The following is a 72,089-nucleotide window of genomic DNA, read 5'->3' on the forward strand; positions in this document are numbered from 1 at the left end:
CAAATTCAAAAACCAAAAATTGGCGGGAAAAAAATATATCAACTGGCAGATGTTTGTTGGAATTTTTGAACGTGTTCTAGGGCGATTCAATGGCTGATTTTTGGTAGGAAGTTGTGTTATGTCCTATCAAACACATTTTTTTAGAAAATAAATATATATACAAATATTGACAAATTGGTAGAGAGTTACTGGGACTAAGGACTTGGCCAATTCTCATGCATGTGGTATATTTTATTTATTCTTAACAATTACTGCTCAAAACATAAATATATGGACTCTTATTTTGCCAAAATAGATTCTCAGAATATTAGTTATAAATCGTAAGCATGGGACATCAAACATTTAAGCAAGCATGCCGCATCAAATAAAATGATAACTAATTAATTAAAATCATTTTTCAATTTTTAATCAATGCAAAAGTCATAAAAAGAATAAATTAAATTTACCACAATGACGAAAATAGACTCCCTCCGTCGTCCCAATGTTGGGTTTAGCTCCTCATATTAATCATAATCTCAAAATGTTTTATTATTGCTCCAAAGTTGATTACAATTGAGTAAACAATGCAACAGAGAAATCGCAACAGAAGTTTCTGTTCGAAGACGATGTTGCTGCGTTATAATGATAGAATTGGTGATGGAAACTTAAATGTTGTGGTGTACTTCTCTGTTGCAAAATAGGATGAAGAAACTGTTGCTATGACAGTATTGGTTGCAAAACAGGATGAAGAAACTGTTGCGATGAAGATAAAGGTTGCAGAGCAGTTGAAGAAACTGTTGCAAATGGATGAAGGAACCGTGGCCGATTCCTTGTTCTTCACGGGCAGCAGCAGCAGCAGCAACAGAGTTCTGAAAACTCTGATTTCTGCTCCTCTGGCCCTCCTTTCGACTCCCAACTCTCAACAACCCTTCTAGGCAACCATAGAAACATATTTATAGCCAACAGACCCATCGAATCTCGCTCATTCACTCCATATAATTCTCTTTAACTCGGCAGTAAAGAAAAATATTCTTGGGAATATTTTCTTTCCATTCTTGCTCTGGTACGCATAAATTTCCATCCTGGTCACTCTAGAAGTGTTTACACACGACCCACAACGTTGCTAGAGCCCTCATGCATGATCATAACACGCTCAAATCTTCTCCAATCCAGTGTTTCCCTGTTTTGCTTCCGTGAATTGTCCAGCTAATTATGGCCAAATTTGATCGAACCAAAAGCCCAAAACGTGTTTGATAGGACATAACACAACTTCCTACCAAAAATCAGCCATTGAATCGCCCTAGAACACGTTCAAAAATTCCAACAAACATCTGCCAGTTGATATATTTTTTTCCCGCCAATTTTTGGTTTTTGAATTTGGGAAGAAGATGTCCTTCCCCTAACCAGAACTGGGGTGTGAATAGCAGCTGCCTTGGGGGTGACCTGGGGGGTGCCCCTTAGTAATTAGGTTACCCCTTATCCAAAAGCGAGAGTCTGAATAACACTTGTCCTCCGGGTGACAAAATCAACTTTTCGAGCCGAATTTTCCAAAAATATTTATTTCTAAAAAAATACCTACAAATGCATAAAATAACAAAATTAGTACAAAATCGAGTGCCAACAATATATAGTATTGAGATCAAATTAGACACAAAAATGTGTCTATCAAATACCCCCAAACTTATTATTTGCTAGTCCTCGAGCAAAATTTATTCTTGAAAAGTGACCGAGTTAATCTCGGGTGGGTTTATCAGAGGTGTACCCACAAAAACCAATACTCCAGACCCTAGCTATCTACGCAGAACCTTGGAAAGCACTAAAGAACCTCCTTGGTTGGCATACAAATATTGACTCTAAGAGGAAGAACCCTGATGCGAAATTCCAATTGATGTACACGAGTTTGCACTCAAGCATACTAAAATTCATATAAGTGACAGAGCTCTACTAAGATAGTTTCACAATGGACATCATACTCGGAGTCAGACTAATCACATGAAAAGATTAAGAAGATGGAAAAAGAAAAATGTAGATGGTTGAAAAGTGAACGGTGTTTCCCATATCTGTCTGAAGGCCTCTGCCAAGATGAACCTATCCTAATGGACTGAGATATCGGTCTGACTAATATCAACAAAACTGGCATATACAAGGGAACCAGTGGTCAATAACTTAAATCTAGATCAACAAACTGGCAAATACAAGGGAACCAGCAGTTGACTACACATAACAATAACCATTTTTTTTTAACTTAACGGCATGAATAGATCTTTTTGATACAAGCGCATGCTTCTTGTCAGCAGATTACACGATAGTTCCCACGGGTCCTGCATTCCACGCTTTCTTAGGCGACGGAAACAGGGAGAACATACACATATTGCTATCCAAGTGTTAGTATTTATTCCGATTGGTCTACTGGTCTGGTCTTTTATTTTATTTATTTTTTTTGAAAAGGTAACTCAGTCAATCTATTTCACCCTAGCAAAGGTAACAACTTGAATCGTGTTCCCCACCAAATCACTTGAAATAAAAGAAAAATAAAAATATAAAGTGAAAAGGACTCGACGAGATATGGCGAAACTATCATGTTAATTCTAACACCTGAGCTCTGTGCTTTTATGAATAGACTCTATAGATGTTTCCATCTAGTCAGATTGGTTCCTCAACTCCTAAAACAAAAATGTTTCCATCCACTTAGATTGGTTAGTGCTATCCTTAATAGGCGTAAATTTTTAGGCTCTGGAGTTTATTTATTGCAACTTAAAACTAACAAAAAGTTTCTTCCCCACCCCCAAACTTAAATCTAACATTGTCCTCAATGTTCTAAAGATAAAATTAAAAGCATGAACAAGGAGAAACTGTTACCACTTGAAGAAAAAGAGTTAAGGAAAGATATTACCATGTTGCATGAGATTGGGTTACCTCCCAAGAAGTGCTAAGTTTAAAGTCTTCAGCCAGACATCGGAAGGAATTAGTCACCTCATAGAATCATATAGAAGTAGTCGGAATAACTGTGGGTCATCTGGATCAAAAAGTATTACCCACAAGAAGAGGAAACTGCAACGGACCAAAAAGATGCCGAACATACCCTTGTTTAAGACAACTACATCTAGTTGTGGCTCAGGTTCAGGTTCTATAACTGGGTCTATATAAAAGGTTTTCATCGGTTGGATTTCCTCAAAGCTAAGATCCGGTTCAGGTATTAGAGTCTGGAAAAACTCAACTAAGAACTTATAAGCACATAACAACAACCTGAATAACTAGGGATCCTCTAAGTCAATCAGATTTGACTCACACTGCTGACCACAATGAAAGAGGTGGTCTTCCTTGAGAAAATGTGTCGACCATAATATCCTAAAGTGATTAGGTTTAGTCTCAAAACTTAATAACCGACACATCTTAAAATCAAAATTTCCCACAATTGGTTGAAAAGTTTTTGGTGGGAAAACAAAGTCAATCTTGGTATCATAGCCTGGGTTAACCACATCAACCAGAGGATGGGTTTCTAACAACTGAGCTTCTTTCTGGACATCATTAGGTTCGGGAAAACGTGTACGAAGATAATCTTGTAAGATGGTTGAGGCACAAATGTCAAGTCCTACAGGAGGGTACTTTCTAAGAGTTAAAGCACACGGAGAATGATAATCACCCCCAAACTTAGACTTTTCTGTGTCTCTAGGAAGACTAGTCACAATTTCCCTAATTTCTAGGTCATCAGATTCTTGGAAATGGTCAATAGATTCTTCTAAGTTGGGTTCATCCTCACTCATTTCTACGAGTTTATCATCTTCTAAGACTAGTGTTTCTAAATCGCTAGATTCTAAAACAGTATTTTCAGGGTAAACTCTTTCCTCTAAACCATCATCACAATCATATAAAGGATTATCAGAGAAAGTTTCATATAAAGGCTCATTAACTAAGGTGTTAATCAAAGTTACTTCCTCCGATCCATTAATAAGTTCATCAAATAATGGATTGTCCAATACTCTGTAGGCTAAAGGATCATGAACTACATCGTCTAAAACGGTGGTATCTCTAGTCAGATCCACATCCTTTTGAATAGGTGAATAATCATTAAAATTATTGGGATCTGAACCAGAAATAATATCATCATTATGAAGCTCAAATGGAGTAACTAGTTCCGGATCACTATGCCTACAAATGTATGATTCTTCATCAATATTATCTTCATCATAATCATCATGAACCTCATCTAAAGTAGTGTCTTTTATTCTAACCTCGTCCTCTAGATTGGGCAAATATTCACTATTGATATCAAGGGTAGAATTGGAAACACTATATTGGAAATTAAGACTATCTTGAGCAGTTCTGTTCTGGGCCTCGAATAAAAGCTTTTGAATCGACTCACATGACTTCCTTATGGTATCGTGTATAGAAGGTTCACTCATGGGTGCATTTTGTTTATTCATTTCTAACACAAACCTATTTGTATTCTCAGTTAATTGTTTGAGAGACTCTTCTAGAGGAAGAACAGGTTCAGAAGGATCATAATATGGACTAGTTTTCAATAGTTTGATTGTATCCTCTAGAGACGAAGAACTAGTACTATAATCTTCTTGCTCGTAAGACTGATGCATGTGTGGATAGTAATTGGGCTCACCATGGTATGACCCATATCCTTCCAAAGGATGGCATTCCCAACCACTATTCCCAACATGGTCATAAAAAGGATGATGTCCATATTCAAATTCAGGTCGATACTCATTGTATTGGCTTCTATCATACCAGTTCGACATTCTTAATTGCAAGGGAATTCTACACAACACAAACAAGGCCGACTCGACTCCACCAAAGAAAACCTAAAGATTTCTAGCAAACAAAAAGCATGATGGCTCCACTTAGATTGTTTCTAGACCAGCTTCTATCTTTCGAAAGGGAATTCGTTGCAATTTGAGCAAACCCCTCTGGAATCAATCCGAGTCAAAATAAGTTGAACTGAGGAGAGGGAAGCTCAGTGGAGCTTTGATACCCAAGGCCTCACCGCTATCACAAGGCGGCGCAGTCACGCATTCAACTCACAGAAACCATCATGAACTTTGGAGTGTGCTTAAAGAGCAACCAATATTTTTCGAACGAGTTTCCTATTAAGCTCGTTACCCTATCGGTCTCGTTCTATTCCAAATTTTAAGCTTGGGTTCGCGTTAGGTTTCGTTTTCCTAAGGCGGGCAAGAAGGGAGCGGTGATGAAATCCGAACCCTTATCTTGTATTGGCCAGGCCTTGCCCTTTACTAGGAATTTAAAAACAGTCCAAATTCGTCCTCAATCAATGAATCACCTTAAGGAATGCAGTAAATCGCTTACAGGAGATTCGCGAGTGTTTCGATGGACTTACCTCCCGTACCAGACGGGGGATGAACCGTTGAAGTCGACTCGGGCCATGACACCTATGTCATGTACGAACCCGAGGGGACAAGACGATATAGTAATCGTCTTCCTTCCCTGCACACAGTTTATATATAATTTTTTTTTATTAATAATAAGACCCTTCCGTAGGGTTAAAAAAATGTCCAAAAATCCAGAATCAAGTCCAAATAAAAAGTCCAAACAAATTACAAAAATGATGAAAAAAAAAAACTATTTACAAATTCTAGAAAAATAAATAAAAGCTATATACAGAAAAATAAATAAATAATAATAATAAATATTAAATCCTAAAAAAGAAAATTATGTCTTTTTTTTTCCTTCTCCCTTAGCTTTTAGCTTTTAGCTTTAAGCTTTTTGTTCCCAAGTCCTTAGTATTCCACTTCGAACCTGTAAATCAAAGACACAAAAAGAAACGTAAAAAGGAACAAATAAAATAATAAAAACCTAAAAATTCTACCTAAGCACAAATCCGCGTTGGCGGCGCCAAAATGATTAAAGATTTTTCGTGGGTTGTAGTAATGAGGTTCAAACTCTCGGACTTGTGAAGGATAATTTTTTTAGAAAATAAATATATATACAAATATTGACAAATTGGTAGAGAGTTACTGGGACTAAGGACTTGGCCAATTCTCATGCATGTGGTATATTTTATTTATTCTTAACAATTACTGCTCAAAACATAAATATATGGACTCTTATTTTGCCAAAATAGATTCTCAGAATATTAGTTATAAATCGTAAGCATGGGACATCAAACATTTAAGCAAGCATGCCGCATCAAATAAAATGATAACTAATTCATTAAAATCATTTTTCAATTTTTAATCAGTGCAAAAATCATAAAAAGAATAAATTAAATTTACCACAATGACGAAAATAGACTCCCTCCGTCGTCCCAATGTTGGGTTTAGCTCCTCATATTAATCATAATCTCAAAATGTTTTATTATTGCTCCAAAGTTGATTACAATTGAGTAAACAATGCAACAGAGAAATCGCAACAGAAGTTTATGTTCGAAGACGATGTTGCTGCGTTACAAAGATAGAATTGGTGACGGAAACTTAAATGTTGTGGTGTACTTCTCTGTTGCAAAATAGGATGAAGAAACTGTTGCTATAACAATATTGGTTGCAAAACAGGATGAAGAAACTGTTGCGATGAAGATAAAGGTTGCAGAGCAGTTGAAGAAACTGTTGCAAATGGATGAAGAAACCGTGGCCGATTCCTTGTTCTTCACGGGCAGCAGCAGCAGCAACAACAGAGTTCTGAAAACTCTGATTTCTGCTCCTATGGCCCTCCTTTCGACTCCCAACTCTCGACAACCCTTCTAGGCAACCATGGAAACATATTTATAGCCAACAGACCCATCGAATCTCGCTCATTCACTCCATATAATTCTCTTTAACTCGGCAGTAAAGAAAAATATTCTTGGGAATATTTTCTTTCCATTCTTGCTCTGGTACGCATAGATTTCCATCCTGGTCACTCTAGAAGTGTTTACACACGACCCACAACGTTGCTAGAGCCCTCATTCATGATCAGAACACGCTCAAGTCTTCTCCCGTGTCCAACCCGTGTTTCCCTGTTTTGCTTCCCTGAATTGTCCAGCTAATTATGGCCAAATTTGATCGAACCAAAAGCCCAAAACGTGTTTGATAGGACATAACACAACTTCCTACCAAAAATCAGCCATTGAATCGCCCTAGAACACGTTCAAAAATTCCAACAAACATCTGCCAGTTGATATATTTTTTTCCCGCCAATTTTTGGTTTTTGAATTTAGGAAGAAGATGTCCTTCCCCTAACCAGAACTGGGGTGTGAATAGCAGCTGCCTTGGGGGTGACCTGGGGGGTGCCCCTTAGTAATTAGGTTACCCCTTATCCAAAAGCGAGAGTCCGAATAACACTTGTCCTCCGGGTGACAAAATCAACTTTTCGAGCCGAATTTTCCAAAAATATTTATTTCCAAAAAAATACCTACAAATGCATAAAATAACAAAATTAGTACAAAATCGAGTGCCAACAATATATAGTATTGAGATCAAATTAGACACAAAAATGTGTCTATCATCTACCAGCTTTACGCGTTCGTCCGCGCACAGAGTCGAGCTGATCGAGATGGGTCGCGGAGATTCTTTACTCCCGATATTAACAACCTCAAGTTTGTCCATGGTAGAGTTGGTCCCGTCTTGTAGTTGTCGTGGTGCATCAGGTACTTCCTCTTGCGGCTCGTTACTACGTTTGCGTTCCATTAGGCGGAGAGACTGTGCGGTAGTCTCTCATATTAATTGCTAACAGCGGCGCTGATATACGGTTTTCCCTTTTTCATCATGACCCATCATAAAATCCCGTCCTCGCTTGGTATGGGTGTAAGCCGCACTCCGGTTTGGCGGGTGGAGGCTGGCGTGTCTCTCTTTCGAAGGGGTGATGTGAGACCGGGTTTCTCCGTGAAGCGGTGCAGGACCATCACTTTCTTCAATGGACGTCCACTTTGGCAGTGGAGTGTGGTGAGCCTTGTTGGTTGTGGCCTGCGGACCCTTTTTTGGCTCAAAAATCTCCATGTCGCAGATCGGCGCATATGGAGATAATGATGCGGCGATGCGAACGACTTCTCTGTTTAACATGGTTTTCAAGAACTGGTGATACGTCGAAGGAATGATTCTGTTATCGTGGATACATGGTCTTCCCAGTATCATGTGGTAATCTGGCTCCTTTTCGATTACCTCGAACATTACTTTTGACTGGACGGGTCCTACTGATAAATTCAGGTTGACGTACCCATACATGCTGGTTTGGTTGCCTTCGAAATTGGTCATTGTAGTGGACTGTCGCACAACTTCGTTCGGCCGTACCCTGGATGTTCTGAGTGTCCTGAGGGTAACAACGTTGGAAGATGCTCCTGTGTCGATGAGAGCCCTTTTGAATTCCACAACCTTGATACGGGTTGTGACGTGTAGGGCCCGGTTATGCCCTTCCTCTGCCATCATGTCATCGTCGGTAAACGTGATATTGTTGATGGATATCTCTGGTGTTCTTGACGTTTTCAAGCGTGAAGGAATCAAGGAAGCGTTTAACGCTATTCGATTGATGGCGGTGAACGTCTCCATATGTTGATCTTTTGAAAGATGTAAGAGTTCACATAGATTCTCCACCAGCGAGGCCGCTTCCTGGCCTACTGGTTTCTGGTTAGTAGTGAAGCTGTTGACTTGGGAGTGATCGTTTGGGATGTTAGTCCCCAGTCCTGGAGTTTCCGGGGCAAGTGAATCGTTCGATTCTGCCGTTAAGTTGATGAGGAAATCCAGTATGATGTTAATCACATCTTTCATCAGACCTATGTTCTTGGTGTGGATCTCCTGAATCCGCACCAAGTCAATCAGCCTTGGAATTCCTTCGTCGATTGCAATGTTGGGTGTTGCGTTGGGGGAGGAAACATTGTCGTTCGCCTGAGTGGAACTTGAGGACACGGATTCAGCCCTAAAACCGACCATCTTCCTGAGTTAAAGAAACGTGTTCTGAAATTGGTATTGGAACCAAGAGATTGATCTCCCACTGTGGTCGCCAATTGTTTGAGGGTGAAAACGGTTTCTGCTGATTTTGGTAATTTCGGGTGTGTGGGTGAGAAACGAATTTAAAACCTAAACAATGTATTGCAAGGGAGTACTTTAGATTTGAGAGATCAATCTGTACAAATCTGGCCTAAACCAAGAATGGCCATTCCAGACTTGCTTCGGTAACAAAGTGAATGAGAAAGGTTGGTTTTGGGGAGGGAAGCGAAGAAAGTGTTGAGACAAGAATAGTTGATTCTGGAAGAGTAGTTGTTTCACGACTTGTATCAGAAAGTGGGAAGCTAACAGATGGAAACCTAGCAAATATTTTCTGAATGTTGTATCCTCTTGACCTGAACTTGTTGTTCGGTGGAAATAAGTAATGCCTATTTATACAAGTCGAAGTGAAACGTACTCTGACTCATTAAGAAATGGAAAACGGGTGAGTAAATTGGAGGAGGTGGTAACCAGTAACGCTTGGAATTGATGTTCCATAAAAAAAAGAGTTTCACCATTACTCCCTGTATTTACTAACCGCCTCATCCTTATGACACTTTCTTATAATGAGCGTAGTGTACGCCCCACACTGTAAACCGCCAAACCAATACCCAATGAGCATCCCCCAGTTTGTGACATGTGTTGATGTCTCGAGTGTTTTCGTGGAAAACATGTAGCATGTTGTTGTTGTCTGGAAAGTTGAGCTTGTGAGACTTGCCGGCTCGGTGGTGACCTTCAACGGTCGAGATTTTGCATCTTAAGAGAAAGGTAGCCGTTGATTATTGCAACCTTTCGTTTGGTAGCCAGTGGCATGAAAGTATGATCAGTATGGCTTTAATATGGCCAGTTTAGGCGCGGCCAAAACTAGGTCCAAAGGTTGTCATGCCTTAGTTGGTAACCTTGGACGGCTAGGATCTTCATCTTAGATGAAAAAGTGGTCGTTGATTGATGCAGGCCTTTGTTTTGGTAGCCTCATAGGGAAGGATGGCATGGTATGGCGCGGCAAGGTGGTTGGCATGCCATTGTCACATGTGGCATGGCATTCCTTGGTGCGATTTGGCGTGGACAAAACTAGGGTTTTGGGCCAAAGGTTACCATGCGTTGTTTGGCGACCTTGGACGGCTAGGATTTGCATCTAGGATGGAAGGGTGGCCGTTGATCGTCGCACGTCTTCATTTTGGTATCCGCATGGGGCAGGCCGACATGGTATGGCGTGGCAAGGTGGTTGGCATGATATTGGCACATGTGGCATGGCATGCCTTGGCGCGGTTTGGCGTGGCAAAAACTAGGGTTTTGGGCCCAAGGTTACCATGAGTCGTTTGGAAACCTTGGACGGCTACAATTTGCATCTAGGATGCCGTTGATCGCCGCACGCCTTCTTTTTGGTAACCGCATAGGGAAGGCCGGTATGGTGGGGCCAAGGGTTTGGCATTCCATTGGCGCATGGTGCGGCTAGCATGGTTGGGGCCAAGGCAAGGCGCGGTTGGCTTGGCATGGTTGGGCCAAGGGTTTGGCATGCCATTGACGCATGGTGCGGCTATCATGGTTGGGGCCAAGGCAAGGTGCGGTTGGCTTGGCATGGTGGGGCCAAGGGTTTGGCATGCCATTGTCGCACGGTGCGGCTAGCATGGTTGGGGCCAAGAAAAGGTGCGGTTGGCTTGGCATGGTGGGGCCAAGGGTTTGGCATGCCATTGGCGCATGGTGCGGCTAGCATGGTTGGCATGCCTTGGCGCGGTAGACGTGGCTGGCATGGTTTGCCATTGGCACACTGGTATGGATGTCATGGTTGGCATGCCTTGGAACAGAGATGTGGCTGGCATGGTTGGCATGCCTTGACGCGGTAGCATGAGAATTAGAGTTTGGCATAGATGATGTCGGTCAATGTTAAGGGTTCTTCCGTGGAACATGACACATAAAAAAAGGTACCCTGGTAATTCTTACGTAGGCATGCTGATCGATTCAATAAAATGTGCTAATGATCGTAGTGACGTCATGTCAGATGTGCGGTTTTACGATTTTAACCCTAAGCTAAAAACCACCATCAACAGTTGCTTTCAAGACTTTTATATTGAAAACATAACATGAGAAGTTACATATATGAACCCTAGTATTGGAGACTTGAATTTTATTACTATAAAAATCTCAAGGAAGAATATACAAGTTGTATTACAACTTATTAGGTATATTGAATTACAAAGCATAACGTTTATCTTTTGAACTTCGTAATTATGACATAAACACTATCTTTTTAACTTATTACTAGATTGTGTAATCAACTTTAGGTTGATTCCATGCCTAAAAAGATATGTTTCACTATATGAGTTTAAGGAAGTAAACTTGGGAAACTTGTTTCATAGTTGAAAGGTGTCAATAAGATTGGTGGTTCGATTTCTATTAGGGATCTATAGCAGGACCGATCCCTACCTTGGGGATCTATAGCAGCACTGATCCCTATTGGGGATCTCTTGCAGGACCGGTCACAATTGAAAAACGTATTCCCGGTTTTCATATATACTTTAGAGTTTGTGTCAATATCGGAATATGATTTTCTATTTAGGGAAGTTCGAGATGTCAACATTATGAGTAACTTGAACACATGCTAAAATCTTATTCTTCATTGTTCAAATATATTCCTTGATACTCAAGGTGAGATCCCAAACCTAAATATTTGAGAATCTTTTATTAGGGTTATCAAATTTACTTATATGTTTTATTTTCCCAGTAAGTAAAAAATATCTCTGTAAGATATATTAGTAAAGTATACTTGTATGAGTTGTCATCCATGAGGTATTTCCGTATATCAGTTGGATATTAGCTAGAATTAGACAAAACCAAAAATTGGTGTTTATTCCATATCCTTTGATAATTTTGGTCATGAAAATTCCTTGGTGTCTAAACCACCTTGGTATATAAATAGTGAAGTTTGTTCTTCTTTCAAACTTATCCAAATACTCGCACTTCATTTTGTGGTCAGGGTGATAGACAACTAATAGTATTCTTGTAATATTATTCTGGAGAGGAGAGTAACCGAATTAGGAAAATCTCTTACATATGCTCTTTAAAGTCTTTTGTGAGATCAAAAAGCATCTAAAAGTAGCGTTGTAGGAAACTAGATTCATATTGTTATTTTATTTTTTTATTATTGATTTTGTTAGAGCACTGCTCGGTCGAACTCGCATGCATTGATATCTCAAGCATGTTTGTCAACGTTAGTGATCAAAACTACAAGTCTTGATTTCTAGTCTACTATAGCTAAGTCTCGGACTAGGATCGAAAGTGTAGTTCATCTCAAGAACTCCATGACGATCATCATACAAGATGAAGAACTACTCAAGGAACTGGTGGAATTTCATCGACTAAAAGGTATGTGGAGACTTGAACTTATCTATCACTCAAAAGTCTATCTACTCTATCTCCTATCTTGAGACAAAAGTCGTTTTGCTATATAGACTTTGATTATATACATTTGCTATTTCGAGCCGAGTTTATCACGCCTATCTATTTCTCGAAATATGTGCTGGTAAGCTTTCGCTTTGGCCAAGTTCATCTTTACCTAGTGACGAAAGTCATATTATGTTTCAATCACTTGAAAATGGCTTTGACGAAAAATGGTTTGTGAATAAAAAATATATAACGTCCTCTAAGAATGTTTCAATGATTGAAATGAGAGTTTAGAATATATAACCAATGTTGGATATAAGCATTGTGTGGTAACACATATATGTATAAGTCCTTATTCCTTGAACCAAAGTATGCGTACTTTGTTGATCAGGAAAACCGGAAAACCAGTCCGCGAACTGTCGGAGGTTCTCGACACGAGAAAATCTGCTGGAGTTTGTAAACTCTTCCGGGAACTTAAGTCCGTGAACTAAGTCCGCGTACTTGAGTTGGTTATTTCTAAAGACGATTATTCGTTTACTTAAACTTATATAAACTAAGGAATGCAAGTTTGCAAACCGTGGCTATAAAGTTCATGAATTGATTCGAGTGAATCAAATCATTTTTCCTTCGATTGTGTCTTATATACTTCTATAAGATCTAATCAATTGAAAAACTCTATAACTAGTTTATTTGAGTCATTTGAACTAGTTATGGTAAAGAAGAATATGGTTAATATGAAAGTGACCATATGGCTAACCATTTAGTTAACTATTTTTGAACCAACGAATGTACATGTTTGGGTATGGTTAGACAAACCTAAAATCGTACATTTCATTTGTGTGTAACAAGATAGGTTTTCGATCCAACGGTTGAAAGATATTAGCTTGAATCTAATCAGGTTTTCATCTAACGGTGAATATTGAATACTTTGTTACCAAGCTAACATTGATTGCAAACCCTGATTTGAAAGACTATATAAGGGAGAACTCTGGAAACTGGTAAACCTAATACCCACACATTATGTGTGATATATACTAGTTGTGCTAAGCTAGAGTCGATTCTCCTTTAACCTTTGGTTTTTTCTAGGGGTGTAAATTTGGGGGCCCAAAAACTAAGACAGGCCAGGCAGGCTAGGCTTAACATTTGTGAGCCCGTAAACAAATTCAGGCCGGGCAGGCCGGGTAAAAGTAGATAATTTGCTACCCAAAGACCGCCCAAAGCCCGCTTTTTATACGGGCAGGCCAGATCGGGCCGGACAGGCCACTATTTTGAATTTTTTTCTTTTATTTTATGATTAAATTTTCAAATGAATGGTATTAAATGTATTTATTTTTAATACAATATCCTTTCCTTTCTAACATTGCATACCGTAAGTGATAGTATTATTTTATATTTAAATTACAATGACAAACTTTTAATTTTAGCCTATAATAAATAATTAATTAGAGTACAATAAACTTTTTAATAAGAAAATTTATTACCATTAATGTTTTTAAAAGGCTAATTATAAGTAAAAGCAACTATATATTTTATTTTTCTTGACACAAAATTGACAATTATAAAATGGTAACTTTTAAGTCTTTTTAAGAGGATATTAAATGATTAATGGCACATAGAATGCTTTCAGGCCGGGCACCAGGACGGGTATCAGGCCGGGCATCATAATTAATTGCAAAGCCCGAGACCTCCCAATAAATTAATCCAGGCCAGGCCGGGTGGCCCATGACGGGCCATAACAGGCTTTGAGCTACTTCGGGTACAGGCGGGGTCAAGCGGGTACAGGCAGGCCGAGTATTTTCGGGTATTATTTACACCCCTAGTTTTTTCTTCTAAACCAGGTTAACGACTTAAAGACTTCATTGGGATTGTGAATCCAGACCGATACTACTTTCTCGTAGTTGTGTGATCTGATATTTCCATTTTATATCGTACGAGTTCAATTGAAAGAATTGTCTTGAGATTATATCTCCGATAGGGCAAGACAAAAAGTAATCACAAATATCTTCGTCTCATCGTTTTTGATTCCACAATATCTTCTTTCGCCGTGTCGATTAAGATTATTGTGAGGTGATTGATAATACTAGGTTGTTCTTCGAGAATATAAGTACGGATTATCAATTGGTTCCCGTTCACCTTGATTTCTATCAAAAGACGGAAACTCATAGGTATATTTGTGGGAGACGGATTTATCTATTACCATAGACTTTTCTGTATGATACAGATGTGTTTATTAAAGTCTTCGACTTTGGGTCGTAGCAACTCTTTGTTGTGGGTGAGATCAGCTAAGGGAATCAAGTACGTAGTATCCTGCTGGGATCAGAGACATAAGGAGCGCAACTGTACCTTGGATCAGTGTGATATTGTTTGGGGTTCGACTACAGTCCAGACCAAAGTTAGTTTGTCGTAGGCTAGTGTCTGTAGCGGCTTAATACAGTGTGTGTTCAATATGGACTAGGTCCCGGGGTTTTTCTGCACTTGCGGTTTCCTCGTTAACAAAATTCTGTTGTCTGTATTATTTCTTTTCCGCATTATATTTTGTTATATAATTGACATATTATAGGTTCTGCGTTAGTTCAATCAATTAGAATATCCGACCTTTGGTTGTTGATTTACATTGATTGACACTTGGATATTGGTCTTTGGTACCATCCAAGTTATCTCTCTTATATTTAATCAGAATCGCAGATTTCTTTTTGCTTGTGTAAGGATTAAATCGAGAGATCGAGATATTATACTCTTTGATATACTTTATTAAGATTGAGTCTGGTTGATTCTCTTGAAAGTATATTGGAGTTAGTCTATACAGATTGCTAAGCGAAATATTGGGTGTAGTTGTTGTACCCCCGCTTTTTCAATTGGTATCAGAGCTAGAAAACACGTTTAAAAGACCTTATAAGTCTGTGTTTGTAGCAATATGACTCTATGGATAAGAGTATCTATGATAACACAACATCAACTCTGAATAACTCTTGTACATCTCTATGTCCAGAAGCTCCCAAGAAAAACTCTGTATCTAGTCCTTTGACTGAATATGCATTCAACTGGGAAAAATCTCTTGATGAACAGTTGGATGATCTTTCCGATGACAGTGATTCAGAAGAAGGACAAAGTATTGATGAGGAAGTCTCTCAATATGTCAAGCTTTTTGACCATGCTTTGAAAGAAAAGAATTCAACAATCTGCTTGAGTAAATACATGGCTCCTCTTTTTCAAGAAAACAGAAAATTGAGAAAACTCTTTAAAGGATATGATGGTGGATATAAACTCTTACAATCTATCGTTAAAGATCGTCAAGAAGATGTTCGCTCAAAAAGGTTAGAATGTGATAATCTTCTTCGAAATCTCTGTGTGTTGAAAGAAAGACTTGCAGAAGCTGAAGCAAGATATGACTCTCAACAAAAATGTTTTGATGACAAAAAACTCAGTCTTCTCGCCAAAGAAAAATCCTTGGAGACTGATCTTGCAGCTGCTCTTGATAAAGTGAAATCGCTGGAAGAGAATCTGAGTAGATTCAATTCTAGCTCTACTAAATTATCTTCTATGCTTGGAGATTGTAAAGAACATCGTGATACACGTGGTGTTGGATATAAAGGAATAGATGCTCCAAAAACTAGTAAGATCAATTTCGTTAAAGCTAGTGATATTCTTTCATGTGAAAAAACTCCTGCAGCTGGTGATGCTCCTAAAAACAAGGATAATGTTCCTTCTAAAACTACTCACACGGGAAAAGTCAAGAACAGTTCCTTTAACTTCTTTTATTGCGGAAATAAGGGGCATCCTGAACAAAGATGTAGTTTTCATTTGAGGAATAAAAAACTTCACAACATTCTTGTTTGGATGTCTAAAGAAGTTCTTAAACTTGTCTCTCATGTTGGAGTAAAAGGCATTGTTGAAAATAAAAAAAAAATACTTTGTTAAGTCTTTTCTTAATTGTGCATTTGAAACTGAAAATGCCTACAATGGTAGAAGGGAAAACGACAGAAGGGCAACTGACTTCTTAAATAACTCCGATAAGAGAAAAATACAAAGGAGAAAGAAATAAAAGCCAAACTCCGTTTATACTGTTAAAGAAGACAGTGAACCAGAGGTATCTGCTCCAGATTTCATTCATATCAATAATCGAGTCTCAGAGCTCAAGATTAGCATAAATAGACTCAGACTGAGCATCAAAAATACAAGGAAAGCGACTGGCTCAGCTACTCCTTGCTCCTCTCTTGATAAAACTCCTTTAACTAAATCGAGTGATTTTTCTGTAAATCCTCTGGAAGGAGAAAAAGAAGAAAACAATATTGATGAGCAAAATGCTCATCTAAATACACCATGACTGCTCAATGAAGTATCCTTGTTTTAGATTAAAGAAGGATGATCATTGTTCTCAAAAAATTATCTTGAGAAAGTTGTCAAGGTCGTATTTTTGTTGTTTTTGATGATCTTAAAAATCTGTTGAGCCCTGCTCCAGTTCTTCCTTCTTGAAGATAATTCTGATCATCCTCCTTTGAGAAAAATTCCCTGTTTAATCGTCCTTCCTCCAAGTAGTTGTTTCTCAGCAATTATTTTCTTGGAATTAAGAAGTTCATCCTTTGTTCATCTCTGGTCCTCCATTATGTTTGGTCACGTAAAGTTGTGACCATGAGTACACATACACCTGACCCACACGAACGTCAATTTTCCTAGGGTTTTTATGGAACTTCTTTATATATATATATGTGTGTGTGTGTGTGTGTGTGTGTGTGTCATCAACTGATACATTGTTCCATAAGGTCAAAAGATCCTACTGAGTTTTTTTTTGTGCACAATGTATGGAAGCAACAAAGATGATGAAGTCAAGAAGGGAAAGACTATCGAGTTTTACAAGAATCCTGTTTTCATAACATGCTATCTTGCTATCGATTATGAAAACGAACTACCAGTTCAGATGTCTTTACAACTGGTAGGAAATCTTCTCCGAGATTTTGAGATCGTACGTGAACAACTCGGAGTTGCAACAAGGAATCTTGATTTTCTGAAAAACGAACTGAAGAAAGCAACTGATGAGATCGTCCATGTTTAATCTCTAGTTGCTGACCGAGTTTAGTTTTTTTTCCTAGTAAATCTTCTTTTATTGTTTTATTTAGAAGAATAACTAGAGTTTGGAAAAGCCATTATTGTGATTACACGTAGCTATATCCAACGTTTTCATCTTCATTTTTTTAGGTTTATTTATTTAAATTCTAAAAAATTGTTTGGAAGATGATATTTTTGCACTATATATCTTTACGGTTTTATATATTGCAATATGTTATGGGATATGTGTGTTTGCGTCCGTGAACTTTGATTGTCCCATACCTTGTCAAAAGTTATGTCTTTCGTATATCGATGCATGTATTGATAAAATAATGAATGGACTTTTGACATCACAAAAGTTTGAATCCTATTATGTCATTATTGATGGAAGATAGGATGAACTTTTTTTTACGATGACTATGTCTATTATATGTCATTCTGCAAATAGTGATGGAAAATAGAATGAATCCTTGTCTATTCCAAAGTATTGATCTTCCATGATCCATATTTTATGTATATACTGTGCGGCTCCGTAAGTTTTCTTATGTTGAGCATTTCCGATTTAATGAATCATGGGTTCTCTTGTGATTAATTGACTTGAGTATTAACGGGATTCAAATTCATATTCGTATGTGATTTGTTATGTCCAAAGAAATCCTTCATTTCTTATGAAATTAAGGTCGCTCTTGTTGTTCTTTAAAGAATGACATATTATGGGGGAGAGTTCTTAATTAAACTTGTGCTTAATTGCCAAATCTTTTGTGGGGAGCGCGGCTGTGGAATATTATAGGAGTTATCTTGTATCTTTATAAACTCCTTGATCAAAGCATTTAACTTCGGCTATATGATTGCATCTAAATAAGTTGATATGTGCTTTCTTTTGGTCATGAAATGTCTCTATGGAAATTTTCATTAGGATCTCGTTCTTGTACCTTTGCCAATTTGATTGATAAAAAGGGGGAGAATTAATATGTAGTTCACACTACAAATACATATGGTTTTCGGACCATTATGTACGGGGGAGTGGTTTCCATGTGAGATGGAGTATTGACTAAGGGGGAGTGATACATATCACCATGGTATTTTTGTCGAAGTTGTTATACAATTGAACTTTGATACTATGACACTGTATAACAATGATCGAGAATTCTGTTTTCTCATTATTATAGCTAAGGATGTTCAAGAACGATGATGCTAAACTTACAACCTTTGGAATCATTGGAGTACTTGTAAGTGACGAAGATTTCGAGTAATGTTAAAGATTAGGCATGTGGAATAGGATCTACAAAAGTGTATTATTTATATTTGTATTCCATATGTATTAATAGTTTTGTCACTAAAATTGACAAAGGGGGAGATTGTTAGAGCACTGCTAGGTCGAACTCGTATGCGTTGCTATCTCAAGCATGTTTGTCAATGTTAGTGATCAAAACTATAAGTCTTGATTTCTAGTCTACTATAGCTAAGTCTCGGACTAGGATAGAAAGTGTAATTGAGCTCAAGAACTCCATGGAGATCATTGTACAAGACGAACAACTGCTCAAGGAACTGGTGGAACTTCATCGACTAAAAGGCATGTGGAGACTTGAACTTATCTATCACTCAAAAGTCTATATACTCTATCTCCTATCTTGAGACAAAAGTCGTTTTGCTATATAGACTTTGATTATACACATTTTCTATTTCGAGTCGAGCCTATCTATTTCTCGAAATACGTGTTGGTAATCTTTCGCTTTGGCCAAGTTCATCGTTACCTAGTGACGAAAGTCATATTATGTTTCAATCACTTGAAAATGGCTTTGACGAAAAATGGCTTGTGAATAACAAATATATAACGTCCTCTAAGAATGTTTCAATGATTGAAATGAGAGTTTAGAATATATAACCAATGTTGGATGTAAGCATTGTGTGGTAACACATATATGTATAAGTCCTTACTCGTTGAACCAAAGTATGTGTACTTTGTTGATCAGGAAAGCGAGAAAACCAGTCCGAGAACTTTCGGAGGTTCTCGACCCGAGAAAATCTGCTGGAGTTTGTAAACTCTTCCGGGAACTTAAGTCCGTGAACTAAGTCCGCGTACTTGAGTTGGTTATTTCTAAAGACGATTATTCGTTTACTTAAACTTATATAAACTAAGGAATGCAAGTTTGCAAACCGTGGCTATAAAGTTCATGAATTGATTCGAGTGAATCAAATCATTTTTCCTTCGATTGTGTCTTATATACTTCTATAAGATCTAATCAATTGAAAAACTCTATAACTAGTTTATTTGAGTCATTTGAACTAGTTATGGTAAAGAAGAATATGGTTAATATGAAAGTGATCATATGGCTAACCATTTGGTTAACTATGTTGAACCAACGAATGTACATGTTTGGGTACGATTACACAACATAAAATCGTACATTTCATTTGTGTGTAACAAGCTAGGTTTTCGATCTAACGGTTGAAAGATATTATTTTGAATCTAATCAGTTTTTCATCTAACGGTGAATATTGAATGCTTTGTTACCAAGCTAACATTGATTGCAAACCCTGATTTGAAAGACTATATAAGGGAGAACTCTAGCAACTGGGAAACCTAATCCCCACACCTTACGTGTGATACTAGTGTATTATCTAGAGTCGATTCTCCTTTAACCTTAGGTTTCTTCTTGTAAACCAGGTTAACAACTTGAAGACTTCATTGGGATTGTGAAGCCAGACCGATACTACTTTCTCGTAGTTGTGTGATCTGATATTTCCATTTTATATTGTACGAGTTCAATTGAATGAATTTTCTTGAGATTATATCTCCGATAGGGCAAGATAAAAAGTAATCACAAATATCTTCGTCTCATCGTTTTTGATTCCACAATATCTTCTTTCGCCGCATCGATTAAGATTATTGTTAGGTGATTGATAATTTTAGGCTGTTCTTCGGGAATACAAGTCTGGGTTATCAATTGGTTCCTGTTCACCTTGATTTATCAAAAGACATAACAAAACTCGTAGGTGTTTCTGTGGGAGACAAATTTATCTATTACTGTAGACTTTTCTGTGTGATACAGAGTTGTTTATTAAAGTCTTCGACTTTGGGTCGTAGCAACTCTTAGTTGTGGGTGAGATCAGCTAAGGGAATCAAGTACGTAGTATCCTGCTGGGATCAGAGACATAAGGAGCGCAACTGTACCTTGGATCAGTGTGATATTGTTTGGGGTTCGACTACAGTCCAGACCGAAGTTAGTTTGTGGTAGGCTAGTGTTTGTAGTGGCTTAACACAATGTGTGTTCAATCCGGACTAAGTACCGGGGTTTTTCTGCATTTGCGGTTTCCTCGTTAACAAAATTCTGTTGTCTATTTTATTTCTTTTCCGCATTATATTTTTTCATATAATTGAAATATCACAGGTTGTGCGTTAGTTTAATCAATTAGAATATCCGACCTTTGGTTGTTGATTTACATTGATTGACACTTGGATATTGGTCTCTGGTACAGTCCAAGTTATCTCTCTTATATTTAATCAGACTCGCAGATTTCTATTTGCTTGAGTAAGGATTTAATCGAGAGATCGAGACATTATAACTCTTTTATATACTTTATTAAGATTATGTCTGGTTGATTCTCTTGAAAGTATATTGGAGTTAGTCCATACAGATTGCTAAGCGAAATATTGGGTGTGGTTGTTGTACCCCCGCTTTTTCAGATTTGATTGACTAACGGTGGTTGAACCTTAATATTCATCAAGTTTTATTATCCTGAGATCCTTCTCTTCTGACATAAGGCCACTCAAACTAGATGAAGGTTGACATAGTTCAGATCTGCTTTTACATATGGCGATAGGCTTGTGATCATTTCGTATGCATGATTGATCATATGAGAATCAAGTTATTTGTGCAGGTATAATAGAATACTGAAGATTTGAAAACAAGAATATTTCTTATTGGTTTATGATATTTGTGATATACTCCATGCAAAATTGATTGGCTGGGATCCAAAGAATTTGATTATATTTGATATTCATAACGTATTGTGTAGATAGAGGATCTATCATTTGTATTGCCAGAACCGACTCTAGCAGTTTGGTTCTCCGTACTGGCAAGAACCACCTCAGACAGATGCGTATCCCATACCTATGGGCGTCTAGCACGGTGAATTGGAACATGTCCTCACCAGACACGGTGGTGTTAAAAAAGGATGTCATCTCTGGCTTTCCTGTCAATAAGATGAGTGTTTACCGATGGCCTTTGAGAATTATTAATGTGAGAGAGAAATTAAGAACTTCTTGTGGACAGGGGATTCTCTGAAGAACAAGAAATTTGTAGTTGCTTTTGACAATGCATGATGTCCTTACTCTGAAGGTGGACTGGGTATTTGGAGAATGGTTGTAGTTAACAAGTCATCGCTAATGAAATTATGGTGAAACATATTATAGTGTAAGAATACGAGGGCTAATTACATGAGAGCCAAAAAAAAATGTAAATGATGGCTCTTTTGTGAATTATTAACGTAATTCCTCCCTTCGGGCAGGCATTCGGTCAGTTTAACCGGATTATGATGTTGATATGGCTGAGATTGTATCTCTTGGTGGTGATGATAAAATTAGAGTCCAGATTCCTGAAAAATTAGGTAAATTAGCCGTAAAATCTGTTGTTAATGTTGCATGTGCTCGTTAGACTGCTAGCTTTGGTAAAGATGCGCTTTTATGGGGAAGTCAGTGCATCCTACTTTAGCTGCGCTGAATTGGAAATTTCTTAATCCCCAATGTTATATTACTACTGAAAGATTGACTGCTATTGGCTTTGAGTTAGCTTCTCAATGCAGTGCTTGCAGAAATAAAGAAAAAATCTTACGCATATATTATGGGAATGTTCCATGCCTAGGAAATGCTGAGATTGGTTGGCGAGTGTTTTTAATACTCAAATTGTTTTTGAACTGTGAGAATGTTATGAAACAAGGGGAAGGATCCGATAACATGGTTATATTGACATTACTATGACACGATGAGTCCATTTTTTTTTTGCAAAACCCAAACGATAATGGATTTGAAGTTAATTTTTTGGTGACATGTTTCTTTTATAAATATTTACACTCTAACAAAAAATGGTAGCATTTCGAGACGTATAAGATTACCATCTACCATTTCATGATAATGTCAATATAACCATGTCATCAGATCTTATCCCATAAAACAAATAACAACAGGAGTCTAATGGTTAAAGCGTTGTGGTTGGTTGTCATCTTAACCACTAGAGCTGAATTGTGGAGATCAAGAAATGCAGCATTCTATGAGAATGAAAGAGTTAATTTTCACTTTATGAAAACTAGGGTTCTGAAAATGCGGAGGTCTAACAACCACGCCCAACAATTTGTTTGGCAATCTGAGAGGACTTAGTCCAATATACTTTCTAGAGAATCAACTAGACAGTCAGACTCAATCTAGAGTAAAGTATATCAAAGAGTTTAATATCTCTAACTCTTAATTCACTCTGCAATCAGCAAATAAAAATCTGCTAGCCTGAATGAATATAAGAGAAGTAACTTGAACGGTACCAAAGACCAATGTTCAAGTGTCAATCAATGTAAATCAACAACCAAAGGTTGGATATCCTAATTGATTGATCTTAACGCACAACCTGTGATATTTCAATTATATAACAAAATATAATGCGGAAAAGAAATAACACAGACACCAGAAGTTTTGTTAACGAGGAAACCGAAAATGCAGAAAAATCTCGGGACCTGGTCCAGATTGAACACCACACTGTATTAAGCCGCTACAAACTCTATCCTACTACCAATTAACTTCGTACTGGACTGTAGTTAAAACCTAATCAATCTCACACTTATTAAAGGTATAGTTGCGTTCCTTACGTCTCTCAGCATGATACTATGCACTTGATTCCCTTAGTTGATCTCACCCACAACCAAGAGTTGCTACGACCCAAAGTCGAAGACTTGATAAACAAATCTGTCTCACATAGAAAAGTCTATATATTGAATAAACCTGTCCCCCGCAGAAATACCCAAGATATTTTGTTCCGTCTTTTGATAAATCAAGGTGAACAAGAACCAATTGATAAACATGTCTTATATTCCCGAAGAACATCATAGTATTATCAATCACCTCACAATAATCTTAATCGACTAGCGAACAAGATATTTGGAATCACAAACGATGAGACGAATATGTTTGTGGTTACTTTTATCTTGCCTATCGGATAAATTAATCTCGAGTCAATTATTTCAATTATACTCAATACCATAGAATCGGGCAAGATCAGAACACACAACTATAAAGAGAATAGTTGGGTCTAGCTTCACAATCCCAATGAAGTCTTTGAGGTCGTTAACCTACATGATCTCGAAGAAACCTAAGGTTAAAGGAGAATCGACTCTAGTTATGCAACTAGTAACACACATGAGGAGGGCGCATTAGGTTTCCCAGTTGTTAGAGTTCTCCTTTATATAGTTTTCAAATCAGGGTTTGCAATCCAAGTTACCTTGGTAATAAATAGAGCTGGCAAACGGGCGGGCCGGGGCTGGCTTATTTCGGGTTACACGGGTTCGGGTTAACACGGGTCAAAACCCGCGGGTCGATATTCTTCACGGGTGATCATTTCTTCAACCCGCACCCGTAACGGGTAAAGCTTGCGGGTTCACGGGTTAACCCGACTTGTTTAATTAAAAATAAAATTATAATTTCATTAAGTTAATTTGTGACAAAACAGAGACCAAACCACAGAACATAACTTGGGGATAATACTAAAACATAGGATTACATAGGAAAAAAACACAATTATAAGTTCTCTAGTCTACTGTGAAAAAGATTAAAGAATCAAACCCTAACCTAGGATTATCGTTTCTAACCTAAAATCAATTCACATCCACCACTTTCATCACCTGCATCTCAATTTCATTCATAAATCTTCTCGTTATCACTATCACTAATCTGCAACATTAATCAACAACAACAAAAACGCAAACCCATCTTCATCCCATCATATTACTAATCCAACTCACATACACTTCATCTCAAACTAGTAACCTTACCTAATATCCATATAACAAGTTCTCAGATTAATTCCAAATTGAAACAAATGATTCACCCTTTGCTTAATCTTCAACTTGATTCCATCATATCCCTAAACCGTCAATTTTTTTTTTTTTCAATTAAGTTTCAAACCCGTGAACCATGAATTCTATTTTCTATTAAGAACCCTAATCGATGGAGTTCATCCAATTATTATACGAATCTAAACCTCAATTTAACAAAATCATCTTTCAATTTCATCGTATTCATCACCAATCAACTTTCCAGTTCATGTTGGAACCCTAACTCACTGATTCTTCAATGTGAATTAAATTGAAAATCAATAACTAAAAATTCAACCTTAAACTTAACACCCAATACCCATCATTACTTACTTGATTTCATTCTCAATTTGATATAAAATTTTCAATCCATTCTAGAACCCTAATCCTAATTTTACTGATTCCTCTTTCTTCAATCATCACGAAACCCTAACCAAAATTAACTCCACAGACTCATTAACTCTTTCCTTGATTCACTTATTCATTACGTTTATTCAAATTTCAGAAGAATCATGAATCACTCACTCACAGTTCGTGCGGTGGAGAAGAAAAATGGAAAGAGAAAAGAAAAACCAGAAAAGAAAGAGAAGAAACATAAACTCCGGTTCTCCGTTTGAGCGAACAAACAGTATGTGCCTTGATTTTTCCAAAGATTCAACTTGGTTCTCAGTATCCAAAGATTATCCAACTTCCAGAGAATCGTGCCAAATGATTCATTGTTTATCCGAGATTCAATTCACAATTGAAGAACGACGAAGAAGGGAAGGAGCAGAAGAAGAAAAGAGAGAGATAAAAAAGAAAGATATCTCTTCATTTAGTTTTAGGGTTTCTCCTTTTATACCTTAACCGTGTGGATGTGATTAACCCTAGATAATCCGACGGACAGGATTATATAAAAATTACTAATTAGTTATTGTGGACGGGTTTACGGGTTGTACCCGCGGTTTCACGGGCCGGGACGGGTTAACCCGTTTATTCACAAGCCGGCATTTCTCCAACCCGAACCCGGCTTGTTTAGAAACCAGCCGAGTCGGGTTCGGGTTTTTACGGGCCGGGCACGGGTTAACCCGCGGGTTTCAGCTTGTTTGCCAGCTTTAGTAATAAAGCATTCAATATTCACCGTTAGATGAAAAACCTGATTCAACCAAGCTAATATCTTTCAACCTTTAGATCGAACTTAGCTTGTTACACACAAATGAAATGTACCCTCATTTAGGTTTATGTAACCGTACCCAAACCTGTACACCATGTTGGCTCACAAATAGTTAACCGAGGTTATCCATATGATTACTCTCATATAAACCTCATTCTTCTTAACCATAACTAGTTCAAATGACTCAAATGAAACTATTTAAAGAGTTGTTCAATTGATATATTCTCATAGCATTATACAAGAACACAATTGAAGAAAAATTTATTTGATTCACTCGAATCAATCATGAATATTATAGCCACGGTCTGCAAAGATTGCATTCCTTATTATATAAACTAGTTGATCACCCGTGCTACGCATGGGTCTGGTTTTCGGTTGTCAAATATTTGATCGTTTTTTAACTTCATTTTAATGCAAATAAATAAGAGAATATTATTGAAAAACTAATAGAATGTAGTATAATTGCTTCAAACAGAAAAAAAAAAGAGTGTAATAGAATTTTTCCTAAAATAAAGGTTTACACGTTTTTACGCGAAATTAAAAAAAAAAAACTAAAAATTTACCATAATAATGCTTCATATGATATTTAAGTCTCATGTTTTATAATTCCTAGAATCCAATATGAATTTGCAGTCTAATGGACTATTTAAAATTAAACTCATATTATGTTTTAAGTTTGTATATGATTTCAGAGTAGGGAGAAATCAGGAAATTCTTGGAAAAATATGAAAACCTTTATGTAATATGGGACTCGTAGGAAACCTTAGACATCTTAAAAGCATATGGTATTTATTCAAGTTTCATAAATTGATTAAGAGTGTTATCGCACCAATCTTTCATTGAATTGACATTCTTTAAATTTCTAAAGCTCGTGCATTTATTTTATATACTCTCATCTCTGTTGGTCCGCTCAATTATTTATTTATTTTTTATTTCATCAGCCAAAGCGTTATCGAAATTATGATACATTATATCTCTAAAAAAAATTGTCCAGTTACTTGATTTTTTAAATATTCATTAATCTCAATTAAGTCATGTGACTGTGTTGGGTATTTTTTTAAGGTAAAATAATTTGGAGCAATGAGCTTTTTGGTTGTTTAATGGTTTTCTCTCCCCTGCCTAAAAATGGTTTCTACATGGAAATCATCAAACTAAGAATAAATTAGAATTTAAATAATATAGAGACAATAAAATCACAAATACAAAACAGAAGGGATTTTTGAGCTTTGGACGGTCGGATAACATTTTGAGAGACAAACGTTGAATCCGACCATCCAAATTTCATCCTAATCAACGACATCCGAAGATACTAAGGTTTGTAAGCTGTCTCATTATCAATTTACATTTATCGGATTTCATCCCTAGGACCATTCTTTATGCTAAAAATATAAATATCAAAAAACTCAAATGCTAGTAAAGTCCTTATAATAAAATATACAACCATACGATTTTTTTCTTTAACATCGGGACTTATAAACATGATTTACCAGTTTTACAGACACCCACTACAACTACACGAGCATTCGATTTAAACATTTTATTCTCCATATACAAATAAAGCGCGCAAAAAATCTTTGAAATCAACAATCCAAATTAGTAAGATCCACAAAATAGAATTAAAGTAAATCATCTTTCATGGTCATTGAAGAACTGTGCAGAAAAATTCATATAACCATTGTAAATCATATGGATAATAACCTGTATGAATCATAAGATGAAAAATAATGATGCATGTGAGATGACAATTAGCGAGGATAATAAGAAGACAATAAGCTATATCGGAATTATTAACTGTTAAGGCACAAAAAATTAGGACTTTTAAGATGAAAACTGTTACAAAAATATAAATGTTGTAAGATGAAAAATTTCTCAATAGAAAAGTTATTATGGTTTAGTGTACATCTTCGGGACTCAAATAATTCATTGGTACAAATCATCCGGATTTAAATAATTCTTTTGTACAAATCATCTAACATCTTATATAACTAAAGTGATTGGTATAATATGAAACTTTAAGAACTACATCACTGAAAATTACTAAATAAAATAAAATAAATCATCAGAAACTCTTAGTTTCAAAGTCTACCTGTTCAGTTAAAGCTGTCAAGATACACCATAAGGTTGACCAATTAATTATAACATGTTCTCGGCTTTGAAACGTAAAATTTGAACAATTTTCTAGTTTTACTTTTCCCGGAGTTTTAGCTTGTGATTGTAATGGGAATCTTAGGGCAGTTCTTTTGGTACCAAATATATTTTTTTGACCAAGCCACGTGGATGGACAAACGTGAAAATCAAAGCAAAATGAGGGCTTTCTAGGGTCCAACTGTTTTTTCTAATATAAAATATTTTATAGGATAAAGTTAAAATATAAAATATTATATTTATTTGAGATAAAACAGGATAAAGTGAGTAAAGAAGTTGTAAAATAATTTTTGGAAAACCTAAATTATACTGGGCGATGGTGGAAGAGCCACGGGCGGTCGTAGAAGACCCTCCCACAGATTTTGTTCATATACGCAAATTTAGTTGGTCCGCGTGGTTTTAAATGAAACGCGCTTCTTGTCAAATACAAAGTGAGAACCAAATGAGAACAGAATATAGAAATAACTATGAAGTTCCGTTAGGTACTAAAGAAGGTCAGTTAAATCTAGAGCTACATGACCGTGGTTTTTCCCTATATTGTTCTATCTTGTTAGAATGTGGGTCTGATATACATTTGTTTACAAAGTGAATTCTAGTCAATCCCTGTAACTCTTTGATGAGTTGTTGATGGGATGTTATTTTCAATGAAGGGTACTGAAAACTCTTATTTCCGCTTTTGCCGACACCATAAGGAGTTGTATAACTGAATTGGGCTAGGATATACGTGTCTAATCACATAGGCATGTGGGGCAGCAAAGATTAAACAGATAAATACTTACTAAATTCAGAGAACGTGTAATCCTCCAATTCGTGTGGCTTTTGGTAACTCGTTGTTGCGACTGATGCCGATATGTAAACTAATACTCTTATAGAGTCTCAGATCAACTATTAAACACATTAAACACAAAGAGGTTTACCCAAATTAAAGAAGCAGGCAAATACTTAAGTTCTAAACAACGAATGTCTGACACATCTTATATAGATTTCCATTAAACAATACCGTTGTAACCCAGCAGGAAGTCAAAGAGTTGGTGGTGTTAAATAAGTAGAAAACACTCGAAAAGTAATAGCATCACGTCCACAATGTAGCATATTGTGATATCCGAGAGGAATGGAAAATAAAAACTACGCCTATAATTAAGTAATTAAGTAATTTTGGTGATCAGGTACGGTAAGCAGAATGATATAGCAGCATCGTGCAAATAAATAACCTGCAAGCAGAAAGTATAAGAATCATGATTTTTAATAATATCTAGGTTGACTTTGAGAACGAAAAAATAAAATCTAGGAAAACTATAGGGAAGTAACAAATATTAATATGAAAAAATAATCCCTTACCTTATTAGTTCACAAGAAGAAACAAACAACGACTAAACCGTTTCCTAATATTGATAGATTACACAGCAGTAAAAACAACAACAACGAACAACAAAAATGCGTATGAACAACAAAAATGCATACCACTGTAAAACAAAACTCATCACCTCATTTTTACACGGAATCATTGATTTAATTATCGGCACTAAAGCCTAAAGAAAATGGAAGCACAACCAACATCTGCAAGCCAAAACCAAACAACATCATAAAGATCGGATATTAACTAATAATAGTATTAACAATAATAAAAATACGAATCAAAAAAGCAAGAAGAAAGAACCCTAGCCGAGAAAAGACTCACCGCCGAAACAACATGGCCCCAATGTTTCTAGAGCACTTTATATAGATGGCATGAGCACGAAATTTTCAGAAAAACAAAACCGCGAAATAAGTAAAAAATATTTTATTTAAAGAATAAAATCGTGATACCCATCAAAATCTTTAAAATTTGGATATTTTTGTTATCTCCATATCATCATAATTACATTTTAGAATAAAAAATCTAGGTCATATCAAGATATAACAATATTTAAAATCCACCTTTTTATTATTATCAAATATAATAAACTCCATAAATGGGAGTATCTACCTTATTTATCATTTTTCTTTATTTTATATCTATTTTGTTTTAATTATGGTATAAACAATATTAAGAAAAGTAACATGGAAATAATTTTACTAATTCCGAAATATTGCTCGGGTTTTGTTTTGTATGAGCCCGTTTTTTGTTTGATGGATTTTTTGTATGCTAATCGATATTTGCTTCCATTTTTCTGTTTCAGATTCTAACGATTGCGTTTTTTTTTTTGTCAAACAGGATCAATAATAAAGCCATTCCCAAAAGAGAAATATCGTCTGATCGAAAGGTTAGTACCCACGATCAATTTAATCATTTTTTTTAAGTTTCTCATCATCGGAAGTGTAATGATCGGGATTAACTTATTCGTTAGCTTCAATTTGATTTTAACTGATAGAACGAAGTTATAATTAGGAAAAAAGAAACTCGAAGAATTGTAACAGAACATTGGACATATTTTTTTATTATTTTTTTTAAAATTTCTAGTGAGATTGATTGCCTGATTAATTTTGTGATTAATGCATGTTCTTGGGAGATACCGTGAATGCATGACTTAATTACTTTTGGTAATATTTTATTCTTTGGAATAAATTTTTATTAGCAACAAAAAAATTTGGTTCCAATAAAAAGATTACGTGGGGCTTTTACACTTTTTCTATTTGTACACGTGTGAAAAACTTCCTTTTTAAAAATTTGGTGGGGCCAGAATCAACCAGAAGCTCCGATTAACCACAACGCTCGAAAAACTATGTTTTTATATAAAGAATGTTTAAGTTCATGCACACAACCGATTTTAGAACTTTAACCTTCAAGTATGCAAACGGGTACGCATACTTGAAATACCCGGACCAAGATTGGGTTTCGCCAGTACGCAAACGGGTACACGAACTTTCAATCCCAGCAAAAGTTCTCGGACATGAACATGTACGCCAGTAAGAAAACAGGTACGCATACTTAGGTTCCCGGATTTATCAAACCAACAGGTACACAAACGGGTGCGCATACTATGGTTCCCAAACATGGATTACATATGTGCAAGAGTGCACAACATGACATATCCAATAATGGTTAAGTGTTCTAAACTCTTATTTCAATCATTGAAACTTTCTTAGAGGATGACAATAGCTGTTTTCATACACTATTAGCATCAAAGCAATTTTCAAGATATTGAAATAATCATAACGAAACATTCCAAGACTACACCAAATGATTGTATCACACAAACCATGTAAGATGTTACTCGGAAATTTTCACATGATATAAGATGAACTTGGTCGAGGAAAAAGCTTGCTAACACATATTTCAAGAAATATGTAAGCGAGATAAACTCAGCTCGAAATCTCAAACGTGTATATAGAAAACTATATCGTAATACGACTTATGTATCAATATAGGAGATAAAGTAGAAATAGACTTTCCAAGTGATAGATGAGTTTCAGTCTCCACATATCTTTTGTTGATGAAGTTCCACAATATCCCCTTAGTAATTCTTCGTCTTCAAATGATGAACGCCGTTAAGTCTAAGCTCAACTACACAATCTATATCCTAGTCCGAGACATCTCTAAATAGGCTAGAAATCAAGACTTATAGTTTTGATCACTAACATTGACAAACATGCTTGAGATAGCAACGCACGCGAGTTTTACCGAGGAGTGTTCTAATAGGTTTAATTAATGATATCAATGTATCCTCGTAGGATTACGTGTTACCTGTTCAGCTGCTAGAAAGATTTGACTCTCGTGAAGTTTGTGACTATTATTTTTCCCATAGTCTACGTAATGTAAACAACTCAGAGAATCCGATACTAAGTAGTAAAGATGTCTCAGTTGAACTGACGTGGTTAAGTAATAAAAGGTACTCAAGATAAAGAAAATAATAATGAATAATACTGAAATGCTACTAAGTTATCAAGAGACACAAGAGATTATGTGGTTCGACTTTCGTCTACGTCCACGGAATAATGAGTGACTGTTTGTATTAAATGGTTGTGGTTACAAAGATCTTAAATGCTTCCCAAAGTACTAAAAAGAACTCAAGCTATAGATACTTAAGTTCTAAACATTAAAGAGGTATAAGCTTAAGACTAGATCTTCTCTCTTTCGGATATTGAACGCCTTCCTTTGTTGGTGAAGCTTGGTATTTATAGCTCTTTCTGCTCCAGATATATCTTTGTTGTCTATGGGTCCATCATATTCTGATATATCTTCCGTACAAATGGTATTTTCGTTCACCGCCTGCTTTCTCCAGTCGGGCTTTGCCACCTCAGCTAACCCACGTTCTTTCGGAAACTACCCAATCTTGGTACAGATTGTACCTTCGTTCACCGCGAGGCTTCGCCAGTCAGACTATGCCACATCATCTTCACTCCACGCGCTCTTTTCCAAACGTGTAGATAAGGATCACGACACTAAATGCTGATTGGATGTGTCAGCTACCTTTGTCCCTTCGACAGTTTCCACCTCCCTATGCTAGGATCTACTTTACCATCTAAGCCGTCGAGGTATCCTTCATCGAGATGGGGAAAAATAACTCAAGAAGGGGTCTGCTGCTCCTCAGGTTCCCGTGTATCGCTGGGATACACAGTTATCCTGCACGTGACCACCAGATACGTTACACACGCCCGTGAGAATATTGGTATCCACAGTTTTCCCCTTTTCTTTCATATTCTACCAACCGGTAGGATTGGAAGAGAAAACCATTCATAACGCCGCCACTTTTGCACGTACGGATTGTGTGATCCCCTTGTGTCCTTCCATGCAATAACTGCCCCTTAAATTTCGGGATAACTAAATTTTTGTAATCTTCAGCCGCCTATAGAAGGAATGTAAGGAAGGATATTCATTATCTTCCTTTTTCTTCTCCCACTGTCGCTCTCTCGCTCTGTCTCTTTCACGAAGATTTTCTTCTTCCCCCTTTCCAACTGTTGGATTTCTCCATCGAATCCCAAAAGTTCTCGTTCTCAAGTTTTCAATCTACTGACACAAGTTAGTGAACTCCCATTTTTCTTCATCCTTTGGCATGGTTGCCTTATGCTTTTATTTCTTGTTTTTCATCTTCTTCCGATGTTGGAGATGATTGAATGTCTGCATGTGTAGATTGAAACATTTATGATCTTTTCTGAGTTTTTTGGGAAAATGGATCTTAATCCATTTGTGCTTTACCATGATTTTCATCATGATTGTCTTCGTTTTTGAGTTTGATCATGATCGTTTATTATGCTTTATTACTCCATTAGAATTTGTTATATGCTTCTCTGATTGTTTCCCTTTGGTTGGCTAGTTTTAACCCATTCCCAAACTATGTTTATTCTTGCCCCAATTGCATTTTTGAGTTGGTTGCGTATTTTCTCCGTCATTGTTGATGGACTGTTATTCCTGTTGATGTTAGGAATTATGAGTCTTCCAAAGAAACCTATGCGTAAGGATTCGAGGCATAGATCTTCTACTAATCCCCATCCGCGGATCATCCTGACGCTACACCTTCTCCACTTCCTGAGGCTACTGAGGACTCTGAGATACCTGAGGTTGCTGAGGAACCTGAGGTAGAGGAGGTTGCTACCGAAAATATTCCTCCCCCTTCGCCTCACTATGAGTTACAAAGGTTGCATCTCCATGATAAGGATAGATATGCCAGCTGGTCCCTTACTGATATTTCCAAGTCTTTTCGCTTGAATAAGTTCGAGATCTCCTTCGTTGATGGTCCTGACATTCTTAGTGAGTCTCTGATCCGGAGCTTTTCCTATGAAGAGGACAATTTGTTGATCAGTATTGGTCAGTTGGACGCAAGTATGCGTCTTCCTCTTTATAGCAGGAAGGATCCCTTCTATTACGACGTCATGTCCGCTAGGGATGATCATGTGAACAAGACGCATGTTCGAGGGGTAATGCAGTATACTGGTAACTATCGGCGTGCTCTTTGTGAGTGTTGGTACCGCATCAAGAGTTTGATGAAGACCCTAAGGATGTTGAAGAGGAGCCCGACGACATGAAGGACATTGAAGATGTTGGGGATACTGCCCTTAACCCTCATCTGGATGATATTGAGAAAGACTTTTCAAAGCTAAGTCCTAGCCCTGTTCATGCCGGTTCTGTCAAAGGTGATAATTATCATGCTGCTGGTGGCTCTTTGTTGGTGAGTCAATAAAGTACTCAGGTTGTTGCGATCCATGTTCAATTGTCGATGGTTCCTACGCTTTAGGCTTCTTTTAGTACGCAGCTTGTTTCTCCTATTATCACCAATGCCATGGATTTGTCTACCAAGGGCCTTCCTCTTCTCCAGCTACTTCGCAACATTCAAGTGGTTCGTCTGCAAATGGTGCTACCCCAGTCGTAAGGGTCAGTAGTTCAGCTTCTCAACTGAAGAACAAGGTTGTGATTTCACTAGGCAGCTTCTCCTTCAATACTGCGTCTACTTCTTTGGGTAGTGCTCAATCTACTTCCACTGACCCTGCAAGTAAGACTGTCGGTCCACCACCTTCGTCGCCTGATTGGATGAACCTTGGTATTCTTCCTTCTGCTGGTGATATGAATTTGGGTAGCACCTATGGCAAAGCACTCATTGTTCCTAGCTCATCTACCAAGCCGACTGTTCGTCGTGGTGATGATCAACCATTGTTATCTCATCAAGCAATTGGTGGAGCGTCTGCTGACCATGGGAGAGGTAAGTTACCTGAGAATCCGAGCCTTGGGAGTTCTAATGACACCATCCTGTAAGCTATCCTTCGTGATTTCAAGGGTCCCTTTGCTGTCGAAGTTTCCCCCCATCAGCTGAGTTTTTTATGGAGATTGCTTCTAAGCTGGATGCTTTGACGGCTCAGTATCAGATGGCTTAGGATCTATTCTTTGATCCAGACTGTCTTCGTTCTTTTCAGAGCCTAGGTGAAATACGCAGGGGTAGCATTCATGAGATGAAGGCTTTCATGGATAGTTATGCTGATTTTATTCCTCGCCTCTCCATGTTCTCAGTAAGTTTCTTTCATTCTTTTCCCCTTTGTTTCACTTGCTGCCATCGTATGTTCTCATACCTTCTTCCTTGCAGCTTGGAATATAGGTGAACCAATTCTAAACTTGTTTGGTATAACCGATTCCAAGAATGCAAATCCATGCAAATATGAACAAGGATTTGCAGTGAAAAGATGTCAACATACTTTGGACATGAAAAATAACTCTTATCATTTATTGTTCAAAGATATTCCTTAGTACTCAAGGTGATCCTGTGCCAAAATAAATTAAGAATCAAAGGTATTTGGTTTTATATGCTTTAATTACCAACAATGCATATCTCTAAAGAATAAAAATTAACAATGTGCATTTACTAATTGGAGATTTTCTATTGAGAGATTTCAGAAATATTGAACAAAACATTTATTGGAATTAAGAAAATCGAATGGAGCATTCATTGCATATCTTGAGAATAATTTCGGTTTTGGAAATTCCTTGGTGTCCAAACATCATTGGTCTATAAATACCTAAGTTCGCATTTCTAGCAAACTATCATAAGAGCCAGACAAACTTCATTATTTTTTGTTTCTGGTGGAGCCGTCTATTCGGAGAGGAAAGTATCCTACTTAGGTAAAATCTTTTTCGACCGCTCGTTTAAAGACTTCTCTGGGATCAAGAAGCTCTACGAGTACCATTGGTGGGAAACTAGATAATTGCAGTGTTATTAGTTTTCGATTGATTTGATTGACTAACGGTTGTTGAAACTTTAATTGCACCTAGTTTGTTTATGCTTGAGAATCTTCTCTTATGATATAAGATTCACTCAAACTAGATCGAAGTATCAACGTGATCTTTAGAGTTGTTGTTAGATCTACAAACATCTTGTGATAATCCATTGTTAACAGACTCCGTTCCGTGCATGATTTATCACAAGAGATTCAAATGGTGTTGTGCAGGTTTATTGAAGATTAAAGAAGATTTGAAGACGAAGAAGATTTCTTATTGGTTTTCATATCTTGTGAATTGTGAGCATAAACCTTGATCGGCTGGGATCCAACTAGAATCAGATTTATTCGATTGATTACTTGCATGAGATCGGCATTCTCAATATATCTCTTGGAGATTTATTTTGATTGAGTGCGAAACTTGACTATTTCGGTAGTTAAAGTTAGATTGATCTAACCAGACAAAGGAGTTTATTAGATTAAACAAAAAAGCATTTGTCAACAACGCATCTATATCCTGCATCAAAGATTGATTAGAGTGGTTACCAAAAAAATTCTTCATTTGTTGTTTGGAATACGATCCAAAGGACTTGTTATTCACGTGCGTGACTCTAGAAGTCGAAGGCGCAGGGATATTGAGGGAATTAAGTAGCTAGGGGTAGTATGCTTGGTCTCAACTATTGGCATTAGATTTTGTATAGCGGCTTAATTCTGAGAGTATTCAAAACTGGACTAGGTCCCGGGATTTTTCTGCATTTGTGGTTTCCTCGTTAAAAAAATCTTGCTATGTCTTTTACTTTGTTTACCGCATTATAATTGTTTATTATAATAAAGTAAAATACACGTATACGTCAACTCCGCATTACTTGATAGTGATCCTATAGAGTTTGGTTAATACCGAACCTATTATCAAGAAACACACTTTTATGTTGTATTATCTCGATCTTGTATCCATAGTTAATCACACAAGTTATCTTGTTGTCGTATTGTCTCGATCTCGTATCCATAGACGATTACACGAAGTGTGAGCCGAATTGTAGTATTGTCTCGACTCTGTCCATAGACGATCACATTCGGTAGAGGACTTATAGATTGAAATAAAAAGATTGTGGTGTATTTGGGTACCCTCATCTTTTCAGCCAAGTTTTATGAAATTGAAGATACATATTTTAAGACTTCATATATTCCGAACTATATATTGGATTTTTGCGAATTTTATATATTTGAATTTTTTTTTGAATTATATACAACAAGCATATAAAATAATATTGACTTTTTGCTTTTCAACATATTTATATTTTTCTAAAAAAATATATATAATTTGATGATAATTAAAAAAACTTATACATATACATGCTTAGATGGTGTTAAAACTTCAAGCCCTTTAATTCATCAATCGAAAATAAAAAATAAAGTCGATTTCATTTCGGATGAAAAAGTATTGGAAAAAATAACGTTGTCGACATGCAACATATAGGTGCTCACTGGTTGTACAGTTTTAAAGGATCCAACGAGTATACCCAGTGTTTTCTTGGCTGCACTGCAATTTAATCACACTTTAGATCTCGGACTCAACCCGCTAGACACCGGATCTCATTCTTCCACTCATGAGTCCATGACTGATTTCACTTCCACTTTTGGTTCTGAATCTAGTTCGAGTAGTAACTTATACAAACCGGACTGGTTAACACTCCGCTTGTGACTTCACTAGTTCCGGATGTGGGCCTTACACTTGACTACTTAACTGTCAGATTAAATAGTTTTATTTTATCGCTAAAAAATTTGGTGCAGACGAGTTTCGAACTCAGGTCACTGGTACCATCCCATTGACTTTACCACTGAACTCATGTCACTGGTCAAATTAACCAAGGTTTAACACCCTTTGCTCTTTGATCCAACGGTTTTCACAATGTATCACATCAAACTTCGATAAACCACAAAACCCTTCTAATAAATATTCCTCATCATATAGGTGCGCCGCTTTATTCCTCTGTTCATAAAAATCTTCAATAAGGAAAGATTTTTATTTTCAGTCTTCTTAAATACTGCTGATCTCTTCACAAAAAATCCCAAGTTTTAGCTGATTTGAGAAGCAACAATGGTTTTGTACTTCAGTACGCGATCAGAATCAGGAGGGGAGCTCACTATTTTCATGGGTCTTGATAAACATGAGAATGAAGACCTTATCAAATACGGCTTACCTGAAGATATCTGGTAAATTAAACTAAACAAAAATCTGAGCTTTTTTCTGTTTTTCCCCAATTTAGTGACCCAAATTATGTGTATTATTCCAGATTTTGAAATTGTTTAGGTTAATTTAGTTGGGTTAATTACTTAAATTTGTTGAATTTGCTTCCAAAAAGAGGGGTTGATTTGTGATTGTAAACTTGGATTTCATTAGACATAAACAGTAGTAGCATCCTAAATCAAGAATTTGTCGGTGACTCGGTGTTAGTTATAATTCAGTTTTAGTTTTTAATTTTAGGGTTCATACTCTAAATGACAGATTCTTCGGCTTTTAAATTCAGTAATCATGGAACTTTATGCCGTAATTTTTCTGTCTTTTTATCAACACTTATTGGTTCAGGTCTGTTATGAAACTAGTAATATGTATCCTCGTCGGTCTTTGAAACGACAGTAGCATGAGAATAATGATAAGTGATTAAGTTTCCGGAATTGCACCACGGAAACTGCTAGTTTTATCCTCGTCGGGTTTGTCGAATAGATGTGAGATGAGTGAGTCTGGGCTATAAAGTTTTCATATTGTCGGTCAGTACTGAGGATTAACTGCAACATGTCATTAGCTTTTGTGCGATTTGCATAAGCATCCTTTTGCTCATGTGAAGAATCATTACCAGGAACATGAGTGTTAACCTCAATTATAACGAACTTGTAGCCGTGAGGGATCAATATGCAGGATAGACAAAAGCTAATGCAAGATTTTAACTGTTTTCTTGTAACTTGAACACAGTTATTTGTTGTTATTCTTATTAATATCTGTGCTGTTTTTATGTCATGGAATTTGCATGACGGGGATTTTGGGTCATTGTAGGTTCCATGTAGATAAAATGTCATCTGCTCATGTTTATCTAAGATTGAGAAAAGGCCAGACAATGGATGATATCAGCGAAGATGTACTTCAAGACTGTGTTCAGCTTGTCAAAAGCCAATTCCATCCAAGGCAAGTCTGATAATGCTATGATGTTATTTTCTTTCTTTTGATTTTGTAATGTGAAAAGTGAGTATCGACTGTACATAACATGGGATCCATCGATAGATCTTAGTGGCCTATAAGAGTAGTTGAGAACCGTGATTAAGGAAGAGCAAGTATCTAAATCTTCTGAGAACGATTGTTTTAATAGGATTCAGATAATATAATGCCTACCAAGGCTTCTCAATTTAAGGCACACTTGTATGATATCCAAACTGAGACCACCTACCAAGGCTTCACACTTGAAAAGATGGAAAAACAATACTATGGATAGAATATACACGCACTAGCCAGGAGTATTTCATTTTGTTTGACCATCTACATCGAGTTTATTGTGGTAGAAACATATTGGCTTTGTATCTCATGCTTTTTTGTTACTTGGCAGGCAACAAGGTCAATAATATTGATGTTGTCTATACGCCTTGGTCTAACTTGAAAAAGACGGCTTCTATGGATGTTGGGCAAGTTGGTTTCCACAATACTAAGATGGTTAGTTCTTCTATATTTTTGAAGTTATTTTACTTTTGAGTATTTTGTTAGTACATATATCTGCCATTCGTGTCTATCTTTAAGTTGATATGGACTAATTGATCGAGCGAAGTAGATTAGTTCAAGTAAAGTAATGATTTTCATATCTCATGTGTAGGTGCGCACTGTGAGAGTAGACAAGCGCAACAATGATATAGTTAATAGGTTGAACAAGACCAAGGTGGAAAGAAAAACCGACTTAAAAGGTAATTATGCAGACTCTTTATAATCTTTTCCCTTCGGTAATTATGCAGACTCTTTATGATCTTTTCCCTCCGGTGTAGACATTACGACGCCTTGACCTTTAAATTTATGAGTTGGAGCTGCTTTTCACTGGAAATGTTCTTTAGCTTTTTAGAGTTTACGTATGTGATTCTTTTCGTAGTACTTGATGCTCTTACTTTGATCTCTTCTTTACATTGATCTTCTTTTTTTGTATTTTATTGGCTTATTTAGATTTGATTTCCGCGTTTTTGACTTGGTGTTCAGTAGATTAACCGAAGAAAGACACACATCCAATTTCATACTCTTTTCTTTCCTTTTCTGAGAACAATTGCTGAGTACTTCATTTGGTGGCTGATGTGGAAAGATAAATATTATTAGTATATTATGGATTAAAGCCCACCCCAGCTTCCTTTTCAGGTGGTCAACCATTGTGGTATAATCACCACAAGACCTAGCACTATTCTCTTGCAGAAGCTAGTCACAAATTTCGACCATTTACGCGTTCTTACTTTTTACACAGCTTTCTTCTTAATGGTGTTCTAATCAGTCTAGTTTTATTTAAGCAGCTGAAAGAGAGGCAGTCGATGCAGCAGAAAGAACGGAAAAAAAACATCAACAGAGAGATAAAGTAAGTTGATCCTATCTCTTCCTCATCCCATCTGAAGTGATTACTCACTGGTTTTATTGGAATATCCATTTTACCTTCTTAGTTGATCTGGTTTAAAGTCTGAACTGGTTAAAATGATGTTTACTTTCTGCAGAAACGGCATGAAGATTTGGAGAGGCTAGAGAAAGAGAAGCAGGCAGAGCTTAGGAGCTACAAGGGTTTGATGGTATCAGAAAACATGACTTCAAACAAACAAATTGCATCTGGAAACAAGTCCATGCAGGAAATGGAGGAAGATTTCATGTGATGTGAGGCACGCACCTATGTACACTAGTTAACAGAGTTAGATTTTTTCCTTAACACGAGTGAACCAAGCTGACACCTCTTGTCGGATATTTTGGTAAGTGAAAAACACAATTAAGAATAAAGGATCGAAGTCTGTAGGTTTTGTCGTACATGGTTGAATCAAAAATAGAACTCAGTGAAACATTATTTGGTGAGGCTTCACCAGCTGATTGGTGGAGAAAGTAAACTTATGAGAAGTTTTGTGGTGAGGGCTGTCATTGCAAGCTAAAATTATATTGAATATTTTCTAATTTGTTGAGGGATCAGAGTGTCTGGTATTTCTAGCAGTATATATCTATTCAAGTGTTGGTATATTCAGATTCTCAGATATGATTTTGATTTTTAGTTTCTGTTCCTTGCAATCTTTTTTGGTGTCGATTGTTTGATTTGTTTCTAAGTTAAGCTCTAGCAAGTTGCTACTGAATACAGACAGTGCTGATTCTTTTTGACAACCAAATTAACCAAAAAGTATATCAAGGATTGAACACAAAATTACATGGATGCTTAGTTCTCAGAACTCTGGTTAAACAAAATGAAGAGTTGCTGGAACCAAGTCTGTCTCTTAAAGCATTACTATTTACAAAGATGAACCTAAATTTCCTGTTTCCTGCAAGCATCTAGCTTAGTATTTCCAGTCATTCATAATAGCCATAATCTCCCATCTAATTACATCAAAAAGATCACTGAATCAAAGACATTCTTCCTTGAAATGCTTGAATAATCAACGCAAATCAATTGTTCTGGAATACTGCATTAATTACCTCCTTCAAATTTTTGCAACCCAAAATCTCCATTTCTCCACCCAGATCAAGAGATGCAAGAGATTTCTCAGCTGATTTTGGAACGATACATCGTCTGTACCCCAATTTGGAAACAGCATCCACCCTCTTCTCCATTCTTGAAACTACACGAAGTTCACCACCAAGGCCAATCTCTCCTATGAATGCAACGTCATTCGGAATAGGGACCTCCAAGAAACTGCTGCAAATTGCAGCAGCTATTGCAAGATCACCAGAAGTCTCGGTCAATTTAACACCACTAACGACGTTCACATAAATGGTACTGTCCTGGAGCTTCAAACCTGCCTGCTTCATAATAATACCAATGATCATGTCAACTCTTTTCTGATTGGTCCCAGTAACAGTCCCTGAACCGGAACCTGAAGGAGTACATAATGCTTGAATTTCAATGAGGAAAGTTCGGGACCCGTCAATAACTACAGCAATAGCAAGTCCAGGTAGAACATCGAAATCAAAGTACTGCTCACTCAAGAAAATCTCACTAGGGTTTGCAACAGCTTGCAAGCCAGATTGTGACATTTCAAATACTCCAAGCTCATCAGTGGAACCAAAGCGGTTTTTCACTGATCTAAGGAAACGATGAGATGAGTACTTCTCGCCTTCCATATACAAAACAACATCTACAATATGCTCTAATACACGAGGACCAGCTATTTCTCCACTTTTTGTCACATGCCCTATTAGAAAAACAGGCACATTAGTGCTTTTCGCATACCTTAACAATGCAGACGTGCATTCCTTTACCTGCATTATACCTCCTGCACTTCCAGTCACTCCATCCAAATACATTGTCTGAATAGAATCAACAATAAGTGCCCGAGGAGAAAGCAAATGTGCCTTCTGCAATATATCCTCAATATCAGTACCAGAGTATAAAAACAGTTCTTTTGTTGCAATTCTCATACGATCAGCTCGGTTACCAATTTGCTCTACACTCTCTTCACCTGAGACATACACAACCGGGGCTGGCTGACCAAAATCACCCTCTTCAGCCAGCATTGCAGCAATCTGCAAAATTAACGTACTTTTCCCCACACCAGGATCACCACCAACTAAAACCAAAGAACCTGGCACAAGACCACCTCCAAGAACCCTGCCTACTTCAGCTCCAAAAAGTCCAGACAATGGGATTCTCCAATTCATCTGATTTATCCCCTTATTCACATCTGTCAATCTCTGCGGCAACACTTCGTCGCATTTCCGTGGTACCCATGATTTCCTCATATTACTATCTTCAACAGCAACATCAATCTGTGAGATTCGAGTCATCGTACCCACTTCATCACAAGACTGACATTTCCCCCACCATTGTGAAGTTGAATTTCCACAATTTGAACATACCCAACACACTTTAGCCTTCCCAGTTTTCCCATTGGTCTTCCTTGACACAAAATCTTGCCCCTTCGACCTGAACCCAGAAATACCCACTCCTTGAGTATCACTTTTTGGTGATACAGCAACCGATTCATTAACAACTGAATCAGAACTAGAACACTTCGAATCATTACCACCACCACCATCATTATCATTATCATCGATTTTTTGATTGAATGATTTAATAATCGTTCTAGGAACAAGGGTTTGAGTTACAGGATCGAACACATATTTAGGATTAGGATCATCGTCAGATTCATCACTTGATTTTGAAAAAAAGCGTTTCTGGGAGAAATCGATGCTTGTTGGATCAAGGGGGGGAAGAGAATGAGAGTGATTTGAAGAGATGATGGGATGATTTGAAAGCAATTTTGGTTCAGGGAGATTGAGAAGTTGTCTATGGCGATAGAGATTTCGGAGGGATTTCATGTCTAGGGTTTTTCGGGGGTTTTAGTGTCGGAAGTGAGAGAGAACAGACAGTGGGTGCCGCCGGTTCAGGGCTTAAGGGGAAGGGGCCTTAAGTTATTTCTATAGGTCCAAACCATAAAAGTAAATAGTAAAAAAATAGGGTTCTTTTCAGCCGAACCATTTCATAGGGTGAGGCACGTAAGTACAAGGATAGGACTGTAGGGGTGCGTAGTTTACCAAAAGTAAATAGTAAAAAAATATCTGCTTTCGCGTCAGTTACAGAGAGAGCGAGCGATTACGTGGTGGTTTTCCAGTGGAGTACCATCTTTTTAGGCTGAGTGTAGTGGAGGAGGGAAGGTATGGGTTCAACTAGGGGTGGGATTTGGGTTGGTTAGGCGGGTTAGATTTGGCCGAGGCAGACCCGAGCTAGGATTCCTGTGTTCAGATTGTCCATTGAACCCGTGAAACCCATGGAGGTACTGCCCAAGTCCTCCCAAGTATGTTCCTCGGGTTCTCAGGTTCCTCAGGTTGGCTCAAATTTCGCTAGACATATGATTTTGTTAATATGACAATAACAAATTTTAGAAATAATTAGATTCAATTGCCCCATTTATCTTAAGTTTCCAAATAACTAAAGATTATTTACAATAATATAAACTTTTTTCATATTGAATAATTAATGAGATAAATATAATTTATATTTTCATTATTAGATTTGAAGATAATATCTAAAATTACTCTAAATAGATAATAATATCAATTATAAAAACAGTTTTATATAACTATATCATAGTTCTTCGAGTTGGGCGGGTTGCTTGAGTTAAAAATATTTGTGCCCATACTTGCCCAAATTTAACTCGGGTTTGTAAAATTTATGCCCAACTTTTCCAAAGTATTGAAATACGTTACCCATGGCCGCCCAACGTTTGGGTTGGGCACCGGTTGGGTGGGTAACCTAGCCCAAGTCCCACGTCACGCTGAAGAGAGGCATGAATGTAGCAGTGAGGGAGGGAATTTCAATATAAGCGAGGATTGATTCCTCACCCAAGAGTGTTTTATTTATTTAAAACACTAAAGATGAGCCCAGAATCTGTTATTAATATATTATATTAGGTTTTTTATTATAATAAAAGACAAAGCGAGGATTGTCTCCTCGCTTTTCACATTTTTTTGGGCGAGGAATTTTAATCATCGCCTATTTTGAAATCCCCGCTACCCTTTCCTGCTTTCAAGCATAGAGAAAGGGAACGTTTTTGTTTAAAGTCTTTAGCAACTAAGACATGTCGCTCTCATCCCCATCTTTTAATCCATTACACTCAGTCTTAGCCTTCTCATTAGCTTATGTACAAAGACTGAAGTATGTAAAACAATCATGAAATCAGAAAAGTTAAATCACATGTTCATTACGTTCTCCCAGTGATTGATCACTTGGCTCATAGACAAATCCTTGAAAATCTCTGTGTTTGAGCTCCACGGATGAATATCCATTTTCACAGCGTGGGCCAGTTCCTCCTTATCTCTAGCTCTACCTCCATGCATTCTTCTGTTTTTATCCAGCCATAACTCCCAGCAAATTGCAAAAGGCATCAAACGCCAAACTTTTTTCTTCCTCTTCGAACTGAAAAACATCTTCCAGCTTAACATTAGTGTTTTGAGATCGTTTGGCATAACCTAGTTCATCTGCATAGAAAATATAAATAGATCCCATAAAAACCTTGCCCAACTGCACTGCAAAAAATAAGTGATCAATCATCTCCACCAAAGAGTAGCAGAATAAACACAGATTTGATTGTATAACCACTCATCTATCTTGCAACACACTTCTTGTTGTAATAGCGTAATGGAGTGAAGCCCACAACATAAACATCACCTTTGGCGGATCTAACTTGATTGAATAGAATAACACTCCCAATCTAGATCGAAATCTGCAAGCTTTGAATAGATAGCTTTTGTCGAGCAGTCACCCTTGATACCAACCTCTACATCTGGGACCAAAGAAACAACTCTTAAGGCGTGCTTGATCTCCAATATATCGATCCTCTCAGTTGGATTTAGGTCCCTTGTAAACCTAAAATTCCATCCACCTTCTTTCATACTTTTCACCGTTAGATTCTTTTGTCTGCTAATTCTGGATAAACTTGGGTATTTATTTTAACGCCTTTTTATCGAGCCGCCAGTCTTGCCAAAATCTTACGGAACTTCCATTATTCACCTCCACATGAACAACATCAAAAAAGTCTTCACCAGTTTGAAAATATCATACCACATGCTTCCCCTGTTCGGCTCATTAACTTGTAAAGGAAGCAATCCAGACTCATCAGCTTCGATTTTTGGCACATCAACTTCCTCCACCAAGCTGAAGTTTCCTTACAATACCTACCCTGCCATTTCGCCAACAAAGATCTGTTTACCAGTCTTAAATTTTGAATACCCAGTCCACCTTTCTTCTTTTCCTTACACACCCTCTTCCAAGAGATCCAGCTCATCTTCCTGTTATTTTCATCTTCTCCCCATAAAAACTTCCTCATGATCATATTCAAACGCTTCTCAACAGAAACCAGCATATGATACATAGACATAAAGTAAACCGCAAGAATTTCCAAGGTACTTCTAATCAACACTACCCTCCCTGCTTTATTCAAGTATTTTCTCTTCCAATGCTCCAACTTTTTTTGCATCCTTTGAATCACAATTTCCCATATCACATTGTTTCTTCTGCCAGCCCCAATTGGCATTCCTAAATACGTAATAGGAAGTGACTCAGTTCTGCATCCCAACTTTAATGCCAAGTCCTTAATAAGATCGTCTGCACCTATACTAGTCATGGATCTTTTCTCCAAATTTAGTTGAAGACCTGTGAGCACTTGAAACATTAGCAAAACAATAAGTAACCTTTTTACCTACTCATTTGTAGCATTTAAGAATATTATGGTGTCATCTGCAAACTGTAGATGGGAAACTCTCGATCCACCCTCCGCTACCTGTAAGCCATCTATTCTGTTATGATGAACTTCCTGATTAATCAGAATGGATAATACTTCAACCACCAGAAGAAAAAGGAAAGGTGACAGGGGATTACCTTGTCGAATACCTTTTATTGGCTTTACTCTTTCTGTAGCTTCTCCGTTAACCAAGATAGAGAATTGACCCTCTGGTACACACCACTAATCCATTGAATCCACTTCTCACCGAAACCATTTTTACTCAAAATTGAGAAAAGTGACGGCCAACTCACATTATCGAAGGCCTTTTCCATATCCACCTTATAAAGAATTCCCGGTTTCCTTTTCCTTAACCTACTATCAATGCACTTATTGGCGATTAGGATACCTTCCAAAATCTGCTTGTTATGAATGAAATCACCTTGTGTATTTGAAATCAGACCAGGCATAACCAATTTTAGCCTTTCCGTAAGAACTTTTGAAAGTATCTTATAGAAGCTGCTTATTAGACTTAGCGGTCTAAAACCCTTTACCGTAGCTGAGTCTTCTTTTTTAGGAATGAGCTTTAAAAAGGTCATGTTCAGTCTCCAGTCGAGCCTGCCTTTACAATAAAACTCATTAATAGCCGCCATCACATAATTATTCAATATGCTCCAACACGCCTTGTAAAACTCCAGATTGTATCCATCGGGTCCTGGTGCGTTATTTTCACCACATCTCTTCATAGCACTAACCACTTCCTCCTCCTTAAAAGGTCTCTCCAGCCAACATTTCTGGGTTTCATTTATTTTCTTGAACTCCATATTATCAAAAAAGGAAGATACATAATTAGATGTTGTAAAGAGGCCAGAGTAATACCGTTGTATCTCCCTTTTAATAACATCTTGATTAAAAACATCCACTTCTCCGATCTCCAACCTAGTGATGTTGTTTCGCTTCCTTTTTGCGTTCGCAATCTTATGAAAATACTGCGTATATTTATCACCCTCTCTGAAACCATTCACCTTCGCCCTTTGGAATGCCATTCTAGCTCTTGTGACCTTAACTCCATTCAACCTAGTCAACAAATCTTCTTTCTCTTCCACCTGAGACGTAGAAAGAGAAGCATTCTCCTCAGCTAAGTTTAAAGTCTTAACTTTCTATGTCAGATCTTCCTCCTCCCTTTTAACATTTCCAAAAGTTGATCTGCTCCAATTTTTTATAAAGTATTTCAAGTTTTGCAGCTTTATGAAAAGAACGTATCCAGGAGTACCTATAAAATCCATTGCCTCCCACCAAGTACCCATAAGCTTCACAAAATCTGGATGGTTTAGCCAGTGATTCTCAATTCGAAAAGTAGAATTCCTTCTAACTCTAGTATTCAACTCCGGAAGTAAGGAATTATGATCCGAAATTGTTCTTACTAGTGTAGTTTGTGTTGCATTACTGAATTTTGTCTCAAAGGCTGTACACAAAAGAAACCTATCCAACCTACATAGCAACGGGTCGGCATGCTTGTTTCTCCAAGTATAAGCACCACCATTTAGTGGAAAACCAACCAACTCTTAGTCAGAGATAAAATCATTAAGAAAAACCATATTCCTTGTATCACCCCCCTCCCTCCTGTTTCTCTCTGCATCACTTTTTAATGAGTTTAGATCCCCTACAAAACACCAAGTCTCGATAGACCAACTTCTCAGTTCAGATAAATCATTCCATAATAATTATCTAATGTTGTAATCACACGGAGAGTATGCATCGGTCAAGATTAACTTAAAACCAGTACATCTAAATATGAAAATACATGAAATAGAATTTAGCCCTGTTCTCTTATATAGCAGTTTTAACCTTGAGTTATCCCAAATAGAGACTAAGCCACCGTTGTTGCCTTCATTTCCTTGAGAAGGAATAAACTCATAGCCAAAATTAGAATCAAACCATAACTGCCTGATGAACCAAGAAGAAAAAGATGGAATTCTAGTCTCTTGGATTGTACAAATTAAACATCTATGCGCTGCAATCAAATATTTCACGACAATTTGTTTATCATGAGAATTTCGTCCCCTGATGTTCCAGTTAATGATTTTAGAACCCATCATAAACTATATTCTCCCTGGAATTAACTTCCTCCATCCCCCCTTCCGTCTCCTTGGAGTTAATTGAAGCGTGAGAATCACAACTGTCTTATACCAGTTTACCATCAGCAATGGATTTGTATTTGTCCCTATACTTCAACAAAATTTCATCAATAACCTCCTTAGCTTGATTTTCATCCTTCGAAGCTATGCCACCCAGTTTGCATCACAGCTCAACAACCAGCTTAGAAGTAGAAAAAATTACTTCGTTTGAGTATATATTCGTACCTTGGATGTCTCCTAATCTGATAAAAATTTGGTCCTCCAACATTAAACGAACTACCAGACTGGGGCATCTGAATAAGTAAAGGCTCCGTCACAGATTTTGCAAGATAAAAGCTCTCTTCCACCACTCCTTCATGCATAACAATCTGTAGGTCGTCAGCTAAATCTGAGGATTTAAAACTTGATTGTCACACATATCCAAACTGAGATTTTTAACGCCAGAAATGACAGCCTCCCCTCTACCAGGACTAACACTTCTAGAAGAAGCAATATCATGGCTAACTGAATTAGATTGGACAAACAGCTCCTTGGGAACGTCATCACCACATCCAACCACATGTTGTGATCCAGTCGCTTCATCTGTCAGGATACTGTCAATTAATTCTAATATAAAGATGGTGGGAACATCTCCTTCACATCCAATATCAAACTCTCCTCCATTATTCTCAAACACAGAATTATTCACCTATTTATCAGAAGTTCGATTATTCCTTCCAAAAAACAAACCCCGAGTATCAGAAAGAGTCTGACCAACCTCCTGGTTATATCTTCCTGAAGTAAAACCATATTGAAGACTTGAGTTGTTCTCAGAAATGGGTGGATTTTGTGCCAAATCCTGATTCGACCTGGCAAAGACCAAATCTGATACCCGCACCGATCTAACCACTGACAAAGCGGGAGTAGTAGAATTTGAACTTGAAATAATCTTATCAAACTCAGTTATCAGTCTACTAAACTCCTCCAATGATGGATTAAATTTAGGACTAAAATTATAGTCCCATTCAACTGAAACGGACCATCTATGGTCTTTGTCTTCAACCATGAGAATCGTCGGTATCATATAAAAATCTCCTTTGAATGAGATTTTGAAAAAACTGGTACTTTCTACCTGCAGAGTGCTGGTATCAATATCCATGAGCCCTTCCAATGATTCTCCGATGGATCTGAATAGCTTATAGGACCAAAACCTATGAGGAATCCCACAGATCTTCAGCCACTTTCCCAACTTTTCCATATCTTGGATTAGTATAACATTCTCCTTGATCGAATTAGTATTTGTACTCTTCACATCCGCAGACTTATCACGAAATTATGATAAATGAATTACTGAGTTATTTAACAACAACTTCCTAGGCCTCCACAAATCGAGCTGGTACTCCTTCTCCACCTTTATCTTTGCAGAGTGCTCATCAACAATCTCTAAATCTAAGAATGAATCCCATTGAATATGAATGCGTATCTCCCTAGCAACCCTCTTCCAGTAAACATTGCCTTCAAAAATAATATAGCCTAAAAAGGTTCTCTTCTGAGCTGAATCCATTAGCACCAAGGACTAAATATCAGAAATTTATGGTAAAGGTTGCTGAATTGTCTTGTGCAAGTTATTCTCCTTCAGAAGTCTATGAATCTGTTTGCATAGGATTGACCAGTAGTAACACCCCTCCCCACAAGGTATAAAGAGTGCATATGATTTTGCTTCATCACCACATCGAACCCTTGAAAACCTTAAGTATGTTCCTGCTTCATTTCTCCTCACCTCACAAAGATAAGAGGATTCACCTTCTCACCTTGGCCATCTTCTTTTCTCAGATGAAGAACTTCTTGCTTCTTACAGAAATTCAGCAAACCATCCCTCAATAACGTTTGAACATTGGATCCAAGCACTGAATCCCCGTATCTTCCTTTACTCCAGCTTCATTCCTTGAGATCCCATTGAAACTGTGAAAATTTTTCTCTCCAGGTAGAGCAGTTTTCCCACTCCTTCTCTCTCCATTTCTTCCACCTTCTTGTTAAGGAACCACCTTAAATGTATTGCACATTGAAAGTTGAAACAACACGGGTAAAATAATATTGTAATTAAATAGAGAAGAACATGTAGTATAAGATACTGATCTCTTATTAATTTTGTGTCCATCATCATTTAAACTTCGATGTCCTTGCATTTTTCTTAGCAAACTTATCGATCAGTTTTTGAAGATCATTCATGCTTAAAACCCACTCTTTATAGATATTAAATCTAATTTGTTTAGCATTTCTTGTGACATGGTTGATTTCAAATACAACTTCAAAAATTTAAGTTCCCAAAAACTTCATAGATTTCATAGAAACAAGCTTTTTAAGTTGGATTCTATAAAAATTATTGGGCCAATCCTACCACAACTTAACCAAATGGGATGTCTTTCTTACGGTAAAAAAATAAAATAAAATGGGACGCCTTGTGATGGAGCACAAGTAGCCACCTTCAGAGTCGTCCCTGGTCTTAAAGTCTTTTACTAACGCGAAGTCTGCCACTTTTGAATCATGGTTTCTTCATCACAAATCTTGATTTTCAGTTGTAGATGGTGGATTTTCGACAAAGGCTAAAATCGTAAAACCATAATTGTACATGCTCCTGATCCAGCAATCAGATGAGTATTGAGGCTCATGTCTCTCATTGAAGCATGAAAGCTTATGCCACAAGAATCTCTGATTGAGTATATTGTCTCTCAGAGCATACGTGAATATGCAGTCTCTCAACTGAGGCAATGGCATATCTCATGAATACTGAGCAATTTTAGTAATTACTTTTATATAGAATCGAACAATTGGACGGCTCCTAGACAGCTTGCCTTCTAGTATAGAGCAATTACGTCTTCAAGGTGTAACCGTGTTTTCCCTGACTATATAAAAGACATGTGCATAGAATCATTATGATTGGACGGCTCCTAGACAGCTTGCCTGCTAGTATAGAGCGATAATGTCTTCAAGATGCAACAACGTGTTTTCCCTGACTATATTATACATAATAAATATGACACTTTAACAAGATCATATTACTCAAAATTCTCAAATAATTAATGCTCCTAGATAGCATACCTGCTAGTATAGAGCCATCAATTAATTATTTCTAATCCTTAAATTCATTAACAGAATATTCGGAAATATTCTACGTTCTTCATAATATTTCATTACTTCAATTCGTGGTTCTTCCCAGCAGAATTCCATGGGTTAGTAATAAATATTCAACGTACGGGAATCTGAGCGACTATCGAGTAATCCCCTACCAAAATGGTGCAAGTGTACTTAGTAATAATGCACTAATGAGCACCTGAATGCAAAAACGAGCATTCCAAAATACGAAGGAACGATGAACCTATGCAAAATAGGAATAATAATAATAATAATAAAATATTAGCTAAGGCGCTAGGGGATTGGGCCCACCGGCCGACCGGTCATGCCGTGACCAGTCCTACGCCCAATTTTATATTTTATCATATTTTTATTGTTTTCCTTGATCTCATGAAAATCCCCTCATTTGAACAAATCTCCTTCGTTTTAAGGAAACTCTTCAGTTTCATGGTGTTTCCATCACATCAAGGAAATAATATAAAATTAGGAAAGGTGTCATGAGACCGTGTTTACTAGCCGGCCGGCTATGCCCAAGTTGTGGCCGGTCCCACACCTCATTATTCCTTATTATTTTATTATTATTATTTCTCTAATATCATGAAATTCCTTGATTTCATGATATTTTCCTCAAACCATGAAAACAATATAAAATTAAGGAAAACTCACGGGACCGGCCCCTAGTCGGCCGACCATGCCCTAGTCGTTGCCGTCCCACACGCCCCTTATTTTATTATTATTAATAATTATTATTTTCTTTATCTCATGGAAACTCCTTCACTTTAAGGAAACTCCTTAGTTTCAACAAACTCCTTGATTTCATGGTATTTCCCTAAAATCATGAAAAATAACATAAAATTAGGAAAAGTGTCATGGGACCGGGATTATCGGACGACCATGCTTAGCCATAGCCGGTCCCACACTTTATGATTCCTTAGGGTTTTGGCCATACTTCGTGGCCAAATTAGGGTTTTGGCACCGTGGCCAAACATTACACCATTTTTTAGTGATTAGAAACGGCATGCTTCAGTTGCAAAGCAGGGTTGCAACACTTTCAAAATGTTACGAAAGTCGATATTGCAGATTTTCGCGAAACTGTTGCAACCGAAAATTCTCGCAACAGTTGGAAAGAGTAGCGAAATTAGGTGGTCGCAACAGTTACGAAACTGGAATTTCGCATAAGTATACCCCGTTGCGAAATTTTGGCAACATTAAAAAAGTTGTGGTTTTGACTGGTCAAAACCACTATTTGACCAGTCAAAACCAGGTCAAAATTAGAGTTCTGTGTAACAAAATCAATATCAGTCTAAAGCAGAGTTAACCCAACTTTTTCAGTAAGAGAAATCAGATGCATTCCTATACTTCAATATTAGTATAAGTATCTTTAAGTTCAAACCTACAAGCATCATCAATTCAGCTATATAACAAACAAAGTATCAAAAGTTACTAGAGACATTAAGTGTGAAGTATCAAATGAATGGCAAGTATAGAAACATTTCCTACATTTCAAAACATGCTATAACAATCTAAAATTCACTCCCCACTTTTAGCCAAGGTCGCCAATTATGAGCAGGACCTGAATTTGTACATGCTAGGCTCTCACTTTCACAGTCCCTTTGTTCCTTTGGTATGTATTCAATTAGATAGGCCTGAGAGTGTCTCTGCAACAACAATAACCACATTGATCAGATCGCTCTATGACGTCCACTTGCAGATTAATTCTATAGACATTCATTCGCAACAAGCACTACACCAACTCATTACCAAATGATTTATGTAAAAGGCAACAGATAAGTCATTTACTTCAAGCAAGGTGGATTGATGCAAATTGAATATCATATCCATTGAGATTAAATAAAAAGCTTACTACAAGCTTGAGGGATGGAATAAAAATAAAAACAAACTCAGATATGCAGATAAACCAAGTAACTTTGACGCGCAATTTAGTACCTGACCTAGTGCTTGCAAGCAAAGTGCTCAGAGCGCCCCTTCTGCTAAGCCTACAGGAAACTTTCCCCTACAGTAAACAACACGAATACTTATGTCAAGCTTAAATAATAAAATTAATAAAGATTAGTATCATCACTTAAGGAGCTGGTCTAAAGCATTTAAAAGTGGTCAGATATGATTCTACTAAGCAAGTACTCGTATATATTTCAGCACATATATGAAATAAAGGAAACACCTTAAAAGCATAGCATAGCAGCATCACCAACTGTGAATTGAGGTAGTAAAACTTCTCAACTAAAAGAAGAAAGTCTTGTGAGCAGAATTATTATCAGATGGATATACCATCAGAGTATTTCATAATGTATAGCAAGCGGTGACATCAACAATCACACAGCACTATATACATTACCCACCATGATAAGTATTGGTTTAGGGTGCGATAATTAGTTATCCCAAGACAACCCATGTCTCATTTCCAAATTGTTCCCGATACTTAAAATGGTAGCACATTAGGGAATCGATAACATTCCTTTTTAACCTAAGCCTGGTTATTATTAAATTTCGATAAAACTAAAACTGACAACCGACAACATATATCAGTATGTTCGCCCATATTTCTTTGTTACAATAATACCATGCATAAGCACAACCAAAAATCTAAAAGGAAGATCGAGTACGATGACGAAATATATGATTTTAGATTCATAATTAACACTACCAAAGTCGGAACTAAATAAAGATCAAAGTATACAAAGGGCTCAGTGACCTATAACGACACCTTACTGGTTGAATGAAATCCTTTTATCTACTCAAACGTACAAAGTTAAAAATATACATCAACCCATAAATATATATATATATATATATACAGGTCGTGTAATCGCAAGGTATATACTTCCAATTCACAGTAAATGACAAAAAATTTCTAGACAACAAAATAATTACAATACTGAATTTATGTCATGGGATAAAACAATTCACCTCCTCATCTGGAGGACTGCACCTAAGTTCCTCAATGTGTTGTCCTTAGCAATCCTCCACCTCAAACTAGCTTTGTGATTCGCTGGCAAGATGGTTCCCTCTATCATACTGAAATTAAAAAACCAACCATGGTACGATGTTTAGGGGATAAAATCATGAGCATTCTTATGTAGGCAGAGCTATTATGGTAAGACCTCCTCCTCAAGTTCTTGACCTGAAACTGAATTAGTTGCATGATTTCATGATAAACGTTAAAGAAGGGGAAGCATCAGGTCTACTGAAAATCCTAGGATACCAGACCTGTGCATCATCGGAAAACAGCATACACTTCCAAACAGATATGGCTGTGCATTCTCTGCCACAATGCACAACATTGAAAGAACTTTCACAGCACCAGCTTGTATTCTCTGTAACAGAAAACGGTTTAATCAACCTTATAACTCATAGTACACCCAGAGGATTTACTAACATAAAATAATATGAGTCAGTGAGAGCATTTTTTTTAGTTTACAATGGAACAGGAAAACAAATAGAAACTTTTTTTTTCCAGGATATGTAGTGTAACAGAAAATGTCATGTCCTTGTCTAAACTACTGAATAAATTGACAAAGTAAGGAAAAGATAGTCATAAACTGAAGCACAACACATTCCAATTTGTGAGCAGGGATAGCTCTTTGGTTCATGGAAGTAGGATATCAAAGACATTGCTGTTGTAACAGGAATTCATTTGGTGGTAGATGACAACTATCCTTAGTGAAAGGCTGGCAAGATGGATACAGCGTCCTGCAATACCACGTAAAGAAACAAGTGATGAATAGTTTCGATTAGGTAGGAACAAAATATTTTAATTGTCAAGAGTGGCAGTCATAGATACAACAACAAGATACTGCACACTTAGAACTTCACTCAATGAACTAAACCCAGTTAAAAATTTCAATGTGTGACCACTCACTCTGCGCACAAACATGATTCTAGCCACTAAACTATTTCCCATGGAGGTCAAAGAGATATTTCAAATACAAAACAAGTGAGCAAGAACCAGCATACAAGTAGTTGATATACTAATCGAGTTATATGCAACGATAAGACTTTCAAGCATAATTGAAAGCTCCAAAGTTCAGAAGCACATATCAATCCGTCCGTACATCCTGCAGCAAAAGCTAACAACAGATATTGATATTGAGATCTCATCTTTTGCATATGTCAGCGTAACTACTTACTACAACCACAAACAGGGGAAGAAGCTCTTAAACATTCCAAGAAAAAATAAAAAAAATGAACTCGAAGTATTAATATATATGTGTCACATTCAGGATTTACCAAATGTTCTAAAGGTGCGTATCAGGATGTAGATTACCTGAAGAAGCACCGGCAGCACCTCCAGATGCCAAGTTACAAGCAAATCAATTCCAGTAACCATCTTTGTCCTTCTTGAAACTAAAGAGCCTCTTGAAGTTATCCTTGAATGCAAAGTTCAAAGCCTTACAGATTTTAAAACAAGTTAGTGATTAAGCTTCAATAATCCAGAATATGAGAACATAATTAGGTTAAATTAAACAACAAACTCGAAGGAAAGTAACGCATGACACTGGCTATGTTTCCTCTCCACAATGACCCAAATCTTTCTTCCTTGATTATTCATCCAAAACACTCTCCAATTCCCTTGTAGGGTTCATAGAACCTGGCTAACATGATCATCTCATCCTGGTTCTGGACCAACCAAAACACAATGCCTTCCAGTCACATTCATTTACAGAAAAATTATATCTTTAGCATTGATTAAGAATCGTGCAAAAAAAAAAAAAAAACTCACAGAACACAGCTTCGCTTGCAATCGGATTAATTCCGATTTCCCTCACTAGGTCAAAAATTGTAATTTATTGTGAACAAATTAGAGTTTCCATAGGAGGGAAAAAATCCAGAAAATAGCATGATGAGGATGAATCCGACCTAGATTGGTAATCGGGCTAAAGATTTTGAGCGGAAAAAATCAAAAGGAGAAGAAAACAAATCTGAATCTAGGGTTTACTTCACAAAAGTGAAATAAAAAAGCAGAAGAAATTGTTCATATGCTGGTAATGACGATACCATTATTCCTCAACGACAATACTAAGGGTTTGGTTTTGATGTTGATGATAACGATGGTGGTGGTATTAGAAAAAGAAAAATTCACAGGGAGAAGGAAACTACGAGAGAGAGAAGATGAAAGAAAATGAGAGAGAATAAGAGGTTGCTCGATGATAGAAGGGATAACATAAATGAGTCAGATTTCCCTAGTATCTGATTGGTTTGAATAATGAGTCAGATTGAAAGTGTAGGCAACCACACTCACTTTTTGCACGCGTACAACTCGATTTAGTTGAGAATCGAACTGATCTCCACGGTTGCAAGTTTTGTAACTGTGATGAACTGTTACTAAAATTTCGCAACTGAAATTTGCAACTAAAAATTCGCAACAGGGGATAAGATGTTGCGAATTCTAGTTACTAATCCTTGAATTTGGTGTAGTGAAATTAGGATTTTGGCACCGTGGTCAAGAGTTGGCACCGTAGCCAAGAGATTTCCACAGGTCGTTTGGTGGAAAGTTTGTACGGATGAGATTTGCATCTCAGGGGGAAGGGTAGCCGTTGATTATTGCCACTACAAAAAAAATTATCAAAGGCTACCAAAAATTTTCAACAGCAGAAAATTTTAGCTGCCTTAATAGTTTAAGCCACTAAGAAAGGCAACTGGGTGTGCCTATTGGTTTAAGCCACTAAACGGTAAACTACTACAGTTTGGAAAACCCATTAACAATACATTTTGGCCAACTAAACAAATGCATTAGTAGCTTGAGACATTCATCCACTTAAAAAAACCAACGGCCAGATATTAGTTGTCTAATGCTCTATTCATCGACTAAAGTAACGCAACTACCAAAAAGTCTAGTTGATTAAATCTTTGGGAACTAACCATGCCAACTACAGTAGGCATATACGTTGGGATACTTTCAGGAACCAACTTAAGCATCTTAGTAGCTTAACTTAAGAGGAGTAATCAAGGGTTTAGTTCGATTTAGTTTATGGATTTAATCGAGTTAAAGGGAAGACAAATTTAAACTAAAAAAATTTCTTTCTCTCCCTTTCCTCTTTGAAGCTCATCCATCTCTATAATCCCAGGTAACAATGATTCTTCGTTGTGGAATTATTGCCCAAGGTAAAAATGATTCCTCGGGTTTCAAGTACATACTCATCTAACCTGACTTTTCTTTGTCTGTTTTTCATATTGATCATTTTTCTTCGAGCTTAACTGAAATCGATGTGCAGTTAGTACCTTTCCATATATTTGTTTTCCAAGAATTGGGTTTGTACAAATTTATGTGCATTTGAAATTCAGCGGTTGAGGTGAAAAGCACGTGCACTTGGCCTTAATAAACAAAATATGCTGTAATTTCACACTGAAGTGATAAAAATTTGCTTAAATAGAAGAAAAATATCCATACTTCACAAAGTCTGGGTACACTTTCAGTTTCCATACAACCAAAACAATTAAATTCCTCGTAACCAAAAATAAAAAATTAACTACTGTATACGTGTGAACAACGTTCATAAACGACACCTTCCCCGAACGTAGGCTATTAGAATCCCATATCTCCAAGTTCAAAGTCATCGTCTTCATCGGTGGTTTAAACTGCGTCTCTATCAGCTTCCTCCTCATCTTGTGCTTGGATGGCTGCTATTACTTCTTCATGGCTGATGGTTTTGGGTTGAACATCAGTCCTGCCCCAAACCAAAGTATACTGCAGGCACGAAAATAAAGTATACTGCAGGCACATATACAATTGTAACCTTACTTTTTGGTGCCCTGGCCAATTGTAACAACAAACCTTATGACCCACAAAAGAAAAATAAATGAGTCAGAAACCATTGAAATGCAGATATTCTAATTAGAAAAATTGAAACACAGGCATACACGATAGTGCAACCTGTGATACTTATTTGTTTCTAATTTTCTCCAAGAAAACCTTCTCGTTTTCTGGTTCCAATAAAATTGCCTGATTGTCAATACTTCCGCTATTGCACTTCCATCTGAATCACATTGAAGATAGAAACAACAATAAAGTCCCTGTTTATTTCTTATAAAATAAGTGCAACCAATACAACGAACCGAACTTTATTGTTCACAAACCATATTTAAAGTTACAATGAATTGTATGTAAATTGGAAGACAAAGTAAGCAAACAAATTTGTTGTATGCAGATTAGAACGAGTAGCACTAGCTAGATAGGGAGCAAATGTGACCCATCCTAATTAGGTGTCTGCAAAAATACCATAAGCAGATATCTAAGTTCTAATAAGCTGGAAACCAGGGACAACAACAAGAGGTATTTATTCAAGGGTGAAGTACACAACTAGGGTGAGACTTATGGCTTGAGACACCAAGTGTACATCAAGAAAACCTTAAGCATGTAAAATTCTAAACATACCTTAGGCTTGAGCTCCAAGGCTAAGGTACTTCACCATTTCACTGAATTCCAATAAAAAGTATCTAGCATAACTCCTAAACAAAAACAACACCTAAATGTAAAAATCTGGGATGAGCCCTGTATCCAGTTACACACACCAATTTCGTCATGAAGACAAAAGCTTGATTTTGCAGAAAACCCTTGTTCCAGTTACAGCTCTCATACCAACAGCAACGAATCCTAATGTTTGAGTTACTCCTGTCTAGTGGACACTAAACAAAGCCATATCATGGTCGGTAATCTTCTTTCTGAAAACAGCAAATTAGTCAATCGAAAGTTGTGCTCCTTATGCTATTAGGGAGCTGAGAATATATTTTAAAACTGAATAGCAATAAGTTTGAGCACTAGCATACTCCCAGTCCCATAACTATTCAATCTTGAAAGTTAACTTTCATTTTCCACGAACTACCAGATCGACCTCTGTTAAGATATTTACTAATTTGTGATTTATTTTGATCTAGAAATATCTAAAATAATCAAAGACTAGTCAAGACCAAGTCTGTACGACAAGAAAATTCTAGAATGGTATAGGCAATTATCAATTGCATACGAGTAAACTCAGGTGAAAGAAAAATCTAGAAACGTAAGAATAGGCTAGATTAAGCTAGACTAGCCAGTGACCTAGGATATGCTAGAGTGGTCGGTGAATAACTTCTGGAGAATTCTTTCTCTGGAATGTTATCTTTGGTCGGTCTAGTCGATGGAATCATTTGGGATCAATCCAAAAACTCAAGTGGGTTGAGAGCGACCAAGAGAGAGAGCTAGTTTTAGTAAGAGCCAAAGTTCCTTTATAAACAGAGTCAGCTAAACTGCTACACTAAATTCCCTGTAACATTTCCCATTTTCTAATTAATTGAAGCCTCAGTTTTCAATTAAACAACCTCTCTTTCCTACACCAATTCCATAAACCCATCACACATCCGCATTGTGCCAACAACCTCATATAGAACAGATTGTTCATCCTTTAGATAACTATCAAACCTAAGACAATGGGATCTAACAAAATACCAAAGGAACACCCAGAAAAAAAACTTCAACATAGAAGTACTATAACCCCAAATACCCAATGCACGTATCAATCATATTAGTAGTTATCAAATCAGCAAATTATCGGTATAGTCCACAATTTCTGAATTCTGTATATTGAATCTCTAAATCTTCTGGTCGGAAATCAATAGTCAGGTTCAAATTATGAACCAAACAGGCAAACCCCCACATTAATTAGCTAAATAATGACTCAAGATAGCGATTATTACCTCATAAAATTCTCCATTTCATATTCATACCCTCTTCCAAACAACCTCGATAAGAATCCAGACCCCATCATCTGAAACATAAACATAAATCGAGTTCATCAATATCGAATTAACCAAATCTGGGGAAAAACTCTTAAATTAGTTTGGTCAAACAGGTTATAAGCGACTGTAAATTACATGAAAATCAGAAAGCCTTAGTTGTGCTTCTTGATCCACATTTTCCCCTGAAACAATTCCACACTACAGTATAGCTACAACACCAAGTAAACACAAGAAATAGTAACAATTAAAAAGACATACTTATTGACCAAAGCAGTTAGGAAATGAAGGTGAAAAAGAAAAAAGTAATTACAAATTTACAGTGTGATAAAACGAGATAGTGATTTATCCTTGGATTTCCTACCTTCTAGAGTGCAGTGGACGATGGTGTGACTGATAAGAATCATTTGATAGTGGTGATGAGTGAGTAACTGGGAGATAGCATGAGAAAGATAAGTAAAATCAGGCGGAAGAGGAGAAGCAAGGAGGCGAGAGATTTGGTTTTCTGAAAGAGAAAAAAACGGAATAAGCTTTAGGGTTTTCTAGTTTTGAGTTTTAAAGCAAGTGAGAAATTGGGTTTCAAAATATTTTAGGAGCCAAAAAGTTACCAAGGCGCCAACATTCCCGCATTTTTTCCCCCGGAATATTTTGCCTCCATCGGACAAGGTGGCAATCCGATTGGTATGTGCGGGTGATTTTCCATTGGCCAGATTAAAATCATACTGATCGATTAATATCCGCGAGTGATAAATTTGCATTATGAGTATATATGAGAGATGTCGACCGATTTCAGGTAAAATGACGAATGACAAGTGAAATAAGTGAAGTTGACAAAAAAATGGTTTGATTTGGGTTAGGTAAAGCTATATTGGACAATATTTGACAGTGAAATTGACTAAAGTAGATAGCCATTTGGGCAACATAATAGATGACTGGAGATGGAATTGACTAAAGTCTATAGACATTTGGGTAAAATAATAGATAATTAGAGAAATTGAGTAAAGTCAACCGATATTGAGTAAGATTTACGAATATAACAAGCGAAATTAAGTGAACCCGATGGAAATTCGGTCTGAAATGATAAGCAATAATATAAACCCCATGGAGTCGAGGAGAAATCTATTGATATCGAATAATATTGGATAACTGGAGAGCGCTTTAAAGATTCTACTGCTTATTCATGGTCGAATTCCAGGGGGAGTAAATTTGGCGAGGGTCAAATAATTTAGGTAGGTGTGACTAATTAGTTAGTACTTAATTCTTATTAGTTCATGTAAATATTTTATAATCGGATGGGATGGAATTAGTTAGTACTTAACTCCAGTAAGTAAATCCGGCGAGCAGGGTCCGATAATTTAAAAAAATGTGACTAATTAGTTAGTACTTAACTCTTATTAGTTCATTAAAACATTTATAATCCGATGAGATGGAATTAGATCAAGGAGTCCAAAACCCAGAGTGCGGTGTGAATTTTTGTAAATCCTTGAGTATTCAAATTTAACGAAGTTCGAATATTTAATTAAATGAATTTTTGTTAATTTTTGAGCATCTGATGATATAGAATCAGATCTAAGAAAAAAAATCAGAGTCAGGTAAATTTACGTGGATCTTTGAGATTTGAATGAGGTGGTATGACATACCGATTTCCTATTTTATTTGCACAATATGCATCTCATGGACAAAAATCCCTACAAACCATAACCAATTTCCATGTGAACTATAATTTGTTGATGTGGGCGATCAAAAACGGTACTTGTAACCTGAAATCTCATAAAGGATTTCTGAATTTACTCGGTGACTCAAAATCGACCAATGTAACATACCGCAACTTTTATTTTCCGTGTAAGCCAAAATAAAATTTTATTGGTGACCAAAAACCATACCGCAACTTAAAATCAAAATCCCAAACCCCAAAATTTCTAAGTGACTAACTCCTTTTATCAAAAAATTGGGTAAGATACACAAATTCTGATTAGTGGCCTAAAATAGGTTTATGAGTTATAAAATAGGCTTCTAATCACCCAAAATCTATCAATGGCCAAAATTTGTTTATTGTGATGGGTTAGAAATTATGTTTATGACCTAAACTCTCATGCGATATTTTGAAATTTGCTTGGTGACTCAAAACCGACCACTTTGATCAAAATCGAGTTGTCTACACAATACCAGATTATTATTAACAACATGTGTGTCTCTGGACAAAAATCTCCTGATAACCTGAAATCAATTACTTCATGAATCAAAAATTGTTATCACGATTGATCAAAAGGCATACGCGTGACCTAAAATCTCATATAGTATTTTTGAATATACTATCATTATTATAGTCGACCACTTTAACCAAAAGTTGAGTTACCCGGATGAAATCAGATTATTACAAACACAGTTAGCGTATTTAGACCGAAAACTCCTGGTATTGCAAAATCAGTTGCCTCGTAAGCCCAACTTTACTTCTATGATAAAACAAAAATTATACTCGAGGCCTGAAATTTCAAAATGTATTTTTGAATTTGCTTGGTGGATCAAATTCGACCGCCTTAACCAAAAGTTGAGCTACCTGGGCAAAACTAGATTACGATCACCACGTATAATATGCATTTTTAAAATAAAATCTCTCGATAATCCAGAACCAGTTGCCTCGTATTTGTATTATTATTATTATGAGTGATCAAACGCATACTCGTGACCTAAAATCTCACAAGGAATTTTTGAATTTACTTGGTGACTCAAGATCGACCACTTTAACCAAAAATTGAGTTACCTTATTATCAGAAAAATATACAGTTCTAGAAATCCCATAACCCGAAGCAAATTACCTTGTAAAGTAAAAAAAATTTATTATGATGGATCAAATCCATATTCGTGTTCTAAAATCTTATAATCGACCACCAAAGGTCAAGCTATCTACGCAAAATCAAATTATTATCACTATAATATGCATCTTTGGACCAAAATCTCTCGATATTGTTAACCAAAAAGTTGTAATTCCAACAAATCAAAAGCCATACTGGTGACCTAATTAAATTTCATAAGGAATTTTTAAATTTTTTTTCTTATCCAAAAAATCAAGAAAAAAGAATTTTATTTCTTATGACTTCCACTAATATAATTTTTCTTCTTCTTATTGTTTAGATACATGGCAAATTTTATGAACAATTTCTTTTTTTTTGGTCAAAGGATCAACCACGTACTGCGCCGGTGTTTGGATGTTTACATGGTCCCAAGATGAACAGGTAAAATTAAATAAGAGAAGATCTAAGTTATCCCGATATAAACGTGTCAATCTTAGAGTTTTTAAATCATCAAAGTCGTATCCATTACGTACAACGAAATATTGTACAAAGACCTAAATGTGCACCTTCCACCTTTCCCTCGGCGGCTCGGCCTCCATCTTCACTACAAACATAATCTTTATCCTTGATTCACCATCTCTCCCACCACATGACAAGCAATTTTTCAAACAAAATTGCAAAAAAAAAAAAAAAAAAACACTCCTCAATAATTCCAAGAGAACCAATATCTTAATTTTTCAATTCCATAAACTTATTCTGTATAAAATCTCTAAGGGTTGTTGGAAGTTTTGAACGGCGGCGAGTTTTGGTTATCCCCTGAGTTTCTTTCAGCGATTTGTATGATTCTGAACGATTCAAGTGTGTTTTTCTGCAGATTTTTCAACGAAAATGCCTAAATCATAGACCAGTAACGACGACAAGTCAGAGTTTCTTCCATGTATTTTTATGCTTGCTTTATATTCAGATCTAGTTTCTGATTTGTTCTATGATGATTAAAGGTCGGCTTCGGAAAGGAAAGCACTAGTTGATTGACCTTATCATGGTCTTATTCTATTTAGGGCTCCTCCTAAAAAAAATCAGAAACCACCAGTGAGTGTTTTCTTTAGTGATTCGTTAAGGGATTTTTTTTTTTTTTTTTTTTTTTTTTTTTGTGTTTCTGGTTCTTGTTTGGATGATTTTGGTCACGGGTTTCTTTGTTTTTTAGAGGAACCATTTAAGTTTTTAATTGCGTATGTTTACCTTAATTTGTTTCAATGTATTGTTTGTGATGGTATTAGTTGGGTGTGATTGGGTCTCATACAGTTTTTTTATTTGTATTAAGTGAAAATGAAGTTGTGTTATAAATAGATGTTACTTGTTCTCTGAATTTCATATGATTCTTGATTTTGTTTGGTTATCTTGTTATTGAGTATGTTGTGCGTCCTAAAAATTATTTTGATTGAAATACCACATGAAACAATGACTTAATCTTGAAGTATATATATTCGTGAACCTTCCGGGAAGCTTACTTTTAAGGGTTCTGACAATTTATAGTGCATGCGGCCATTATCTTATATGATCAAATATTAAATATCTATATTATTCATAACCATGTACATTGATCGGTAGTTCTACTCGAGTACGGGTAGAAGCTTGACCATAACATAATGTTCTTTTCATTATATGCTTTTAATCTTCATAGCAAAGCTGTTAATGGATGATGTGAACTTCAAAAATATTATCAGGAGTTAGAAGCTACCTGAAGGTTGTACTCTACCATTTCAATCGGGTAACTTGCAAGTTATATGGAATTAGATGAACCTACTTTAAGTTGGTGATTACTGCTTGGACCCCTAAATATGTTTCCCTTTTCCCTGTTTCAATTGTCTGTGTTGTTTAATAGGACTTGCAAGTTACAGGGAATATCCATGTTGTTGTTAACAAAGAGATTACCTGCAATGTTGATGTGGGTTTTCACATTTAAGATGTGGCAAATGAGTTGCAGATGATTAGTTTTTGGAATATATCGTATAGAGTTTTTTTGGTGGAGAGCTAATATAGCAATTGCTCATTTATCTTTTGGTGCAGGGTAGAAACCAATCGCTCATTTATCTATTGAAGAGGTAATGTTGTTCAGGACGTGGAACAGTAAAGCTAGATGGGCCATCACATCTATATGAATCTGGACATTCATTCATCTTGCGTTTTAAAGAAAGCCGTCCACCGGTGTTCCTCGGACTGCCACTTAATGACGTCATTGTTTTTGTTTCTGCATTTTTAGAATATAAGAAAATTATTTTTTGGTGTAATCATTGGTAACTACCAATGTATCATCTTAGAAAATAAGAAAATGAGTGTATTACAGATTTCAAAGAATGTTTATACGACGGCACAATATATATGGATTTTATTTTCTTAAATACAGTATATAATTATTTTCAATTTTTATTATATTGTATTTTTTCATTTATGATAATTTTTTATTCTTAGAAACTTTCCTTGTTTGATGAATCCAACACTAGTATCTCTTAATTGGAATTATTAAATTAGAATTATTAACCGCAAAAAATATGGCGAAAAAAGAGGAGATTTTATGCTTCAAAATAATAAATAATGGCAGACATCTTTCAAATTGGGAAACAAAATTTTATTAATCGCAGAAATTATGCGAAGAAAATATGACAATTAAAGTAAATGTTAATTGGTAATTGGACAGTTTTGATGTTCGTAGCATTACGTTCTATGCAGTTATTAGACACAATCGTTGTTCTAAAAGTTTGGCTGCTAACAGTTAGTTGCATATATATCTTGGCAACAAATATTATCTACTACAAGTGCTAGTCCGTGTTCTTTTGAACAACTAGACCAGAGATTTAGTGGTTTGAGAGATTAGGGAAATAATACACCTACTATAAAACCCAATGGCCATATACTGTTGGCTACTGGATAAACCTCTAGGTGCAAAACCAATTAAACCACCAACAAAACGAAGTTACATTAATGTTTTCGCTAGTAACTTGTCAACTATACAGATTAATAGATTTATCTGTTAGAAGACGACTGTTTTTCAACTACTACGACTAGTAGTTTTAGACATGGCGACCAACTAACCATTGTGCACTTGTTGCTTTAAACTTAAGACAACAACCTCTTACGCCACTACGGCTGCAACTAACATTAATTGTATAAAGTTATTCACAACTGAAGATTTGAATAGGCCACTACCATTGGTCAAGTAGCCTTTGGTCATTTTTTGTAGTGTGCAACCCTCCATTTGGCAGCCAGCGGCATGGAGGCATGGCCGTCGTGGCTTTGGCATGCGCGTCCAAGCTAGGATTTTGGCATAGTTTTAGGCGCGGCCAAAATTAGGGTTTTGGCATAGTTTAGGCGCAACCAAAATTAGGGATTGGCATTGGGCCAAAAGTTGCCACGCGTTTGGTGGCGAACTTGGACGGCTGAGATTTGCATCTCAAAAGGAAGGGTGGATGTTTATTGTTGCACCCCTTTGTTTGGAAGCCAGCGACATGGAGGCATGTCCGGCATGGCTTTGGCATGGTTTAGGCGCGACCCATCTAGGATTTTGGCATACTTTTAGGCGCGGCCAAAATTAGGGTTTTGACATAGTTTAGGCGCGACCAAAATTAGTGCTTGGCATTGGGCCAAAAGTTGCCACGCGTTTGGTGGCGAACTTGGACGGCTGAGGTTTGCATCTCAGAAGGAAGGGTGGCCGTTGATTGTTGCAACCCTTCATTTGGCAGCCAGCGGCATGGACGGCGTGGCTTAGGCATGGTTTAGGCGCGGCCAAGCTAGGATTTTGGCATAGTTTTAGGCGCGACCAAAATTAGGGTTTTCGCATAGTTTAGGCGCGACCAATATTAGGGCTTGGAATTGGGCCAAAAGTTGCCATGCGTTTGGTGGCGAACTTTGACGGCTGAGATTTGCATCTCAGAAGGAAGGGTGGCCGTTGATTGTTGCAACCCTTCGTTTGGCAGCCAGCGGCATGGCCGGCATGGCTTTGGTGCGGAGGTGTGGCTGGCATGGCATGCCATTGGCACTATGGTGCGGCTAGCATGGTTGGTATGCCTTTGGCGCGGAGATGTGGCTGGGCATGCCATTGGAACAGTGGTGCGACTGGCATGGTTGGCATGCCTTTAGCGCGGAGATGTGGATGGAATGGCATGCCATTAGCACGGTGGTGCGGCTGGCATGGTTGGCATGCCTTTGGCGCGGAGATGTGGATGGCATGGAATGCCATTGACACGGTGGTGCGGCTGGCATGGTTGGTATTCCTTTGGCGCGGAGATGTAGCTGGCATGGCATGCCATTGGAACGGTGGTGCGGCTGGCATGGCATGCCATTGGACCGGTGGTGCGGATGGCATGGTTGGCATGCTTTTGGCGCGGAGATGTGGTTGGCATGGCATTCCATTGGCACAGTGGTGCGCCTGGCATGGTTGGCATGCCTTTGGCGCGGAGATGTGGCTGGAATGGCATGCCATTGTCACGGTGGTGCGGCTGGCATGGTTGGCATGCTTTTGGGGCGGAGATGTGGCTTGCATGGTTGGCATGCCTTTGGCGCAGAGATGTGGCTGGCATGTCATGCCATTGGCACGGTGGTGCGGCTGGCATGGTTGGCATGCCTTTGGCGCGGAGATATGGCTATTAGGGTTTAGCGTGTAGAAACCCTAGTTTACAATATGTGGCACGCGTGATTGGCACGTTTGGCTAGCATGCGCGGCTGGCATGTGCAGAAATGATGCCAGTCAGTACCGAGGGCTCTGCCGTGGAGCATGGCATATAAAAAAGGTACTCCGATAATTTTACGCAGACATGTTGATGGTTCAATAAATGTGCTAGTGGAGACATAATTACTCAAGTGTGACGTCACTGTCTGACTAAGGTTTTACGATTTTAACCCTAAGCTAAAAACCACCATCAACACCAGTGAAGAGCCCCACCTGCAAAAACTCCCACTAATGGCGGCGAAAAACAACTCATTCGGGACCAAAAGCGTTTTTTTATCATACGACTTCTGATTTTCCATTCATTACCACCGCCCTTCAAAAGGGTATGTACCTGAACCCTTCCAACCTGGCAACGATAATCAATCGCATTAAAATATGAACTAGGGTCCAGTAGAATTCTGACAACCTTGTACTCGTTACTTGAAGGATTTTAACCGAATCCAATCGCCTGATCTACATATTCAAGAGCAATCGGAAGTTGAATTTGCTCTCCAGTGATAGGACTGCAGATATAGACATATGTTTCCCATGGATCTTCAATTGAATGGGAGAAACTGGCATAACAAACTAAACCGTTGCAAGAACCAACCATGAAACTTTTGAAGTCGGATGATGACACTGGCATAATTAAACTGTGATAATTTATTTCTCGTTCTTCATCATCATCGACATGATTAGTACTAACCGACTTAACATCATCTTGTTCCGAAAAGTAAAATTCTGCCACATCTTCTGCTGCTGTCTTACGGTGTGATGATGCCCCATAAAGCAAACCCATCTTGGGTTTAGGTAACAAATTTACCCATGTTGTGCATACTTCTATGCATCGTAATCGTGATTCTATAGGCAACTCAGAAAGTATGTGTGCTGTGATTTCTAAGGGTAAATTTTCCATCAAACTACTATTATTCTTCATAACTTATTATTTTTTTGTTAATATAAGTTTTTGTTGTTAGAGTTGTGTGGCTCAATACACACATGTAAGTCACACAGGGGGTAGCTAAAGATAGTCCCACATGGAGGAGAACAAGTTCCATATGGTGATATATAAGCTAGACATTCTCCATACATAGCATCGAGGCCTTTTGGATTAAACCCCACACCTAACCTCAAGGTGGTTAGGGACAGTATCGGTCCTATGTGGTCGTGCCTGGAGTGGGTGCGGCGGTCCGTGGAGGTCCTACAAAATGGTATCGGAGTAAGGTGGAGATGCCGGGAGTCGGGCTGAAGAGTGGTTATGGAATGCCGGTAGCCGGAAGATCGCAGATGAGCCGGGAAGCTCAAAGTATGAGTAGTGTTCCAAGAGCATCTGGTGGCAGTAATCATTGTTCGATTGGTAGCATACGGAGGTGGCGAGGTGGTGTGTATTCTCGCCAAAGTGGAGATTGTTGGAGTTGTGTGGCTCAATACACACATGTGAGTCACACATGGGGTAGCTAAAGATAGTCCCACATGGAGGAGAACAAGTTCCATATGGTTTTGTAGCACCTCCACGGACCGCCGCACCCACTCCAGGCACGTCCACATAGCACCGATACTGTCCCCACTTGACCACCTTGAGGTTATGTGTGGGTTTATAATAACTTGAATGTAAAAACTTGTCTATCCCTCTCTCTAGTCTCTATATTATACAGTCCTGTGAACCCGAAATATGAAAGAAATCCTTTGATTTACAGCAGCTTCCTGATTAAGTAAGGTACGTATCATTCCATGTAATTCGCTAGTTTATATTCGTACTAGGGCTTAACCCGTGCCATAACGGCACGGGCATAGTTTTATTTGGTTATGCATTTTTTTACGCATGGATATTAAATATAATATTTATTAATTATCAAATTTGCTCTTCTTATCATGGTAAAGGTAAAGGAAAAACAGATAGATATTTCTATTTTTTAGTTCGCAAATCTTTTCTTATATATGTAGTCATATATGATTCATTTCTAGCATTTTCCACCTTGACGTTCTCCCAAACTATGCCTCTCCTTTCCTGAGTTGTATTCTCAACTCATCCGTAGAATTATAACGGTTTAATTTTCCATACTGTTTCCAAAAAAAAAAAAACCATTATTTGATTCGGTTTTTAGTTTACAAAAATATTTTATCAATCATTTGAAATGGTACTTCCCTTCTGCGTATCCCTTATTAAGCTATGTAGGCTGTAAAAAAATTACAACACCTGAACTCATACGTGTCGAGAATAATTATGTAGGTATTAACAGTATTCGGATCCTTATTGATTTTGTACCCTTTAAGAATAGTTTGAAAAGAGTAAAACTCAGAATTGACATAATGATACATATCGCATTGTATCTTCTTACTATTTCAATAACATAAAAAAATCTAATGCATTCACTTAAGCTACTATATATTAAAACGTTAAGTCATTTCCGATGGAAACCATTATACTCATATAAGATGTAGTTCTAGTTCTTCAAAATACCTAGATAGTCTATGTACATAATCCAATTCAGCGGGTATGGTTCACCTAACATAATATAGGTAATGGTTTGTCATTTCCTAACATTGAGGCATTTTTAGCACAGTTGGATCTAGAGTTGGCCAAAACCTCTATATTTATGCATTATCGGGTGAGAGTAATCCATATATGAGTTACTTCCTCGGAAACTGTTGATGAATGACCGCATCAGTGTCAGTTGAAAACCCCACACCGTCGGATAATCGTAGTGTCTAAGTGGGGACAATACTTGCGGAGGATCAGGTCATTATAGATGGTATCAGAACCGACCATGAGTTACCTGTCGAGGGTGAAAGAGTATGTTGGACAGGTTCGTTGTGTCAGGTAAGGGTCTCATGAGCGACAAAGAACGCCAAAGTCTAGGATTGATCATATCTCGGAGCCGAGGACGACTCCAATTAAGATGGTGGTATTATAGTACTCTGACTTGGAAGGTAGGATTCATCGAATAGAATATAGGTTTTTTCTTTCCTAACACCCAGACCGTTTCAGCATAATTGGCTTCAGAGTTGGCAAAAAGGTATATAGTTAAGCATGCTCGGGAGAGAGTAATCCGGGGATGGGTGACCTCCTGGGAAGCTGCCTCTGAATGACCGCAGCGGCGACCATGGAAACCCCACATTGTCAGATAACCACAATGGCCAAATGACAAATGGTCAAGCTATTGCATTCTACGACACTAAATATGAGGTTATCCGTTGCATAAAAATAATGAAACCATGATATTAGTTAGTAAGTCAAATGTTAACTACTTAACCTAATAAAAATATATTCTAATAATAATAAAAAATGTTATAGATCATCATTAATAAAAATAACGTTAAATCAATCACTAAGAAATTCATGAAACGATGCGAAATTACTCATTGGGCATTAATACTTGCCACCAACTCCATGGTCCACTAATATAATTGTTAGCCAGTCTGACTGAGCTTGATACTGCTTTTTTTTTCAAGAAAAATACTTTGAACACATATTTATAGCAATCTTTTTTCATCCGAGTGCTTTTTATGTAAAACACTTTTAAACCCTATCAACTTTTAAAAGTTGTGCAGAAGGAGCTTGCAAAAGATATAGTCCAACTCTAATTTCAAATTTGTTTTTCTTTTCTATCCTAATTCTTTTTTGTAACCGACAAAAACCATTCCTAAATCAAAATATTACCAATTTTTATTCGTTATATTTTGTCCAGTAAAGATAATTATTTTTCATTTTCAAACTATATTTTATATCATACAATTTTAGTGAAAGATTCTTTAATTTATCAACAATAAATATTAAATAATGATTTTTTTTTAAACAGTGGTTAAGAAAAATAATACCTTACATATATGTCTAATAGTAAAAAATTTACTTATTTTTAAACACGGTAAAATAAAATAAAATAATTTTCAGAGATATGTCTGTTTTTGTCATTTGCCACAACGATAGTTGAACCTGATATTTTCTCAAACACAATTTGATGGCTTTTTAAATCAGTTTTAGCTTTAGTTTATATTCTGCAAACGTTCAATTACTTTTTTACATAACTCAGCACAGTTAACGCACATCGAAAAAGCACTTTTGTAAAACTCACGGTAATACCAAACTGATCCTAAATATTAGTTAAGAAAAATATATTTATTACCAATATCCAAAAAAATAATTAATTTATTATCATTTTTAATTTGACCTTTATTTTCTTTATGAAGAGTTAATGAAATATTACTGATATGGCAAATTTTATCCATTAAATACATTTCTAATTACAATCACAACCATCAGTTATGACAAGCGTTACATCCATAGATTTATCTTTCGGTAAGTTATCCAAACTATGCTTTGTATTCTTCATCATAACCGGCACTTGTTGACCCACTCAAAATTACTCTGCATCAGTTTTAACAACTCACATGTACAGTACCTTAGCTTAATCACAAATACGTTTCATCCGTCACATCATATGTTAAAGTTTGAAATGTAACCCTAAACGAATTGGGCATCTCTAGTAACGCTTATAAAAAGTAAAGTTTTCTGCTGGATAGATCCAGTTCGTGCCTCCATCCATCTATCGCCTCTGGAAAGCAAACCTAGCCCTAGAAACGGAGCTTTTTACCCATCAACCTATGTTTCTACAGCAGCTGAATAATGGTCACAGCGGATGGTTCTTCAATAGAAGAACATGAAGAACAAAATGTATATATTTGCACTATGATTTCTCCTCGCCTCTTAAATTGTTTTTAACATGTTCTCACTCTTTCATTTGTGCTTCAAAAACTTGTGTTATTTGTTGAAGAGAAAAGAATGGAAGGAAGAGAGAAAAGAGGAGAACTAAAGAGAGGGATAATTTTGGAAGAACTTTATTCTTTTTACGGATGGTTGTGTAGGAAATGGTGATGAGGAAA

General features: G+C 37.0%; 1 protein-coding gene, 1 long non-coding RNA gene and 1 pseudogene across 3 annotated transcripts; 1 reads left to right on the top strand and 2 right to left on the bottom strand.

Annotated features, from left to right (window-relative positions):
• Positions 1-37,324: 37,324 nt before the first annotated feature.
• LOC113303903 lies at positions 37,325-40,590 on the top strand (annotated as a pseudogene).
• Positions 40,591-40,802: 212 nt separating this feature from the next.
• On the bottom strand, positions 40,803-42,887 carry LOC113306743 (DNA repair protein RadA-like). The gene has a single exon (XM_026555654.1). It carries the CDS (start codon positions 42,836-42,838, stop codon positions 40,967-40,969), a length of 1,872 nt encoding a protein of 623 aa, XP_026411439.1. The 5' UTR covers positions 42,839-42,887; the 3' UTR covers positions 40,803-40,966.
• A 9,505-nt stretch (positions 42,888-52,392) lies between these two features.
• LOC113303904 lies at positions 52,393-56,099 on the bottom strand. 2 transcript variants are annotated; one of them, XR_003337877.1, is made up of 6 exons: positions 55,729-56,099; positions 55,273-55,625; positions 54,216-54,698; positions 53,916-54,023; positions 52,935-53,001; positions 52,393-52,645 (listed from the first exon to the last, which is right to left on the bottom strand). It is a non-coding gene; the product is annotated as an uncharacterized LOC113303904 (long non-coding RNA). The 2 variants fall into 2 exon arrangements; XR_003337878.1 differs by having other exon boundaries at positions 53,916-54,135.
• Positions 56,100-72,089: the final 15,990 nt, after the last annotated feature.

The sequence above is a fragment of the Papaver somniferum genome, chromosome 8 (genome assembly GCF_003573695.1).
Source record: "Papaver somniferum cultivar HN1 chromosome 8, ASM357369v1, whole genome shotgun sequence".
Classification (NCBI taxonomy): domain Eukaryota; kingdom Viridiplantae; phylum Streptophyta; class Magnoliopsida; order Ranunculales; family Papaveraceae; genus Papaver; species Papaver somniferum.

What these genes read in the sequence shown, in the direction of transcription:
- LOC113306743 (XM_026555654.1), bottom strand. Translation starts at nt 42,838, where the DNA reads ATGAAATCCCTCCGAAATCTCTATCGCCATAGACAACTTCTCAATCTC.